Source organism: Nicotiana sylvestris, chromosome 9 (assembly GCF_000393655.2).
Source record: "Nicotiana sylvestris chromosome 9, ASM39365v2, whole genome shotgun sequence".
NCBI classification, from domain to species: Eukaryota; Viridiplantae; Streptophyta; class Magnoliopsida; order Solanales; family Solanaceae; genus Nicotiana; species Nicotiana sylvestris.
The window spans coordinates 145878190-145950007 of record NC_091065.1 but is presented as its reverse complement, the minus strand read 5'-3'; the positions used below and the strand labels follow the sequence as shown (position 1 = coordinate 145950007).

The 71818-nt window shown below is 39.4% G+C and overlaps 5 protein-coding genes across 6 annotated transcripts; 3 read left to right on the top strand and 2 right to left on the bottom strand.

Moving 5' to 3' along the window:
* Positions 1 to 22801: 22801 nt before the first annotated feature.
* On the top strand, positions 22802 to 23161 carry LOC138878379 (secreted RxLR effector protein 161-like). The gene has a single exon (XM_070158048.1). The coding sequence runs from the start codon at positions 22802 to 22804 to the stop codon at positions 23159 to 23161; it is 360 nt and encodes a 119-aa protein (XP_070014149.1).
* A 902-nt stretch (positions 23162 to 24063) lies between these two features.
* LOC138878378 (uncharacterized) lies at positions 24064 to 25155 on the top strand. Its single transcript, XM_070158047.1, has 3 exons — positions 24064 to 24287; positions 24406 to 24601; positions 24703 to 25155. The coding sequence occupies exons 1-3, from the start codon at positions 24064 to 24066 to the stop codon at positions 25153 to 25155; spliced, it is 873 nt and encodes a 290-aa protein (XP_070014148.1).
* Positions 25156 to 48959: 23804 nt separating this feature from the next.
* Positions 48960 to 52401, top strand: LOC104228421 (mitochondrial outer membrane protein porin of 34 kDa-like). Its single transcript, XM_009780888.2, has 6 exons — positions 48960 to 49091; positions 49613 to 49680; positions 50821 to 50931; positions 51265 to 51351; positions 51462 to 51670; positions 51852 to 52401. The coding sequence occupies exons 1-6, from the start codon at positions 49043 to 49045 to the stop codon at positions 52156 to 52158; spliced, it is 831 nt and encodes a 276-aa protein (XP_009779190.1). The 5' UTR covers positions 48960 to 49042; the 3' UTR covers positions 52159 to 52401.
* A 1175-nt stretch (positions 52402 to 53576) lies between these two features.
* LOC104228420 (hypersensitive-induced response protein 1) lies at positions 53577 to 59942 on the bottom strand. Of its 2 annotated transcripts, XM_009780887.2 has the most exons (7): positions 59743 to 59942; positions 58770 to 58827; positions 57645 to 57843; positions 57240 to 57360; positions 54575 to 54666; positions 54381 to 54477; positions 53577 to 54135 (listed from the first exon to the last, which is right to left on the bottom strand). In XM_009780887.2, the coding sequence occupies exons 3-7, from the start codon at positions 57831 to 57833 to the stop codon at positions 53774 to 53776; spliced, it is 861 nt and encodes a 286-aa protein (XP_009779189.1). In that variant the 5' UTR covers positions 57834 to 57843; positions 58770 to 58827; positions 59743 to 59942; the 3' UTR covers positions 53577 to 53773. The 2 variants fall into 2 exon arrangements, with proteins under 2 accessions (XP_009779189.1, XP_009779188.1); XM_009780886.2 differs by lacking the exon at positions 58770 to 58827.
* A 6583-nt stretch (positions 59943 to 66525) lies between these two features.
* Positions 66526 to 68549, bottom strand: LOC138878376 (uncharacterized). Its single transcript, XM_070158046.1, has 3 exons — positions 68485 to 68549; positions 67263 to 68380; positions 66526 to 66854 (listed from the first exon to the last, which is right to left on the bottom strand). Exons 1-3 carry the CDS (start codon positions 68547 to 68549, stop codon positions 66526 to 66528), a joined length of 1512 nt encoding a protein of 503 aa, XP_070014147.1.
* Positions 68550 to 71818: the final 3269 nt, after the last annotated feature.

Sequence of the window (71818 nt, the reverse complement as noted above, 5' to 3'; positions counted from 1 at the left end):
ATCAATGAGAAGCTTGTAACATGGTTGCCAAAGAAAAAGTTAAAAGGCTCAAAAGGGTTGATTAGGGAGAATTTTCACGGCTAGGAAATTTAGGCATAATAATGGTTCAAGGAAGGCCTAATATTATTTTTCAAACCAAGTTAATCTAGGATTTCGCCTTGAAGCACATTCCGGGCAAGTTCTAGACTACAAATGATGCAAAAGAACTTTCACAATTAAAGCTCACCACACATGGAACATGAAAACTCAAATGGAATACAAATCTAAAATCCAATTGAAACCAATGAACCTCAAGGAAGTCACATGTTGCTTAAGAAGCTATTTAATGAATCAAAGAGCCAAAATTAGAATTTAAAAGTTACAACAAGGAATCTTACCTTAATCATTCATTTTCATCATATATATATATATATATATATATATATATATATATATATATATATATATATATATATTATTTTAAAGATCGAAAACTTCACATGCCAAGGTTTAAATCATATTGGTACCAAACAAGTCACCCATTGGCTTATGGGCACAAGATTACACCCAATAACCACTTTATTCACAACTAGCTGCTAAACTAAAAAAAATATAAATACTTTCTAAAGAAAATGAAAAACTAAGCAAGACTAATCCCTTAAGAAAGTTGTCACGCCATCCATCATAGGGAAAAGTCACCCGATTCAACACAAATAAATTCCGTGGAAAAGAACCATGGTAGAAAGAAAAACTAAGGAGTTTAATTAATACTACTATAAAAAGAATAGAAACCAAAATAAACACAAATAAAAAACAAGAAAAATAAAAGAGCCAATAAGAAAATGCTAATTCTACAAAATATTACTAATAAACTAACAATGTTAACCAATCCACATAAGTTCACAAAAAATGTTCATGCTCCACATAATGCTCTACAAACATACATCAAATATGAGCCACCCCCAACCTAAAGTGTTGCACTTCCCTCAATGCAACTAATCAAAACAAGATAAAATGAAGGAGCTGGAGGTGGTGGGGAATTTGAGCTCCAAATCTTCATCATCATCGTCCTCAGAATCATGTGAGCCACAGAATGAACTTAGCTTGTGCATCATCCTTGACAGAAACTTGCTTTTCTTCTTCTCATGCTCCTTGAACTTCATCTGTCGCCTTTCAACTTTTCCTTGTCTCTGGCTCATGTCCTCTAATATGGTTTTGATTGCCTTTTGCACCAGCACTACATTATCCAAGGTCGCTGGATTCTTACCAAACCCAGTCAAAGTGCCCTCACCAGATGGACCAGAGGGAAGACCCGCAACAAGTTGTCGAATATGAGCATCTACACCATAGATCTGATGGAAAATGTGGCGCATAGTGGGAGGTCCATAAGGAAGTAGAATCATGGGGTCATGTGATCCTGTTGTAGCTGTGGAGGCACCACCGGATCCTTCGGCAGACTCATCAAACTGCCAAAATGAAGGAGATAGCACATCAATCCTTCTCTTCTTCTTCTTGCCAGTTGACCCTTTTCGAAGCAATGGATAGATTGCTACGGCAGGGTCCTTCTCAACATCAGTCGGGCTCAGTAGCACCTCAACATCATAGCACAACTTAGTGATCAATGAGGGAAAGAATAGGCTTCTAGACCTTACATTGCATGCTTCCTCAATTTCACTCACGATGTGCTGGCCCACGTTCACTGGCAAGCCATCCATAATGCCAGCAATCATCAATGCCTTATCAGGCGTCACTTCAGTCTCATTTCTAACTGGCACAACCCTGGCACAGATAATGGACAGCCAAGTCTTGGCTTCACCTGTGAAATCATAAGAATCAACCCCTTCATGTATTCTTTCCCAATTCGGTTGCACCCCGTCATGAAGTTTTTCCACCAACCAATGTGTTCCTTTCTCTCTTCCTTTGGCTCTGTATATCTCATTGTCAGCATTGGGAAGCCCGTAGTGTGCATTTATTACCTCGGGGCCAAAGTCAACCCGCTTGCCCCGGACAAAAGTGAATACATCCCCCTGGAAATTAGTCTTCACGGTATTGGCATAAAACTCACGAACTATTGTGTAGTTCGCTTTGATTGGTTCAGGAGAAAAGCACATCCAGGCACTATCAGTCAATCTTTAGAAAAAATCCGGCATCTTAGCCTCAACGTTGTCCAAACGGATGCCCCGTTCTTTGACAATGCTCTTTGACATGAATTTGTCATAATTTCTTTCACATTTAACAGCTATGAATCTGGACTGATCAAAATATTCTTCTTCCACAGCTTGGGAAGCATGATCTTGTGCAATTTCAACGTTTTCCGAGGCCATTTGATGCTCAAAGTGCCTACAAAAAGAGACCACATGTCAAATGCTTGTATGGGTACAAAATACATTGTATTATAATGCATTTAGGCCAAAGAAAAAGATCAGAAAGCATCAGGGAAAAATTCTGCAGAGCTATTGTTTTTGGACTACTGAAGCTGAAGCTATGCGATCACGGAGATACACATGTGATCGCAAAGTGAAAATTTTAGTTCTCAGAATTTAAAGCTCTGCGATCGCAGAACAGTCAACGGGATCGCATAAGACATTTTGTTCATAGTGCATAATTAAACCTATGTGATCGCGGAATAGTCAACGCGATTGCAAAGGTCTCCTGCCTCGCCCAGTTGAAGTTCTTTTAGGCATTTTCCCAAACACATGATGAGCATCAGGTTTTCATATCAAATTCAGAGAAATTAAGCATAGATCTAACCCCCAAAATTTTCAACAATTAAGAACTCACTCTCTTAACCAACTTTACCCAGCAAGAAAGCACACACTCAAACACAATATTCACATCAAATACTCTAAAATTTCAGCCCTAGACATGAAGTAGAGAAGAAGAAGAACAACAACAACAACAACAACAACCCAGTAAAATTCCACAAGTGGGGAGGGTAGTATGTACGCAGACCTTACCCCTACCCCGAAGGCATAGAGAGGATTTTTTCGAAAGACCCTCGGCTCAACATAATAAGAAAAACAAAAGGAGAGAATATTAGTTTCAACATAGAGATCATAGGAAAAATAGGAACATAAAATGCAGAAGAAAAATACAAGGCAGAAATGATGGCTAGTAAATAGATCTTGCACCGAAAAGAGAAAATATTAAGACACTACAATGCTCCTAGCTATTTAGACTAAAACCTTAGCAGACTAGGTTCACAACGGTACAAAGTAATGCGAGATTCAACTACCTCCTAGACTACAACCGTAATACTCGACTCCAAAACTTCCTATCAAGTGTCATGTCCTCAGAAATCTGAAGCCTCACCATATCCTGCCTGATCACTTCTGTCACGCCCCAACCTCGAGAGGCGAGATCGATACTCAATCAAGTGAATCCAACTGAGCAAGCCTTATCAAACACTTCCCACCCAACTCAATATGAATAAGGATCCATGCTTTCATTTATTTAGACGAGGAAAGATAGTACATTCAACGTTGTTAGTTCATTTTATATCACAACGTTAAACCGTAGTTAAGTTCCAAGATTCCATACAATTACACTTTAGAGAAGCAAGAGTTAGAATTACAACATAGTTCGTAGACCCATCCAACACCCGTACATAACCCACACATATGTCTATGGAGCCTCTAAAGATGTAAAAGACAAGTATGACAATGCCGGCAATAAGGCCCCGGCTATACCTCAAAAGTGGAAGTCCACAACAAAAGCTGTGTAATATAATCCCCTTGAAGGATAAAGGGGCTCACCAAGACTTTGAGAAGAAGGTACTCCGCTACGCGCGATCGACATTATCCACAATGGAGCCACCTACATTCATTTAAAAATTTAGCGCCCCCGGCAAAAGGGACGTTAATACCATGAAATAGTACTAATATGTATAACTAAACACTATCTAGTTAGAAAGAACTTTCATACCAAACATAAGGAAAGCACAAGTATAACTCAAAATCTTTAAACGATCACAACATTATCAATGTAGAAGAACCATACAATTTTCGCATTATGTTTCCATAGCCTTTAGTTTGGGGAATTTCATACTGTTCGTCATTGTTCGCATACCACCGCTAGCTTGAGCGGAGTCCAAACTCGACCCGATCGGCTAGGTTGCCTCATTTGAGTCATACACTTCAATCACAATCTCATTTTCCCCTTTTTATCCGGGGTTCAATATCAACACAATACCACCATGTGTGCGGCATGGCGTTCGATCTCAGCCCGATCGGCTAGGCTGCCTTACCAAGGCGTTTCCCTTTTCCATCAATCATCTCAATTCAATCTTTGTATCACATATCTCATTTCATAGGCACTTGGGTCCACAGCTATCATGTCATATATTTGGCACTAGGCCACATCTCATATCATTCCTAGTTTCAATGTTAGATTGGTAATTTAGGATAATATGTGCACACAAGAGCAAATAAAGTTGTAAGTGTAGATGAGACTTCACATAGAGGACACAACATATAATGCTTCAATCTCAATTTAAGGTCTAAGAATTTTAGTACATGATTCATATTCCTGGCAGCCTTTCAAGTTATCAAGAATAGCACATTTATCATATTGAGACACATCTTTCACGCATATAAAGTTGCAACACCAAATTCATATAGAAAGACCAGCTTTTGATAATAAATCCAATGAATACTTGCACTGGGTTCCAAAACTCTTTGCCACCTCATCACTTTAATCTCCAGAAGAGACTTTGAGTCTCCTAAATCCATACAACAATTCAACTTTAATCTTACCATAATTACGCAAACACCGACGGAGCTCGATTTCTAAAAGATAGGATTTTAGCCATACATACCTCAATCGAGCTTTCCTTAATCCTATAACGTTCCGGAATGTTCGCACTTCAATATATTTAAGTAATATAGCACAATTGAACCCATAATCAGGAAAAGATCATAATCTAAGCTCACTTGATCATTTTATCAAGCATTGAGTGTTCATTAAGGCCTTATGGTCCTTTTATGCAAGATTACACTTAGCCCATTCCCCATGCCTCTCTATTTATAATTTCCCCATATTTTCTAAGAACACATACATAATGCAATCACCCTTATCCCCATGAATTTCCTCACTAATGACCCCTTATAGCTATGTATAAAATTAAGAGCTGAGGTGATGAAATCTTACCTCCTGTGATGAAGGTTTTGGTGCTCCACTTGATTATCTTCAATGTGTTTAACAAGGATTTGTGGAGAAATTTTGATGAAAGGCACTTGCCCGCTCTTAGACCCTCTCTCTCACTCTAAAAGCACCAGGAAATAGGCTCAAAATGAGCTATTGCATAGAATATAACGACAGGGGGTCGGGTTTAAAATTTAGAAATCTGGAGCCCCGACTCAGATCTGCGATCGCATATGCGATCGCAAAATTGACATGCGGCCCGCAAAATGGACCACAAAAAATGCTCCCAAAAACCTGAATAATCTACCTAGGTATGCGACCAGAATGCGGTCCGCGTACCCATTTTGCGGTCGCAAAATGTACCACAAAACCGCTCCTCGCAAAAGTTCCAAGGGGATTATGCGACGACTATGCGGCCCGCATATCGACTATGCGATTGCATATTTGGATACATAGTTGACCTCAAAATTAACCTTCACACTGCCTGACTCTGCGGTGACTATGCGGTCCGCATAGCTATTATGCGACCGTAGAGTTGACCGCAGAATTGCACTTTTCTGGAAAACACTATTTTTTAACTTTTTAATGCATAGATCAATTTAAAGGGTCCGAACTGCGGCGAGCAAGCTCACCGCGAAGAATTTTATGAATTTCTAACACATGATCCTAACTTGGCACCACAAGACTCGGGTTTTTGAGTAGAAATTTCACGGGGCCTTACATCTTTCCCCACTTAAGATCATTCGTCCTCGAATGAGGATCAAGGTTCACTTATTAGCAATCTTTATGCAACTTCAGCTTTTCACAACATGAAACATATCCACAACCCCAAATTTGGCTAACTCCCTAAATTTCCAAAAATTTCGCCAGAGCTTCCTTTGTAACTAGGACTATCCACCTGTCAGAGAGCCCCAGAAACATATCCTAACGGCAGGTACACATTCCATAGACATAACATAACTTGTACAATACTAACCATGGCCGCATAGGCAATATATAACCAAAACAGGACAGTCTTACATAGATTAAATCAAAAGATAATAGTTCATAGAAGCTAAATGCATAAAAGCTAATACATGACTATTCAAACAAGTGTGGGTACTTCTTTTTCATTTCATCCTCGGCTTCCCAAGTGGCTTCCTCAACTTGCTGGTTCCGCCATAACACTTTCACGGAAGCAATTTCCTTATTTCTCAATTTTCGAACTTGCCTATCAAGAATGGCAACTGGAACTTCTTCATACGACAGTTCTTCATTAACCTCAATAGCTTCAACTGGCACAATAGTGGACGGATCTCCTACAACCTTCTTCAACATAGACACATGGAAGACCGGATGTACCGATGACATTTCGGGTGGCAAATCGAGCTTGTATGCCACCTGACCAATCCTTTGAATGATTCTGTACGGTCCGAAATACCTCAAACTTAATTTCCCTTTCTTTCCAAATTGCATGATACCCTTCATTGGGGAAACCTTTAGAAATACCCAATCATCTTCTTTGAACTCCAAATCTCTGCGACGAACGTCCGAGTAAGACTTTTGACGACTTTGAGCAGTTTTCAACCTCTCTTTAATAATCTTGACTTTCTCCATAGCCTGGTGCATGAGGTCAGGCCCTATCAATTCAGCTTCTCCAACCTCGAACCACCTAATAGGATACCTACATCTCCTACCATACAATGCCTCAAATGGTGCCATCTGGATACTAGCATGGAAGCTGTTGTTGTAAGCAAATTTTATGAGTGGCAAATGGTCATCCCATCTACCCTTGAAATCAAGAGTACAAGCACGCAACATGTCCTCAACTGTCTGAATAGTCCGCTCTGCTTGCTCGTCGGTTTGAGGGTGAAATGCTATGTTAAGATTTATCTGCATGCCCAAACCTTGCTGAAATTTCTTCCAAAAGTTGTCTATGAACTGAGCCCCTCGATCTGAGATGATTGAGACTGGAGTGCCATGTAACCTGACTATTTCTTTGATATACAACTGAGCATATTGTTTCGCTGTGTCGGTAGATTTAACTGGCAAGAAGTGCGCTGATTTCGTGAGTCGATCCACGATCACCCAAATTGAGTCGAACTTGCACGGAGTGTGCGGTAACCCTACCACAAAATTGGTAATCATCTCCTATTTCCACATTGGAATTTCTATGCTTTAAGCCAATCCCCCAGGTCGATGATGTTCAGCCTTTACTTGCTGACAGTTCAGACATCTAGCCACAAAGTCCGTCACATCCCTTTTCATGTTATTCCACCAATAAACCTTCTTGAGATTATGATATATTTTTGTATAACCTGGGTGCACTGAATACCTGGAAGTATGAGCTTCTTCCATGATCCTTTATCGAAGACCGTCAATATCAAGAACACATAGGCGGTCTTGGTATCGTAGGGTACCATCATTCATGCCAAAGGAAAAAGATGTGGTTTTGTGTTTATGACTCCCTTCTTTCAGTTGTGCTAACAACGGATCGTTGAATTGCTTCTCTTTCACCTCCGCCACAAGCGATGATTCAGCCCTATTCTGCATAGTTACCCCTCCTTCATCAGAGTCCGCAAGGCGAACTCCCAAATTAGCCAACTGGTGAACCTCCCTAGCCAACAGCCTCTGACATGCCTCCAAATGATCCAAACTTCCCATAGATTTTCGACTAGGAGCATCTGGCACAACATTAGCCTTTCCCGGGTGATAGAGAATATCAATGTCATAGTCTTTGAGTAACTCTAGCCATCTTCTTTGCCTCAGATTGGACTCCTTCTGCTTGAAAATATATTGAAGGCTCTTATGATCCGTAAATACATCCACATGGACCACATTATCCTAACTTGGCACCACAAGACTCGGGTTTTTGAGTAGAAATTTCACGGGGCCTTACAACTTCTCCCCAATACTTCTTAGGCTACCCTCTACCTCTTCTCGTGCCCTCCACAACCAGCCGCTCACACCTCCTTACTGGAGCATCTGGGCTTCTCCTCATTACATACCCGAACCATCTGAGCCTCACTTCCCGCATCCTGTCATCAATGGGAGCCACGTGCACCTTCTCCCGAATATCATCATTTCTAATCTTGTCCATCCTAGTGTGCCCGCACATCCACCTCAACATTCTCATTTCTGCTACTTTCATCTTTTGGATGTGTGAGTTCTTAGCAGGCCAACACTAAGCCTCATACATCATGGCCGGTCTAACCACCGCTTTATAGAACTTACCTTTGAGTATCATTGGCACTCTCTTGTCACACAAAACTCCGGATGCTAACCTCCACTTCATCCATCCTACCCTAATACGGTATGCGACATCTTCATTGATCTCCCCTCCCCTGTGGATAACCGACCCAAGGTACTTGAAGCTGCCTCTACTTGGGATAACATGTGATTCAAGCCTCACATCCATGCCCACTTCCCCCTGCTCAGTGCTGAAAATACACTCCAAGTATTCCGTCTTCGTTCTGCTCAGCTTGAAACCTTTAGACTCAAGAGTTTGTCTCCAAACTTCTAGTCTCTCGTTAACACTGGTTCGTGACTCATTGATCATAACTATGTCATCGGCAAATAGCATGCACCATGGCACCTCCCCTTGGATATGGTTTGTTAATGCATCCATTACCAGGGCGAATAAGAACGGACTGAGCACAGAGCCTTAGTGTAATCCCATTTCAACCGGGAAATGCTCAGAGTCGCCTCCTACCGTCTTAAACCGAGTCTTAGCCCCATCATACATGTCCCTAATCGCCATAATATAGGGAACCGACACACCTTTTTCCCTCCAAGCATCTCCAGAGAACTTCTCTAGGAACCTTATCATACGTTTTCTCCAGGTCAATAAATACCATGTGCAGATCCTTCTTTCTCTCTCTATACAGTTCCACCAACCTCCTAACAAGGTGTATAGATTCTGTGGTTGAACGACCCGGCATGAACCCGAACTGGTTGTCTGATATAGGCACTGTCATCCCCAACCTCCCTTCAATGACCCTCTCCCATACTTTCATGGTATGACTCAGTAATTTAATACCCCTATAATTGTTACAACTCTGGATATCACCTTTGTTCTTATACAATGGAACCACCGTACTCTACCTCCCCTCATCCGGTATCCTCTTTGCCTTAAAAATAACATTAAACAGCCCAGTCAACCACTCCAAACCTGCTCTCCTTACACACTTCCAAAATTAAACTAGAATCTCGTCTGGTCTGGTTGCTCTGCCTCAACTCTTCTTACGCGTAGCCCCCACGACATCCTCAACCTTGATACGCCTGCAATGCACGAAGTCACGGTGACTCTCAGAATGCTTTAATTCACCTAGCACAATATCCCGATCCCCTTTTTTATTCAGAAGTTTATGGAAGTAAGTCTGCCATCTCCTCTTAATTTGGGCATCTTCCATCAGTATCCTACCATCTTCGTCCTTGATGCATCTCACTTGGTCTAAATCCCGAGCCTTCCTCTCTCTCAACTTGGCCAGTCAGAATAACTTCTTCTCCCCTCCTTGTACATTAGACCATAAGCCACAGTCTTAGCTTCTGTGACCGACAGTTTAGCTTCATTCGTAGCTACCTTATATCTCTACATGCACGCTCGCCTCTCCTCCTCACCTATGCTCCCCACTAACTTCAGGTATGCCGCCTTCTTCGCTTCCACTTTACCTTCGACTGCTTTATTCCACCACCAGTCTCCTTTATGCCTACCAGAGACACCGATCGAGAACCCTCACACCTCTCTCGCAGATGCCCTTATACAGCCTGTTGTTGCTGACCACGTAGTGTTTGCATCCCCACTGCTCCTCTAAGCTCCCATAACCAACAACCGCCACTCCAACTCTTGGGTTTTATCCTTAGTCAGAGCTCCCCACCTAATTATCGATGATCCCCGAGCAGACCGTTTCCTCCTCTCTAACCTAATACCAATATCTATCACCAAGAGTCTATGCTACATCGCGAGTGTCTCACTCGGAATCACCTTGCAATCCTTGCACAACCCTCTGTCACACCTCCTGAGGAGGAGATAGTCAATTTGAGTCTTCGCTATCGCATTTTGAAAAGTAACCAAATGCTCCTTCCTCTTTGGAAATCTAGAGTTTGCAATCACCAACCCTAAAGCCTTAGCGAAGTCCAATAGCGTGGTACCTCCTCCGTTCCTCTCCCCAACACCAAATCCTCCATGCACCTCGCCATAACCACCTGCGCTCACCCCAATATGACCTTTGAAATCCCCTTCTATAAATAGCTTCTCGGCAGGTGGAACCCGGCGCACAATCTCATCTATCCCCTCCCAGAAGCGCTGTTTAACCTCTTCATCTAGGGCCGCATGCAGCGCATAAGCACTAATGACGTTCAGGGTGTACTCTCCAACCACCAACTTAATAACCATCAATCTATCATTCACTAGTCTAAATTCAACCACAGACTCTCTAAGTTCCTTATCCACCAACTTAGAGAAGTAGAGGAGAAGAAGAAGAAGAAGAAGAAGAAGAAGAAGAAGAAGAAGAAGAAGAAGAAGAAGAAGAAGGGAAAATGGATGTTCATTCACATTTGTAGCACCAAGAATGGAACTTTAAGAGCGATTAGAGTGACAAAGCACATACCTTTGAGATTAAACTTGATTAGTTGTGTGAAATTGAAGAGAGAACACCTTTTTATTATTTTTGAGGGCCAAGGGGTGAAAGTTTTCATTTTTTTGGGAAGAAGATTGAGTGAAAGGGTCGTTTCTAGTGTTTAATTATTTTTCACCTACCTGGAGGAATGCAATCACGTGAGTACAATTGCGATCGCATAGTGCAAAAAGTCCTGAAAATTTGTGATGGCTTTGGTAGTTATGCAATCGCATAGTGCAACTGCTACCTACTGAAATGCGATCGCATTATTTTTGCGGCGGTCTCATAGTGCAACAGTGTGCTACACTGCAATTTTGCACCAGCTACTGGTTTTTGGCTTCCCGTTCACCCCAACCTGCTCAAATCAACTCCAAAAATTTTGAAACTTGACAGATTGGTTAGAAATAAAAATTTCAAAAACGACCAAAAATTGTGGAAATGGTGGGTTGCCTCCCACCAAGCGCCGCATTTAACATCATGGCATGACGCAAGTCAACTTTACCACTTTTCTCGCCACTTGGATGATATGAACCGGGCACCTAGCTTGGAATCAAACTTATGACCATGAGCGGTGGGGGGTGGTAAGTAGATGATCAAGCTAAAACTTAATTTCTTCCTTTTGCACTTCTTGGCTTTCATGTGAGGAATGTCATTTTGCCTTCTTGTTCCCTCAAATTGTAAAATGTATGGCCTTTGTCTTTCCTCGTCGCAATCCCTTATTGACTCATGTAGTTCAATTCCCATATCACCACACAATTTTAATGTTGAAAAATGCTTGGAATGTGACATCAAACCTCCAAATTGCAATTCTTTCAGGATTTTGACATCCTCTTTTTCCCCCGAACTAGAGTCAATGTCAACCAAATTTTCATTTACACCGGATGACTCTAATTCCATATTTTTCTCGGCATCATTAACACTCATGGAGTCGGTTGGCGGATGTTCAATTCTGGATTCCTCAAAGTAGAGCTCACTTTCTTCCTCGAAATCGGACTCTTCTTGACTTCCTTCCACACTCTCAAGTTGGTAGGCATAGTGAGCCTCAACCAATATTTTCATTTGATCTTCCAAAGTGCGGATATGTTCATCATTGTGAGCCAAGCCTTGTTTCAAGTTCTCGAGTGCAAAGTTGTGCTTCTCCTCATTTTTAAGAATGGTCTCCAACATGAGCATCATCTTCTCATTTTGTGCATTTGAGAGTTTTCTTGGTTTTGATCAAGCGCCAAGGAAGGATTTTCGGCTTCCACATCTAAAAAAAATTCTTGGCTATCATTAACTTCCAAGGTTTTTTGGACCTCTAAAGCTTCAAGCATTTCTCCCATTTGTGAGTGCAACCTTTCAAGTGCCAAGTCATTTTGGAGACTATTTTTCAAAAGCTCCTCCAAGGTACTTTGTTCTTTGTTTCCTCCTTTAAGTAGGCATTCTAACATGAGCTTGAACTCTCCATTTTGACCATGCTCAACTTCTTCTACTTCCATAGCCCTATAATTTTCATTACAAAAAGTAGAATCATCATAGCGGGGACTTGGGAAAGGGAAGGACAAATAAGCACAATACTCTCAATCACCATTTTGACAACCACACTTATCACAAATACTCCACTCATGGGTTTGAGATTGTGCACACAATCCACCCCGGGGAGAATTTAAATAATTTTGCCACGAGTGTGGTCCTCCACAATAAGGACAAGGATCATCAAAGTATGAACAACTACCATCTGACCAATTTTCACTAAATGATGCCATTTTTCAAAGATAAGAAAAATAAACAAGAAAAATAGACCAAGGTAAGAAAAATTAATTACACAATGTTGATACCCAATTTTTTTCTATATATTTTAATATGCAAAATACTTTCAAAATATCATATGTATGCATATATAAGTATGTCCAAATGTTATATTATTTTTTCTTAATTTTTAAAAATTTTAAATCGATTTATTGCCCTATTTTATCCATAAAAACCCAATAATTATTCCCAAAATTATCATTTTGATGATTTATTTATTGTATTCTCATATTTATACTAAAATATAGGTAATATAATTTTTACATATTTTTACAAAGTCATTTAATATTTTTAAAGTTAAATTGTATATAATTACAACATTAGCCTCTTTTAAGATTAATTACGTTTATATTCACAAAAATTAGGTCTGGTATTTTAAATAGTTAATTATGTGCTATAAATTATTTTGGTACCTTTAATTTATTTCCAGAATTAATTTATTATTTTTTATAAATTAAATAGGAAAATTGACTATTTAAATGTTAGTCCAACTTCATTTCGATTATAGCCCAATTCTGACACCGATTGAACTCAATTGAAACCATTTGAACCCCCGACCCAATTCCGATTTAATACGACCCAAACTCATCTTCATAACCTGCCCACTCACCCATTTTGATCCAGGCCGTTGATCATTCAGATCAGCGACCAACAATCATCCTTGCCTTTTTAATTAAAATGACCCCTAACCCTAGCCTCATTTCCAAATTCCGCCGCCTCTAAATCCCCTTCTCTCTCAACTCTCTCTCAAATCCTCTCAAACCCTAGCCGCCGCCATCAACTACAACCCTAATACCTCCCCAAATCTATGGTTCCGAAAGTCATCGGAGACCTATATCCACCTCCCATGGCTGCTACGTGCTCGATTATTATGTTCTCGAGGCTAGATCTCGAAAGAGCTTGGTACATGCTTATTCGATTGCAGTTCATGACTGTTCTCTGGCCGTCTCCGACTTTTTCTCCGGCCAGCCATGGCTATTCGAGTTAGACTCTTGACTCTTCTGCTTAGATCGTTGGTTTTCAAAGCCTTTCTCACCACTTGGGGTTCTTCTGAAACCTTAGCCTTTAAGGTTCCTTCGATTTCCTTTTAGATCTATTTCAGATCTATGTTTGTTCTGAACTTCTAAGTGTTTTTCTCAAATTTTCTTTTAAAACTCTGCTTTCAAAACCCCTTATCTTTCCGATTAGGGTTTCTGTTAAGTTATTTCAAAATGTTTCTCTAATTCTTTGACATGTTTGGCTATGTTTGCTTATATCATTCTTCTACCTGAGTTTGCATGTTAAAACCCCCAATTTCTTTAACTGTTTACTAAATGAATGTTTGTTTGCCTGAGTTTTGTCCGATTTGTTTGCTTATTCTCTTTTAAACCTCTCCTATTGTTGAAAATCCCAGGGTTTTGGGTCTGAGACTGTTCGTTTAAGTGCATGACTTGATTTAAAGTTCTTTATTTCGAAATCTTTTGCTCCCTTTGTGTGATTCTTCTTATTGCTGGGTTTCTATCTTCTCTAAAACTCAAATATCCTCGAAACCCTAATTTTTTCTAAAGGGGTTTTCCTCACCTGCTACTGTGAGACCTTCGCATGCTTTTGATATTCTATGTTTTCTTCACTACTTGACCTACTGGACTGTCATGCTTCGAATGTTGCTATCTACTGAATCTTTGTGCTACTATTATGTGCTATTTCTTCTTACCAACAGGCCTAACCTCGCATGTACAATGTTTATGCACCCTATTTATAGGCTGAGTCTCCTTCTTTGACTAATTTTCAAACTTGTGAATAAGTTTAAACTATTCCTTTGTGAGATTCTAATTTCACTCGCCTATTAAGGTTAATTGATTTCTTTCCTGTTTTGCCTTACTGAATCCTTTCCAAAATTAGAGTATCTCTGTACCTAGACTTGAATTGCTTACTTGTTATTTTACTGCTTCTTTTATGGCAACTTTCAACCTGCTTTTTAATTGATTACTTTCCTTATTTCGAACCTGTCACTGCCCGTTAAGCAAGTGACCCCTTAATTAAGGGCAATCACTTGTATAATTGATTCTGAATCATGATTGTTTCCATGTTTGTAGCTTATTACCTCTTTTTTACTTGTTTTCAAAAAAAAATATAAATACTCGTTACTTCTTCTCTTTCAAAAACACGAACACTTTTAGTTCTGAACTCACACTTACACTTAAACACTCTCTCTTGCTTTACTACTACATGTGTTACTGCCTGTTTAGCCGGCTGAAAGCCAAGGCTATATTTCGAAGTCCTGTTACTTTTCTTTACTGCACTTTGCTTCTTTGACTGGTATGTTCTAATTAAGTTTTTCAGCACCAACAACAACAAGCTTACTTACTGATTTTGCATCCTTGTCTACCTACTGCTTGTATTTAATTCAGTACCATTATTTAGCATGCTGTAATTTCCTTTCTCCTATTCTGAATCAATGTATTATGAATCTCAAATCCCTACCCAAATGTGATTAATACTTGTGGTTAGTTTGGGGCATGACAACATTGAATATTGCTGAGCATGACCCAAACTTGATCCTCCTAGGATCATAACCTCCATGTTACCCTTATATGTTGTGTGTTATGGTTGATTTACAAGCATGACAGCACTCCCTATTGTTGTGCATGCCCAAAATTAACCCATGCCTAAGTATATAGGCCCCCTTGCAATGGATTCCCAATCCCCTGCCCCTTTGTGTGAAGTTATCAATTCTTTGAAGCGTTAATGGTTGACTCCCCTCACCATTTCCCTCTCCTTTATTCCCTTAGTTTTTAGAACTTAGTTTCTACACATTTCACTCTCTTCTTAGACTTAAGTTCTGCCCCCCCCCCCCTCATGTGAGCCTGGCCTTGGACCCATGAGCTCCCTCTGAACTTGGACACACGAGGGTTGGCATTTCCACACTGCACTTGTCCCTATTCTGGTTATGAAACTTGGGTGTGAGCACTACCCGGGGTCCTGTTGAGGCCCTTAGGGAACTCTGACATACTCAAGGCTGAGAAAGGCTTTGGACCAATGGTATTTTGAGTTGGTTTATCTCATAACTCAGAGAGGAAGTCAAGAATCAGGCTTCCTCTGGTTTTAACTTTTCTTTGTACCTTTTCTGATGTAATTTATTATTCCTGGTTTGTAATAATTTGTAATGAACATTTGGGACTGGCTAGTGAAAAAAGGGTTGGGAAATTATGCATGCTCAAGGGTAGAAAACATGCCTATAGGACTACATTCTCTACTTCTTCAAATCGCATTTAGAAAACATGCCTATAGGACTGCTTCAATTCTGTATATTCACATTACATTTAGAAACCATGTCTATAGGACTTACCTGTTCAGCATCACATCTAGATAACCTGTCTATAGGGATTGTCTAAAATTCTACACATTTGTCACCGTTTAGACATCATGTTTTTTTTAGGGCCTAAATGGTTGTAATCCAGTAGCATGTTGAAATCAGTAATGCATAGAAATCATGCATATAGGGGTTCTTAAATAAATTTGAGTCATTCCATTCACATTCAATGCTAGATATTATGCCCATGTGGATTAGAGTCAGTAATAGTAGATACCATAATTTGCAGAATTTGGAACTAGTCTAATTTAAATTCGTCTATTTTGAACCTTTGTTTAATAATTCCTTTAGTTTCAACAAGGTTTAGCAAGCATCCCTATAGGATTTCAAGCAGTACGTTTTGAGTTATCATTGTTTCACCACCTTCTGAATTAAGTAGATATCATGCCTATAGGGCCCCATCTAAACACTTAGGCAAGAATTAGAGTAATAACTGTAAAATTGAATCCGTCTTTGTTAATTGTTACAACCAGCAGGCAGGCCTAATTCGGACTTCTTATCTGAGTTATGTAATAAACTAATATGCCTCAACAATTAACTTCCCTCGTCTTTATGTGCTTTAAATCAGACCTAAAAAGTATGTTCAAGTCATGCTAGTTATGTGCTTTTGTTTTGAGGAGGTATACATGAGCTCTTTGTCTGTTTACATGCTTTCCCTTTATATTCCATATTATCTATTTTTGTATGTCGCCTTAGATTTTTATCCTTTGAAACCAATCAGCTTAATATCCATTCCCTTTAGGAATAGTAGTCCTAAGTGCCTCCGGGACTGATAGGAATGGGACGGGTAATAGCATGCAATAATAATCAAGACCAATCCGCACTGTAATACCTTAATGAGGTGGGAAGGGTAGATATGAATATGATGACCGGTGCGCTAATGCCACATGGAACCCCTCTTTTGAGGAGTGATTACCGGATATTGCATTGATGTGATTCATATTTTTTGTAAACCTAGGACCCCCTTTCTGTATTTTCTCCTTCTTTTTTTAAGCATTGTAACTCCTTATTTAAAATTAGCTATTTTAATTGCTCTTTCAAACTTTGTTTACTTTCAAACCACTCGCTCCCATTTCATATATCTCGTTGCAAGTCTGCAACCCGCTCCTATTTCATATATTTTCGTGGCGGCGTGCCACTCTATCCCATTTACAAATCAACATTAATCACAAAAGAATCGCGGCAAGGGAACAAGAGTATAACAACAACATCCCGGCAAGGGAAACAATATCATAAACAATAATATCCCAGCAGGGGGAGACAATGTCATAACAATAACATCCCAGCAAGGGAGACAATATCATAAATAATAACATCCCGATAAGGGAGGCAATATCATAAATAATAGCATACCGGAAAGGGAACCAACAATGATAATCAACATATTAAGCATGAATAAATCTCAATGGAGTCACAACAATTACAACACTAGACCCACGGGCATGCTTGACACCGACGTATAGATACTCGTCACCATGCTTATACGTCGTACTCCACAATTAACACATAGCAAATGATAAGTTGGTATTTTACCAAATTATCTCCTCTTAATACTTAATCCTTTGTATAATTTTATTGAGTGTTGGCCCAAGAACATGTGAAGTTTTGAAGAATGACAAATGAACTCAGTCATGGACCAGGTCCATCATGTGAAGCACAGTCATGATCAACCTATACATGTGAGATGCACATGAAGGAGATAAGTCCCAATAATCAAGCAGCAATATCTCCTGATCTAATCGAAAATGTTGCATATTGGATAAGGGGAGAAAGTCTCCTTATATGAAGAGAACACAATCCGGATAAAGAGAGTATTAGAGTTTGATATCGTCAAGGACTCAACTACGATAGAAGATCAGAAATTGAATCCCAATCAAACTCTGATTACTAACCTATTAAATGACAGTAATTGATCTCTTTTACATGGATTTGCACATACATAGAAGTTAAACTAAATTGAAAGCAAAAGAGCAAGGCGGTTTTGCAAGCAGTTTATATGAGATTTGAAGTGCACTCCTGAAGCTACTTGAACGAGATAGAAGAACCAGTTCTATTGTGTTTTTTCTTATTCTAGTTCAATTGTAGTAGGTGGTTTAAAGTTGTACCTTTCCATCTTTCATAGAAGCAGTTGTATTAGGTACTCTGAGAGTTCAAGTTATAGGCTAACTTGAAGTTGTCGCAACAGTTAGAGGTTGGTTGCTACAACGGGATTAGAGGTAATCCTTAGGTTTACAAAGAGTTTTGTAAATGCTGTTTTGGCTTAGTGATTTAGTGAAATGTTGGGGAAAATCCTACTGAGTAGTAGGTCGTGGTTTTTTCACCTTTGAGCCAGGTATTTTTCACGTAAAAATCTCTGTGTTCTTTATTTTATGTACTTTTAATTCCGCAAATAGTAGTAGTTGGAACACCTAGAAGAACCTGGTTCTTCTAGATCAAAAATTTGGTACCACACAAATCACCCCCCCCCCCTTAAGTGGTATTGACACTTAAAACATCAATTGGTATCAGAGCAGGTTATTCTTGAAGAGGCTAACACCTTAGGAAAAGATCAACATGAGTGCACCACCGGGGAACTAGGAAGGGCAATCCACTGCTAGGCCTCCACTTTTCAATGGTCAGTACTATTCTTGGTGGAAGAACATGATGAGGGATCACATCATAGGAGAGGCTATGAGCTCTGGGATATAGTCACTGATGGTCCTCTAGCAACTATAAAGAAGAATGCTGAAGGAGTGGATATGCTTAAGACAAGGGCTGACTGCACTGTTGAAGACTTGAAGAAGTGGGAGAAAAATGCCAAGGCCAAGAAATGGATTGTGTGTGGACTAGGTCCAGATGAGTACAGTAGAATTCAAAGTTTTACTACTACTAAGGAAATTTGGGACACTCTACAAGTGGCTCATGAAGGAACACCTCAAGTGAAGAGGTCCAGAGGAACACTGCTGTACTCCCAGTATGAGAACTTCACCATGAAGGAAGGAGAAACCATCCAAGAGATGTATACAAGGTTCACCACACTGACAAATGAACTTAAATCTCTTGAAAGGATTATTCTCAAAGAAGACAAAGTTGAAAAGATTTTGACCAGGGTTCTGGCAGTCTCTTGGGAAAGCAAAATCACTGCTATTCAGGAATCAAAGAACATTGCTACCCTCAAGCTGGATGAACTAATAGGAAACCCTATTGCCTATGAACCGAGAAGGCAGACCCTAAAAATGGATGCACCCAAGAAGGAAAGAAGTCTGGCACTTAGAATTGCTGAAGGTTCAGATCTGGAGGATGATAAAATGGCTATGATCACTAGAAATTTCAAAAATTACTTGATGAGAGGAAAGGGTTCTTCAAGAGGTAAAACCTTCAACAAACCAAGAGCTCCTGAGAAACAGACCAATGAGGGCTGCTACAAGTGTGATAAGACTAATCACATGATCAAGAACTGCCCTCAATGGGAAATTGAGTGGAAGAAGGAAAGGGCTGAACAAATGAGTAGGAAGAAGGAACAGGTTCAACCAAAAAGGAAAAAAGGATCAACAAAGGCTATGGTTGTTGCCTAGGGAGAAACATCAGATAAGGAATCAGAAGATGAAGCTGGAGATGAACAAGCTCTTATGGCCATAGGAGAATCAGATGATGAACAAGAGGTAATTATTCTTCATCTCAAAGACAAGATTAAATTCCTGTTTAAAGAAAGGTTGTCTGAGCTATTGCAGGATTTCATTGATGAGTTTGAGATAATTAACAATGAAAAGGAAGAGCTGTCTAGGGAATGTATGATCCTAAAAGCCAAGTGCAAAAATCTAGAGTTTAGGGCTAATGAGAGTGAAAGTGAAAATACTGAGTTGAAGAACCAAGTTCTTGAACTTGACACTAGTGTCGTAGAACTTAGGTCTGAGAACTTAAAACTGAAACTAGGAACAGGAAAGAAGATAACTGATCACACTCATCTCACCCTAGAGGAAAACTTAGAAAAAAATGAAGGATGAGATATACAGGAAAGATGAGTAGATAAGAGTACTAAAAGAAGATCTATGGAAGGTAAAACATGAACTAGACAGAACTTCCAAATGGAACAAGGTTTCTGATGCACTCTCCTGGCTACACGAACATCACAGTAGCAACAAAAGAGGACTTGGTTATGGAACTCAAGCACCTAAGTGGGATCCTAAAAGCAAGTACCTCACTCTTCCTGAAAACAAAATTTGCACACATTGTGGCAAGACTGGCCATTATAAAAATGAATGTAATGCAAACGAAAAGGCCAATAAAAAGAACAAAACCTTTGTTCAAGAAAAAAATAGGCTGCTTAGGTGGGCTAGAAGGAATTTGATTTATCCCTTTGCCCATAGAAAGGGACCCAAACTAGTTTGGGTTCCTAAGACTAACCCTTGATTTCTTTTTGCAGGTCCAAGTGAAAGGAAGCAGCCAAATATGGTACATGGATAGTGGCTGCTCAAAACATATGACTAGAAGTAAGAACCAGTTCCTTTCACTAAAGGACTTAAAGGGAGGCAATGTCTCCTTTGGAAATGGGAAGAAAGGTGAGATCATTGGGGTTGGAAAGGTAGGTAAGACAGACTCTCACTCCATTGAGAATGTCTATTTGATAGATGGCTTGAAATACAACCTTATCAGTGTGTCACAACTGTGTGACAGAGATAACCTTGTAGCATTCACCTCTACTAAATGCTTTGTAATTAATCTTACCACTGACAAGATTGTGTTGCAGGGAAAAAGAGTTAACAATATTTACATTGTAGATTTGTCCACTCTCTCAGAAAATGAACTAACCTGCCTAAGTGTGCTGGATAATGATCCCCTCCTGTGGCACAAAAGACTTGGTCATGCCAGTCTGAATCAGCTAAACAAATTGGTCTCTAAGGACTTGGTGATAGGGTTACCTAACATCAAGTTCAAGGAAGACAAAGTTTGTGAGGCTTGTGCAGGGGGGAAGTAGGTAAGATCATCCTTCAAAAGCGAGAAAATGGTAAGCACAACCAAGTCGTTGGAACTGGTCCATATGGATCTATATGGTCCAATAAGAACCATGAACAGAGGTGGAAAGAAGTATATAATGGTACTTGTTGATGACTATTCTAGATTTACCTGGGTACTGTTTCTAACATCTAAAGATGAAGCATTTGACATGTTTACTGCCTTTGTTCGAAAAACTCAAAAACAATTAGAAAATCAACTTGCATCAATTAGTTCTGATCACGGAACTGAATTTGAGAAAGTTAAGTTTGCTGAATTTTGTGATGAAAATGGTATAGATCATAACTTCTCTGCCCCTAGGACACCTTAACAAAATGGAGTAGTTGAAAGAAAGAATAGGACTCTTGAAGACATGGCTAGGACTATGCTTCTTTCTAGTAAATTGCCCCATAGCTTCTGGGTAGAGGCTGTAAATACTGCATGTTACATTATCAATTGATGCATGACTAGACCTCTTATAGAGAAGACTCCTTATGAGTTACTTAAAGGGAGAAAACCAAATATATCTCATCTTAGGGCATTTGGTTGCAAGTGCTTTGTGCACAATAATGGAAAAGACTCCCTAGGTAAGTTTGATCCCAGAAGTGATGAGGGAGTATTCTTGGGATATTCTTCACATAGCAAAGCATATAAAGTGTTCAATAAAAGAACTTTGTGCGCAGAAGAAAGTGTACATGTAGTATTTGATAAAACTAACATTCTTTCTGAGAGACATGAACACGAAGATGAAGCCATTGGATTGGTAAAGGATCTGACTGAAGCCTCAGCACAAGTCAAAGAGGCACCAAAACAAGGAACAGGTGATGGAACAGGTTCTTCCATCCAGGGCAACCTGACAGGGGGAACTAATCAAGGATGAATTGAAATAAATCCCCTAAAAGAACTTGTTCATGACCCTGTTCCTCAGCAACAGAACATGGGAGAAACATCTAGCAGAAACCAGTTGGTTGAGACACCTCACAAGTATCAAAGTTCTCATCCTATTGAGAACATTATCACTGATCCAATATCTGGAGTCAAAACTAGATCACAATTAAAGAATCAGTGTGCTTTTGATGCCTTTTTATCTCTTATTGAGCCTAAAAATATTATTGAGGCTTTGTAGGATGCAGATTGGGTGATTGAAATGCAAGATGAAATTAATTAGTTTGAGAGAAGTAAAGTTTGGCATCTAGTTCCAAGACCCAAGGACAGATCAGTCATTGGTACAAAGTGGGTCTTCATAAACAAACTCGATGAAGATGGAACAGTTACAAGAAATAAGGCAAGACTGGTGGTCCAAGGTTACAGCCAAGAGGAGGGCATAGACTATGATGAGACCTTTGCTCCAGTTGCAAGACTAGAGGCAATCAGACTCCTCATAGCCTTTGCATCACACATGGAATTCACTCTTCATCAAATGGATGTCAAAAGTGCCTTCCTGAATGGCTACCTGAAAGAAGAAGTGTTTGTGAAACAACCTCCAAGGTTTGAGAGCAAGGAATGTCCTGAGCATGTGTACAAGTTAGACAAGGCTCTCTATGGACTCAAGCAGGCCCCAAGAGCATGGTATGAACGATTGTCCGAATTCCTGCTGGAGCATGGTTACAAAAGAGGTAAAATTGATAGTACCTTATTCTTAAGGGAAAAAGGTAAGGATATCCTTGTTGTACAAATATATGTTGATGACATAATCTTTGGGGCCACTACTGATAAGCTAAGTAAGGACTTTGCAAAATTAATGGGGAGTGAGTTTGAAATGAGCATGATGGGTGAGCTTAACTTCTTCTTAGGCTTACAGAGCAAACAAAGTCCAAATGGAACCATGATCCATCAGCAAAAGTATGCAAAGGAGCTAATCAAAAAGTTTAAAATGGAAGAATCTAAAGAAATAGACACACCCATTGCAACTGCCACTAAATTAGATATTGATGAACCTGGTTCATCAGTTGATCAAAAGTTGTATAGGGGTATGATTGGTTCACTCTTGTATCTTACTGCTAGCAGAACTGACATTGTTTTCAGTGTAGGGCTTTGTGCTCTCTTTCAGGCAAATCCTAAAGAGTCTCACCTGACTGCTATCAAAAGGATACTAAGATACTTGAAAGGCACCACTGATCTGTGTCTTTGGTATCCCAAAGGTAGCAATTTCAATTTAGTAGGATATGTTGATGCTGATTATGCAGGTTTTCTAGTGGATAGGAAGAGCACCTCAGGTATGGCACACTTCCTTGGTTCATGTCTTGTGTCTTGGGCTACTAAAAAGCAAAATTCTATGGCCTTGTCAACTGCTGAAGCTGAATATGTTGTTACTGCTTCTTGTTGTGCTTAATTGCTATGGATCAAACAGCAGCTGGTAGATTTTGGTATAGAAGTAGGTTGCATTCCTATATTCTGTGATAACACAAGTGCTATAAGTATGACAAAGAACCCTGTTCATCATAAAAGGAATAAACACATAGATATTATGCACCATTTCTTAAGAGACAATTATGAGAAAGGTCTGATCTCCATAGAATTCTGTGCTACTGATAAGCAAATTGCTAACATCTTCACTAAAGCACTGAGTAGGGAAAACTTTGAGAGGAACAGGTTGGAATTAGGGATGATTAAGATCGCGTAATAGGTCCAGCTTAGAAAAAAAATTCTTTTTTGGCTAGGAATTCTAACTTTGTGTAAATATCTAGATTAATTCTTACTCAGTCTCATACTTTAATTAGTATACTCCTGTGAAATGTGTATATATGACTCACTGATCTCTTACAGAGTTTTTTCTATTATGGCATTTGAGGCATGTTCAAGAGAAGTCTAAATGAAGAACCTGGTTCATCAATATGAGTTCACATGAAAGCTCAGGCATGGCTTCAATACTTTGCACAATTAGAAAGATTAATAATTCAATCATGAGCAGAAGTCCTATACTTGCCAAATTCGTAGAAAATACTATCCGTTGAAGCATTGAACCAGTTTCGTCCATTTAGAACTCTAAAACTGTAATTTTTGCCTAATATCTAGGGAAGCCAAATAATCATTAAAAGTCTGGAATTACAGTTTGATTAGAATTCTATTTGACCCCTGAAAAGTTGTCGTTACTGAATTAATGTCTAATTATCTTTAAATACACACCACATCTCTAATCTTCTTCATTATTCTAAAACCGTCAAAAATTCTGTTCTTCAACTCTAATTGCTCTCTTCTCTCAAATTCCCCAATTAACTCAAGACACGAACAAAAATGTTTAACCCACAAGATCATCCTGGTTCTCCTCCACCACCATCACCCACAAATTCATCCTCATCTACTCCTCCTAGTGAATCCCCAAAACCTAGGTTTCGAAGGCAGAAAATGTTGGCTCAAAAAACAGTAGCATCTGGGGCTCTAAGAAAGGTTTTAAATGAAAGGTTGAAAGCTAGCCAAGTGAAAAATAGCCCAGCTCCAAATTCTGATTCCAGTTCTGGGTCTGAATCCTTTCAATTTGCGACTGAGGGGGGAAGGACATGGGTTTTCTGACTCTGAGAAGACTCAAGAATTCCCTACTGAGGTAAGTTCATCTGTTGTTGAAAACTTTGAAACTAGGTTTGTTCTAGTTGGACCCATTAGGGATGTTAAGTTGGTTGAGACGAGTAGGAGTGGAGGTAAAAAGAAGTCTGAAAAAGAAAAAGAGAGAGAAGGTGCATGTGGTGAAGAGAAGGGAAATGGGAAGGGAGCAGTTCTTGCTATATGTGGGGTTGCACAAGAGATGTTAGAAGAGAGTGACATGAAGTCAGGGGAAGTGGGTCTGGAGAGGCTGCTGAGGGGTTGGTTCATCTGAGCAAAAGGAGAGATGAAACCGTTTCATCTACTAAAGAGAACCTAGCTGATCTACTGAGAAAGATTGGGACAAGTTATGACCCAAAGAAATGCAAAGCTACCACACCAAAAGCCCCAAATGTTGCCAATCCATCCAAGAAAAGAAAAACTTCATCCCCAAAACCTACTGCCTCTTCAATGCCTAAGGGAAGAGCCACAAGAAGCAGGGTAAAACAAAGTGAAGCTGACTTACAAAAGGCTCTAGAAGAAAGCAAGAAAAGGAAAATGGAGAAGGGAAAGGGAAAGGTTAACGAATCCTCTGAGGGTGTAGAGGAAGAGGAGATGGAACTGATCCATCAAGAAAGGGGTACAATAGTGGAGGCTTCTACACCTAAACATAAAAAATCCAAGACCTCTTCCAAGAAGTCTTCTTCTGTACCTGTGTCTGATGTACCCTCACTAGCCAAGAGGACAAGATCTGTAGTAAAAACTAAACAAGCAAAAGTTTCAGATGATGAAGAGTGGAGTGGAAAATAAAAAGAAGAGGAATCTGAGAAGGAACAGGACAAGTTTGCCATCTTTGGCAGGAGAAAAATTTTGAAAGGTAGATTGTTGAAGGACCTGGTGGAACCATGGATGATGAGGTTGGTTGACTCTTTAACTACTCAAGGTTGGAAGGACATGGTCCTTCAGATGGATGGGAGACTAGCCAGAAATGGACTAATTGAGTTCATGGCTAATGCTGATGTTAAGGATGGGGTTGTCAGTAGCTTGGTAAAGGGAGTCCTAGTGCAATTTGATGTTGCGAAACTAGGAGAAATTCTAGATATACCCTCTGAAAGGTTTGATGAGTACACTAGGCAAAGATGGCCATGCCTGGACTCCCTACCTACTGCTCTTGAGATCACCAAGGGGTTCTGTGATTCAGAGGATGTGAATGAAGCCAGGGCTGTGCAGAAAAGTGAGATGAGGGCTGAGCACAAGGTTGTGTTTGAATTTGTCAACAAGTGCCTACTACCCAGACAAGAGAGAAGACATACTGTAAATTACATTGACCTAGATCTTATGGAGTGCCTTGAGAGAGGAAAGCAGATCAACTGGCCTGCTCTCATTGTAAAATTGCTAGACAGGGTCATCAATGGCTCCAAGGCTCATGCTACTCCATATGGCTTCATACTGACCACTGTTCTGGACAGGCTGAACGTGCCTTTGAAGAAATGGGAAATGGCATAAAGAAAGGAACATTTTGGCATTAAGACTCTTCTGGCTTGTGACTATCCAGTCAATGCCATTCCAGTTGAACCTGGTTCATCTCTGAAGACACCCATAAACAGCAAGGTTAGGACTTTGGTTCAGGAATGTGGAACTAAGGATGCTAGGCTCAAGGCTCGTGTGGCTGAATTGGAAACTGAGAGGGATGGCCTTAGAACTGAGCTAGCAAAAGAAAAGGAGAAGAGTGATGGAATCCTTCAGAATATGCTGAACCTTCTCCAGACTCAACCCTCTAGTTCCTCCAAGCCTTAGATCTCCTAGTACTTATCTTTTGAACCTATCTAGTAACCCCAGTGAACCCCAGTGACCCGGATTAGGGATTTTTCTACTTTTTCTCATATTTTGAAAGTTTTTCTTTCTTTTTGTGGACTGTTAATGGCAACATATCATGATCAATGACAACAACTGTTTTCTCTTGTTCTATGATGATTCTGACCTTAATAGTTTAAATATGTTTGTTGATTATTGATAATTGCACCATGTTTTCACTTGCAGTTGCCCCAGTGGCCATTTGTACTTTTTAAAATCTGGGATTCACATTAAGTATGCAACTTTTCAATGATGTCAAAAGGGGGAAGATATTGTGCTTTACCCATTATTCTGAATAAGTGATATTTATAACCTAATTAACCTGGTCCTTGATGAGAAGTAAATTTTCTAAGTCTAGTGTTGATGGTTAATCTAAGTTCTTACATATCTTTTAATCAGTAAAAAGTACAGAGTTTGTCATCATCAAAAAAGGGGGAATTTGTTGGCCCAAGAACAGGTGAAGTTTTGAAGAATAACAAATGAACTCAGTCATGATCAACCTATACATGTGAGATGCACATGAAGGAGATAAGTCCCACTGATCAAGCAACAATATCTCCTGATCTTATCAAAAAGGTTACATATTGGATAAGGGGAGAAAGTCTCCTTATATGAAGAGAACACAATCCAGATAAAGAGAGTATTAGAGTTTGATATCGTCAAGGACTCAACTACGATAGAAGATCAGAAATTGAATCCCAATCAAACTCTGATTACTAACCTATTAAATGACAGTGATTAATCTCTTTTACATGGATTTGCACATACACAGAAGTTAAACTAAATTGAAAGCAAAAGAGCAAGGCGGTTTTGCAAGCAGTTTATATGAGATTTGAAGTGCACTCCTGAAGCTACTTGAATGAGATAGAAGAACTAGTTCTATTGTGTTTTTTCTTATTCTAGTTCAATTGTAGTAGGTGGTTTAAAGTTGTACCTTTCCAGCTTTCATAGAAGCAATTGTATTAGGTACTTTGAGAGTTCAAGTTATAGGCTAACTTGAAGTTGTCGCAACAGTTAGAGGTTGGTTGCTACAACGGGATTAGAGGTAATCCTTAGGTTTACAAAGAGTTTTATAAATGCTGTTTTGGCTTAGTGATTTAGTGAAGTGTTGGGGAAAATCCTACTGAGTAGTAGGTCGTGGTTTTTCACCTTTTGATCCAGGTGTTTTCCACGTAAAAATCTCTGTATTTTTTATTTTATGTACTTTTAATTCCGCAAACAGTAGTAGTTAAAACACCTAGAAGAACCTGGTTCTTCTAGATCAAAAATTGGGTATCACACAAATCACCCCCTCTTGTGTGGTATTGACGCATAAAACATCAGAGAAACTAAGGCATTTTGTTGATGTTTATTAGTATATTTCAGGTGTCAAGTGATTTAGGGATGATTGTGAAGAAACCACGTGAAAACAAGTCAAAAAGGAGCTAAAATGGAAAAATAAAGTTTGTCCAGTTTTTACACTGTGTGATCGCATAATTCTTAATGCAATCGCATAATCTTAAGCCTATGAAACAGTGCGAACGCGTATGAACACATGCGAATGCATAAGGCAAAGTCTAGACAGCAGCTGGTCAACATACCTGTTCGAACGCAGGGCAGCTTATGCGATCGCATACCTCAGGGAATTCATTCTCTGTGATCGCATATCTTCAGTGGTGAACGCACAGTATACTTTCTGGTCAGGTGCTGGGTAGTTTTGACATTTCACGTTTTTATCCCCAAACCATTTTTATACACGACCTAGCAGATATTTTCAGGATCTTTGGCATATTTTCAGTTCTAAAGACTAGAGAGAACAAGTTTGGAAGCTAGGGTTTATGCACTTACACTTGGGTTTTGAAGATTTGAAGGTTGTGGTTAAGAATTTCTTACTCTTTTATACTCATTTCTTCATTTCCTTGCTTTGTAATGTATATCTAAGTGTGTAGTATTTTATCCAACACTTGAATCTTGTTTATGGGAATATTCATATTTAAAGTGTGGATTAAATACCTCGTTGTGCTTATGTATTGAATGATTTTTATCCTTTTATGAAGTGAGTTATTGTTTCTTTAATTATTCTTGTTCTTTAATGTTTCCAAAGGGATTAGTTAACCCTAGGACTCACCCATTAACTCCAAATTATTTTAGGAAAGATTATTTGGGTTTGGAAAAGATTAATTAACAAGAACTTGAGGCTTTAACCCTCATTTTATAGATTCTACCTAGGGATAGGATTGTACTACTTGTAGCCATTTTCGGGTGTGCTTAATCTCTTAATCGTTTTAGGGTAATTTAATTAGGAAGTCTTATTAGTCTTTGGAAGAAGCTAATATAGAATTATTACCTGTGGCTAATTAACATAAACTCACTCATATTTGTAAAATTGTGAAATACATTGGATCGTTACTTGAGTGTAATTCCCAATGCATTCATCCTTGTAGCCATTGATCATTTTACTTGCTTTCTAGGTTAGTTTACGTTTTCGCATTTAGGTATAAACATTTCCTAAAACCAATTCTAAGTGTTTGGCATTTTATAACAAGTGATAATTCTCTTACATTCCTAATCGCCTACATATTGTTCTCTATGGGATTCGACCCCGGCTCATAGTTGGGTAAATTATATTGTATGCAACTGTATCCATTTACTTTTTAGTAGTGGATTTGGATGTCATCAAAATTGGCACCGTTGTATGGGAACAATTTGGCGTAATTTAGGTTGTTTGAGAAATAAGCGCAAGTACTTTGGTCCAAACTTGTGAATATTTGTGTGTCGTGCCCCCTTTTTTTCTCGCAAAATCGGGTTTATGACATTTGGAAAGACAACTCGTTCCTTTTGGGAACTGAGTTTTTGCATTTGAAGAGTCGCCACCTAATAATTAAGGTGCATTAGGACACCAATAGAGATTCAATTCTAAGTTTGTTTGGGTAACCATAGATTGGGTAATGGCTTCAAATTAAACAAAGAGGAAGGTGTTAGGCGCCCCTCAAGATCCACTAATTTGGTTCTCAGCCAGACAATTATTGTGAATTTGGGGTGCAATTAACATATAAGTAGATAAGGCTCAAATAATAGGGTATTCAACGAGATATATGAAATGGGAGCGGGTTGCACGCCTGCAACAAGATATATGAAATAGGAGCGGGTTGCACGCCTGTAATGAGATATATGAAATGGGAGCGGGTTGCATGCCTGCAATGAGATATATGAAATGGGATCGGGTGGACGCCTGCAACAAGAAAGAAATGAAAGTGAATACAGTGTTTGTTTCCTCATTTTTGTTGGCAACTAAATTATGGTTCCTTTACATTCCTCTTTGGTATTTCATTATTATCTGATACTCCCCGTAGCATGTTCTCCCCTCCCCATCTTTAACTGTGAATATCTGCTTTTATTTTCCGTTGTATATAATTTAACTGCATAGGTTTATTTGGCAGTCTGGTCCTAGCCTCATCACTACTTTGCCGAGGTTAGGCTAGGCATTTACCAGCACATGGGGTCGGTTGTACTGATACTACACTCTGCACTGTGTACAGATCCCGGTGCAGCAGCTTTTAGACCGCAGTAAGGGTGCTATCTTCAGTCCATTCAAGTGACCCGAGGTAGTCCTGCAGGCGTCCGTAGGCCTTAGCGTCTCCTTCTATCTTTCTATATTATTTCTTCTATGTATTTCTGAAACAGATTGTATTTATCTTTCGGACCTTTATTTGTAGTACTCTTAGACAATCTGTGAAATTGTGACACCAGATCTGGGTAGCTTTTAGTTATGGAATTGTGTTGGTAATATTGAAATCGTTACATTTCTTTTCTTCCACTTATTTAATTCTGTTGTTTATATGATGTTGTTCACCATTGTTAAAAGATTAAAATATATGAAGAAGGTTAAGTAATTTGACTTGCCTAGCTTTCATTAGTATGTGTCATCACGACCCCCGAGAGTGGGAAATCCGGGTCGTGACAAGTTGATATCAGAGCTCTAGGTTACTTAGGTCTCACAATTCACGGACAAGCTTAGTAGAGTCTGAGGGATCGGTACAGAGACGTTTGAATTTATCCCCTAAGGGCTACAGAGTTAGGAAAAACTTCACATCTATTCTTTCCTATCGTGCAGTTTGGTTTCTCAATGCTAATTAAATTTCTACTCTGTTTTTTTGCAGATGGCGAGAACACACGCTTCTTCATCCACTGATCAGCATCCTGAGCCCCTAGAAGCAGCTCCCATGAGGGGCAAAGGGCGAGGCCAAGGCCGTACTAAAGGCCGAGGTAGGGGCAGAGCCCAGCCTAGAGCAGTAGCACCAGCGGCGGAGCCTCAGGTTGAGTTTGATGATGAGGTTCCGGCCCAGGCAGTTCCGGTGGGCCCAGCTCAGGTCCTAGAGAGGCTCATTAGTACTCTAGGATGCTTCGGTCCATCTAGTGAGCCTTATGGAGAGAGTCACCCGGACAGGCTTGCTTCTGGTAGCTCCAGTCGTCTCTCAGGCCGGGGGAGGAGCACAGACTCCCGCTACCCGCACTCCGGAGCAGATGGCTCCCCAGTTTCAGACTCCAGTAGCTCAGCCAGTTGGAGCAGTTCAGCCGGGTGTGGTAGCTCAGACCGGTGATGGAGCAACTATGTCTGTTGATGCCTTGTGGAGATTGGACAGGTTTACCAAGCTCTTTACTACCACTTTCAGCGATGCATCTTCTAAGGATCCCCAGGATTATTTAGACAGTTGTCATGAGGTTCTAAGGAACATGGGGATAGTGGAGACCAATGGGGTCGACTTTGCTACTTTTTGCTTATCTGGATCTGCCAAGACTTGGTGGAGAGATTATTGTTTGGCTAGACCAGTTGGGTCACCATATTTTACTTGGGATCAGTTCTCTCAGCTATTCCTGGAGAAGTTTCTTCCTATCACTCAGAAGGAGAACTATAGGAGGCAGTTTGAGCGTCTTTAGTAGGTTTCTATGACTGTTACTCAGTACGAGACTAGATTTATTGGCTTGGCCTGTCATACTCTTCTTATACTTCCCACTGAGAGAAAGAGTGAGGAGGTTCATTGGGGGACTCATTCAGCCTATTCGATTGTAGATGGCTAAGGAGACGGGGAGTGAGATTTCTTTTCAGGAGGCGGCCAATGTGTCCAGGAGAGTTGATATGATTCTATCGCATGGGGTTGGTCAGGGGTCTGACAAGAGGCCTCGTCATTCAGGAAGATTCACTTGTGCCTCGTCTAGAGGCAAGGATTTGTATGGTAGAGGCCATCTTCCTAGGCCTTTTCAGTCAGCACTTCAAGTTTCTCACGGTGCTTCAGGTGGTCGTGGTTCTCACATGCAGTATTCTGATCAACAGTCTTATAGTGCATCGACAGCTCCTATCATCGCACGTCTGCTTCAGAGTTTTCAGGGTCGTCAGCCCCAGTAGCTGAAGGCTTGTTTTACTTGTGGCGACATGAGGCATATTGCTAGATTTTGCCCTCGAGCACCGAGTATTTCTCAACACCAGGGTTATCGTGCCATGGTTCAGGCACCGAGTGTTCCACTGCCCGCTCAGCCAGCTAAAGGTGGGGGTAGAGGTTCTAGAGGTAGAAGTAGAGGTATCAGAGGTGGAGCTCAGGTCGCTAGAGGTGGAGGCCAGCCAACAGGAGGCCATCCTAAAGATGTAGTTCAAAGTGATGGGGCCCAGCCCCGATGTTATGCTCTTCCAGCCAGGCCTGAGGCTGAGGCTTCCGACGTAGTTATCATAGGTACTGTTTTGGTTTGTAGTAAAGATGCTTCTGTTCTATTTGATCCAGGGTTTACATACTCCTATGTGTCATCTTATTTTGCTCCGTATCTGGTCATGCCTAGTGATTCTTTGAGTGCTTATGTATATGTGTCTACACCGGTGGGTGATTCTATTGTGGTAGATCGTGTCCATCGTTCATGCATAGTTGTGATTGGGGGTCTTGAGACTCGAGTAGATTTGTTGCTTTGGACATGGTTGATTTTGATATTATATTGGGTATGGACTAGTTATCACCTTACCACGCTATCTTGGACTGTCATGCCAAGACTGTAACCTTAGCCTTGCCAGGTTCACCTCATTTAGAGTGGAGAGGGACTCCTGGTCATTCTACCCGTAGGGTTATCTCGTATATGAAGGCTCGGCGTATGGTCGAGAAGGGTTGTTTGGCTTATTTGGCATATGTTCGTGATTCTAGTGCTGAGGTTCCTTTTATGGATTCTATGCCTGTAGTTCGTGAGTTTCCTGAGGTATTTCCTTTAGACCTGCCGGGTATGCCACCCGACAGGGATATTGACTTCTGCATTGATTTGTCTCTGGGCACTCAGCCCATTTCTATTCTGTCGTATCATTTGACCCCGCCTGAATTGAAGGAGTAGTTGCAAGACTTGCTTAATAAAGGCTTCATTAGACCTAATGTCTCGCCTTGGGGTGCGCCGGTGTTGTTTGTTAAGAAGAAGGACGGATCGATTAGGATGTGTATAGATTATCGGCAGTTGAACAAGGTTACAATCAACAATAAGTATCCATTGTCGAGGATTGATGATTTGTCTGATCAGCTTCAAGGTGCCAAGGTATTTTCGAAGATTGACTTGAGATCTAGCTACCGTCAATTGAGGATTAGGGCATCCGATGTCCCTAAGACAGCTTTTCGCACTCGGTACAGGCATTATGAGTTCTTAGTGATGTCATTTGGGTTGACAAATGCCCCAGCACTTTTTATGGATTTGATGAAACGGGTGTTCAAGCCTTACTTGGATTCATTCGTGATAGTCTTCATTGATGATATTTGATCTATTCCCATAGCCAGGAGGAGCATGAGCAACATCTAAGAGTGGTTCTTCAGACTTTGAGAGATAGTCAGTTGTATGCTAAGTTTTCAAAGTGTGAGTTCTGGTTGTGTTCGGTTGCATTCTTAGGTCATGTTGTATCAGCAGAGGGTATTCAGGTAGATCTAAAGTAGATCCAAAGAAGATAAAGGCAGTCAAGAATTGGCCTAGACCCACATCACCTACAGAGATCCGGAGTTTCTTGGGTTTGGCAGGCTATTATCGTCGATTTGTGGAGGGGTTTTCATCTATTGCAGCCCCGATGACCAGGTTGACCCAGAAGGGTGCCCAGTTCAAATGGTCGGATGAGTGTGAAGCGAGCTTTCAGAAGCTCAAGACAGCTTTGACTACGGTGCCAGTGTTGGTTTTGCCCACAGCTTCAAGGCCATATACAATTTATTGTGATGCATCTCGTATAGGACTTGGTACAGTGTTGATGCAGGATGGCAAGGTTATTGCTTATGCTTCGCATCAGTTGAAGATTCATGAGAAGAACTATCTGGTTCATGATTTAGAGTTAGCAGCCATTGTTCACGCATTGAAGATTTGGAGGCATTATCTGTATGGCGTGTCATGTGAGGTGTTCACTGATCACAAGAGTTTGCAATACTTGTTCAAGCAGAAGGAGCTAAATTTGAGGCAGAGAAGGTGGTTGGAGCTATTAAAGGACTATGATATCACCATCTTATATCATCCAGGAAAGGCCAATGTGGTGGTCAATGCTTTGAGTAGGAAGTCAGCTAGTATGGGCAGTCTTGCATATATTCCGGTCGGTGAGAGACTGCTTGCTTTGGATGTTCAGGCTTTGGCCAATCAGTTCATGAGGGTTGGTGTTTCTAAGCCCAGCCATGTGTTAGCTTGCACAATCGCTCGTTCTTCTTTATTGGAGTGTATTTGAGATCGGCAGTATGATGATCCTTATTTGTTTGTCCTTAGGGACACGGTGTAGCACGGTGGCGCCAAATAGGTTACATTAGGAGATGATGGAGTTTTGAGGTTGCAGGGTCGAGTTTGTGTGCCTAATGTGGATGGGCTCCGAGAGTTACATTAAAAAGGAGGACCATAGTTCCCGGTACTCTATTCATCTGGGCGCCGCTAAGATGTATCAAGATTTGCCGTAGCATTATTGGTGGAGGAGGATGAATAAGGATATTGTTGCATGTGTGACTCGGTGTTTGAATTATCAGCAGGTAAAGTGAGCATTAGAGACCTGGTGGTCTGTTCCAGAAGATTGAGATTCCTGAGTGGAAGTGGGAGCATATCACTATGGACTTCGTTGTTGGACTCCCACGGGCTTAGAGGAAGTTCGATGCAGTGTAGGTTATTGTTGATAGGCTGACCAAGTCAGCACATTTCATTCATGTGGCAGTCTTTTATTCTTCCGAGAGGTTAGCTGAGATATCCGGGAGATTGTTCATCTTCATGGTGTGCCCGTGTCTATCATTACGGACCGAGGTACGCAGTTTACCTCACATTTTTGGAGAGCAGTTCAGCATGAGTTGGACACACGGGTCGAGTTGAGCACAACATTTCATCCTCAGACGAACGGGCAGTCCGAGCGTACTATTCAGATTTTGGAGGATATGCTCCAAGCTTGTGTCATTGACTTTGGAGGCTCGTGGGATCAGTTCTTGCCTTTAGCGGAGTTTGTCTACAATAACAGCTACCAGTCGAGTATCCAGATGGCTTCTTATGAGGCTTTGTATGGTAGGCAGTGTCGGTCACCGATTGCATGGTTTGAGCCGGAAGAGGCTCGGTTGTTGGGTACGGATCTAGTACAGGATGCCTTGGACAAGGTCCGGATCATTCAAGATAGGCTTCGTACAGCTCAGTCCAGGCAAAAAAATTATGTCGACCGTAAAGTTCTTGATGTGGCATTCATGGTCGGCGAGCGGGTGTTGCTTCGGGTGTCTCCTATGAAGGGCGTGATGATATTTGGAAAGAAGGTCAAGCTTATCCCTAGGTTCATTGGCCCGTTTAAGATTCTCGATCGAGTAGGAGAGGTAGCTTACAGACTTGCGTTGCCGTCGAGTTTATCAGTTGTGCATCCAGTGTTTCATGTGTCCATGCTTCGGAAGTATCACGTCGATCTACCCCATGTGTTAGACTTCAGCACTGTTCAGTTGGACAAGGACTTGTCCTATGAGGAGGAGCCGGTAGCTATTCTAGACCGGTAGGTTCGTCAGTTGAGATCGAAGAGTTTCCCTTATGTTCGTGTTCAGTGGAGAGTTCAGCCTATTGAGGCATCGACCTGGGAGTCCAAGTCCGATATACGGAGCCGTTATCCCCATCTTTTCTCCGACCTAGGTACTTCCTTCTTATGTCCGTTCGAGGACGAACGATTATTTTAGAGGTGGAGAATATGATGACCCAAAAGGTCATCACTTGTTTTAGAAATAAATTATGTGTTCTGAGGCCTTAAATCCTCCCTTTTGTCTCACCTCGATTTGCATGCACAATCGAGGCTTGTATCCGGAAAGCCACTATATAAAAATCTGTGAAAAATGGTAAATTTTGCTTTTAAAATGAATTTAAGTTGACTTCGGTCAATATTTTCGGTGAACGGAAAATATGGGACTTGGGCGTATGCCCGGAATCAAATTCCGAGGTCCCAAGTCCGAGAAATGAATTTTTAAAGAAAATTATTTTCTGGAATATATATGAGTTTTTGGAAATGAAATATGTTTGAAATTGATGGTATCGAGCCCGTATTTTGCTTCCGAAGCCCGGTACAAGTCTTATATGTGATTTAAGTTGAGATTGTAAAATTTGGTAAGAAACGGAGGTCATATGATGTGGTTCGGAACCTTAGTTGTAAAATTTGAAACTTTGAAAGTTCTTGAGATTTTCTTTGATTTTGATGCTAAATTTATAGTTATTGATGTTGTTTTGATGATTTGATCGTGTGAGCAAGTCAGTATGATGTGTTTGGACTTGCGTGCATGTTTGGTTTGGAGCCCCGAGGGCTCGGGTGAGTTTTGGATAGGCCACGGAGTGAAATTTGGACTTAGAAATTGTTGATATGTTGCTTGGCTCGCAAATGCGAGAAAGTATCGCAAATGCGAAAGTCAACCTGGGCTGCCTTGGTCGCAAATGCGACGTTTGTATCGCAAATGTGAAGGTGACCGGAATTGCACTTGGTCGCAAATGCTACAAAATCTTCGCATTTGCGAAGTCAACAAGTTTTGAAGGGGTTTGCAATTGCGAACCCTGGTCGTAATTGCGACATCTGCGACCTGCAAATTCATAACTTAGCCGAAAATCTTTTATTTTTCAAACCTTTTCAAAACCTAAACACCTTTGGGCGATTTTTCAAAGACAAGTACTCTTCTAAATCGATTGTAAGTCATTTCTAACTCGTTTTCATTAATCTTTAACATCTTTTCACATGATTTCAACTCAAAATCAAGGGTTTTCATGGGGGAATTGGGTGTTTTGGGTAGAACTTAGGTTTTCAAATTTTGGGGATTTGGACCTCGATTTAAGGTCTGATTTCAAAACAAATTATATATTTGGGTTCGTGGGTGAATGGTTAATCGGGTTTTGGTTCGAACCTCGTGTTTTGACCATGTGGGCCCGGGGTCGATTTTTGACTTTTTGGGAAAAACTTTAGAAAACCTATTTTCATGCATTAGAATTGAATCATTTAGCATTTATTGATATAGTTAAGTAACTTGTGGATAGATACGAGCGAATTGGTGTTGGAATCAAGAGGTAAAGCGGTAGTTGATGCTTGAATTGTGTTCGTGGCATCGAGGTAAGCGTTTGGTCTAACCTTAGCTTGAGGGATTAGGAGTTGTGTCTTATTTGCTATGTGTTAATTGTGGAGTACGACGTATAGGCATGGTGATGAGTATCTATACGTCGGTGTCAAGCATGCCCGTGGGTCTAATGTTGTAATTCTTGTGACTCCGTTGAGATTTATTCATGCTTAATATGTTGATTATCGTTGTTGGTTCCCTTGCCAGGATGCTATTGTTTATGATATTGCCTCCCTTGCCAGGATGTTATTGTTTATGATATTGTCTCCCTTGCCGGGATGTTATTGTTATGACATTGTCTCCCTTGGCGGGATGTTATTGTTTATGATATTGTTTCCCTTGCCGGGATGTTGTTGTTATACTTTTGTTCCCTTGCCGGGATTCTTTTGTGATTGATGTTGATTTGTAAATGGGATCGGGTGGCACGCCGCCACGAAAATATATGAAATGGGAGCGGGTTGCACGCCTGCAAAGAGATATATGAAATGGGAGCGGGTTGCACGCCTGCAAAGAGATATATGAAATGGGGTCGGGTTGCACGCCTGCAACAAGAAAGAAATGAAAGTGAATACCGTGTTTGTTTCCTCATTTTTGTTGGCAACTAAATTATGGTTCCTTTACATTCCTCTTTGGTATTTCGTTGTTATCTGATACTCCTCGTAGCATGTTTTCCCCTCCCCATCTTTAACTGTGAATATCTGCTTTTATTTTCTGTTGTATATGATTTAACTGCACAAGTTTATTTGGTAGTCTGGTCCTAGCCTCGTCACTACTTCGCCGAGGTTAGGCTAGGCACTTACTAGCACATGGGGTCGGTTGTGCTGATACTACACTCTGCACTGTGTGCAGATCCTGGTGCAGCAGCTTTTGGACCGCAGTGAGGGTGTTGTCTTCAGTCCATTCAGGCGACCCGAGGTAGTCCTGCAGGCGTCCGCAGGCCTTGGCTTCTCCTTCTATCTTTCTATACTGTTTCTTCTATGTATTTCTGAAACAATTTGTATTTATCTTTCGGACCTTAATTTGTAGTACTTCTAGACAGTTTGTGAAATTGTGACACCAGATTTGGGTAGCTTTTAGTTATGGAATTGTGTTGGTAATATTGAAATTGTTACATTTCTTTTCTTTCGCTTATTTAATTCCGTTGTTTATATGATGTTGTTCACCATTGTTAAATGATTAAAATATATGAAAAAGATTAAGTAATTAGAATAATTGGCTTGCCTATCTTTCATTAGTAGGCGCCATCACGACCCCCGAGGGTGGGAAATCCGGGTCTCATCTTTAATTCGCTTGATTGGAAGTGCCATTTGGCACCTTGATGGTAGTCCACATGTCATGCCTTTTTTCCACCTATGCAGATAGTCCGCCCACTTTCTGAATATTCTCATCTGAATTTTTGGGTGTCACGACCCAAATTCTTCCTCCGTGAATTGTCGTGACAGCACCTAGTCTCTACGACTAGGTAAGTCTAACATTTGCAGAAATGAAATAAAAAACATAAGAATTAACAACTAACAGTAATAGATAATTTAAATGAAACATTTGATGTCGCTCAGCATATACAATAATCAGCTCCCGAAATATACACAACTCTCCCAAGACCCAGAACACCATAAGTCATAAGCTTTTAAGAATTACTAGATGTTCTATACATCAATGTCTAAAGAAATAAGGGAAGAATTAACATAAGGGGATAGAGGGGGACTCCGAGGTCTGCGGATGCAAGCAGATGTACCATGAAGTCTCCTGAACAGCAGCAACCGTGCAACTAAACTCAAGGCTGGTAAGAGGTACCTGAATCTACACACAAAAAATATGTGCAGAAGAGGCATGAGTATACCACAACGGTACCCAGTAAGTGTCAAGCCTAACCTAGGTCGAGTAGTGACGAGGTCAGGCCAGTTCAGGGCCCTACTAGTGTGTGTGTGTGTATATATATATATATATATAAAATAAGACGGAACAAAAATATCACAGTAAAATAAAGACTGAAATTTAATCGGAAGGAAATTACAGAAAGGATGATAGTACAGTACACAAATAGCAACAGGGGATCTCCCGAGATACTATCTCATAGTCCCAAACGTAAATGTGTAGGAGGATCTCCCGAAATACCATTCTGTAGTCCCAAAGTAAATACGCAGGGGGATATCGAGGGATACCGTCCCGTAGTCCCAAAGTAAATGTTTATAACTAGGGATTATGGTTCATTTTACACTCTTTCCTACTTGGGTTTTGATTAAAAATGTGTACAAAATAGTCACATGGTCTTACATATTGTACTTGTTTGCAGGGTTTGGTCAAAAAGGTGACAATTAGTCAAAATCGGCTCAAAAAAAAGTGAAACATGCACAAGTACCAAGAACAAGTCCAAGCACAGTGCAACAGATCCACTGCGGGCACATTCCATTTAGTGTGATCCGCAGTGAGGAGATTCAGAGAGGTGCTTATTTTGGAAACTCAAGCAATGCGGCCGCAAAGTAGTATGTGCGGACCGCAATGGCCTCACCGCAGCCGCAATCGATATTTGTGCGGTCTGCAAAGGAGGAGTTCAGAGAGTTGGAGTTTTTGAGGACATAGCCAATGCGGTCCGCGGTCTGCGGTCCGCGATCCTTTTTGTGCGGACCACAAAAGAAGCCACCGCGGTCGCGGTGCATTTTATGCGGCCCACGGTGGACAAGTTCAGGGAGCATAGACTTGAAGCCAAATAGCCTCATCGCGGCCGCACCCCATTTTGTGCGGACCGCACTACATCCGCAGGGGTATTTTTTTCCAGAAAATTTGGCCTAGTATAAATACTTTCTTTCCCATTTTTAGGTTATCTTTTGTAATCTAACTTTGAGCTGCACTCGTGAACAATGGTTTTTGACCATTTTGAGTAATTTGTGGTTACTTTAACACTGAAGTTTCTTTATCTTAGTTTGTAATTAAATCTTATGGATTTTTCTTCATCTATTTCTGTGTTTTCTTCCATTATTATGAGTAGCTAGACCCATTAGCTAGGGTTGTGGCTCAACCCTAGTGTGGGTATTTGATGGGTCTTGAGTTTTAAGGCTTGAGTGTCTATGGGTGTTTGATATTTGGACTAATTTGTGTTTTCCATGTTGAATTAGTGGTTGCAAATACTAATTTGTGTCTTTTTGACTTGGGCTCTTCTTGAGAAAGAGAGCTTGAGTCTAGGAAAATTAGTCCAACAAGGAATTGAGGCATATTCAAGAGATTGATAGCCCCAATTAAAGGGTTAAACCTAGAGATAGTAATACCCAACTTGAACTTAAATTGCTTTCACAAATTATCATACCCAATTGGTCTTGAGAAAGTCAATTAGGGCAAAATACTCAAACTACTGAGAGGTATAGAGTGAGAAGTTGTGCATTGGTTATATCGTAATCCCCAATATGACAACCTTGCCTTAGATTCGAGAACCCGTCAAGTATTCACCTAGGATAAAGTCATTTCCCTATTGCTTCCTTAACCATTTAGACAACCCTTCAAGTATCTTATTCTTAGCTTAATTTAGCATCTTATTAGCATAAAATTAGAAGTAATATCAAAACCAATAATGTTTGGAAGAGTAATTAGGAGCAATTACACATCTCTAGTTTATATAGGAATCCAATTCCCACTTCTAGCTCACTGTGGATTCGATCCCAACCATCTCGGGTAAAAGCTGTTTCGATCACTCTCGCTACTTTGTAGTGGTGTAGGGTTGGCTCCGATCACTTTTTGGCGCCGTTGTCAGGGAGCTAACGGTTTTGGCTATCTATCTAAATAGCTTTGTGTATTGTTCTTCTTTCCTTCTGCGTTACTAATTTATGTGTGTCACAACTTCAGGTGCAAAATGGTAGCAAACAACGCACCTCTTGGAGATGTTCCACCAGGGGAGGAGGTAGATGACAATGTTGATAATGAGGTTCCTATTGTGCCTCAAGGATAAAAGAGAGGCCGCCAGGCAAATGATAATATTCCAGATCCTCCCCCGCCGCCTCCAAGAGTGGCTCCTCGAGTGCTTCCCAACCAAGGATATGCTAGTGCAATTGTCCCACCCCGGATCTGGGTGGGCAATTTTCAAATTACAAATGTGATGCTGAAATTGTTGGAGCAGGGAGGGTATTTCACGGCTCTACCAATCAAAATGCTTATAAACATCTTAAGGGGTTCGTGGATACCTGTTGGGGGAGCAAGCAAACTAATGTGTTGGAGGATGCACTTCGGTTGAGACTATTCCCTTTCTCACTTAGAGGGAAGGCATTAGATTGACTTGAACGACTTCCCAACCATTCCATCACTACTTGGGATGAGTTGGCGGATAAATTTATTGCAAAGTTTTTCTCACCGGGGCATATGGCAGCATTGAGAGATGAGATCTTAGCTTTCAAGCAGGAGCCCACCGAAGCATTACATGAGATTTTGGAGAGATATAGGACCATGGTAAAAGAATGTCCCAACAATGATATGACTGAGGCAATGATCCAACAGACTTTCTACCGGGGCATTAACACAACAAATTGGTGCATAGTGAACCAACTTGATGAGGGTAATTTCATGGAGCTGTCTTATGATGAGGCTTGTGACATTCTTGACGAGATGGCTGACACGTCCTCCGCTTGGCAAAGTAGAGCCAATATGCCACAGGGTGACCCCATGGTCACTCACTTGCACAAAGAGCTACATGATCATGGGCAGGCTATACAAGAGCTGACAACAACAATGAACTAGCTAGCAAAGGCACAGTTACAACAGGTTCAAAATCCGCGCCAAGTAAATGCTATGGAGGGTGTTAACATGCTAGTGAACAAAAGAAGACAAAGAGGTCAACAGAACCAAGGGGGTTCGGATCAATATGACAATGATTGTGGTGGATTCCAATATAGTGGTTATGTTGGGCAGAATAAAGAGGTGCAATACATGAACAACTATCAAGGCCAAAGGGGCAATTCTTCTAACCAACAACAATAGAGACCCCAAGGCAATTGGGGCAATCAACAACAATAAGGGAATAGTAATTGGGGAACAACAACCAAAATTCTAATTGGGGCAATCAGAATAATAATTAGAACGATCAGGGTAATTGGAATGGCAACAACAACAACTGGGGTGGTAACAACAATCAGGGTGATTGGAACAATGGCAATTAGGGAAATCGGGGGCAAGGCTTTCAAAGGCCCCCGATGTATCAACAACCGAACAATCCACCCCCATTTCTATCCCAAGGTCCTAGTTCTTCCAAAAATGAAATGGGAAGAATTGAAATGATGTTTGAACAGATGATGAAAAAGAATACGGACTCTGATGCTCAGTTGGCTTCCCACAATACTTCAATCAGAAACTTGGAGGTTCAATTAGGCCAAATATCACAATCCTTGAATATTCGCCCTAAGGGGGCTCTACCAAGTGATACGGTAGTTAACCCGAAGGGTGGGAACAATCATGTTATGGCAGTAACTACAAGAAGTGGACGAGGCGGTGATGTGAATGCCTCCAAGCAAAAAGAAATTTTGAGTGATGAAGTTGAGTTGCAAGAAGATGAGATTCCTTTGGTGGTTGAAAATGTGATTGATGAGAAAGTGAATGAGGAAAGGAGTATTGACATTCAAGATACCGAGCTGGAGACTTAGAATGACGTGAACCCATCTAGGGAACATGTAATAGACATGCCGGAAATGGTTGTGCCTAAAGCCAAGGCTCCTTTGCCAAGGCCACCTCCACCTTATCCTCAAAGCCTGTGAAGCAGAAAAATGAGAATCAGTTTAAAAACTTTATTGACATGATGAAAAGCTTATCCATTAATGTGCCTTTGGTGGAGGCTCTAGAATAAATGTCGGGTTATGCTAAGTTTATGAAGGACTTGGTGACAAAGAAAAGATCCATGGATTGTGAAACTATCAAGATGACCCACCAAGTTAGTGCAATAGTGCACTCAATGGCCCTGAAGCTAGAAGATCCCGGTGTTTTCACCATTCCTTGCACCATTGGGAGTGCGGACTTTGCAAAAGCTCTGTATGATTTGGGGGCAAGTATCAACTTGATGCCCTACTCAGTTTTCAAGACTTTGTGTATTGGGCAACTGAGACCGACTTCCATGAGATTACAAATGGCGGATAGAACTATGAAGAGACCATTGGGTATTATTGATGATGTCCTTGTCTAGGTGGACAAATTTATCTTGCTAGCTAATTTTGTGATCATGGACTGTGAGGTAGATTATGAGGTTCCAATCATATTGGGAAAACCTTTCCTTGATACTGGGAAGGCCTTAGTTGATGTGGAAGAAGGGGAACTCACCTTCCGGGTGGGTGATGAGAAAGTGGTCTTTCATGTGTGCAAATCAATGAAGCAGCCCAATAGTTCTGAAGTGTGCTCTTTTGTGGATCTTGTCACAGCAGTGATAGTTGATGATATTAGAGCAATGATCAATGTGGAGGACCCTCTTGATGCAGTATTGTTGAATCTTGATGTAAATGAGGATGAAGGCCGAGTGGAGTACGTGAATGCTTTACATGGAATGGGATTTTACTCTTATGAGCCTAGGAGACTCTCTTTGGATCTTGAGAATAGGAAGACTCCACCAACAAAACCTTCAATCGAGGAACCTCCGATATTGGAGTTAAAGTCGTTGCCTCCACACCTCAGGTATGAGTTCCTAAGCCCTAGTTCAACTTTGCCAGTTATTCTTTCTTCTTGTCTTACTAACATGCAGGTTGATGCCACATTGGCGGTGCTTCAAAAGCGGAAGAAGGCAATTGGATGGACCTTAGCTGATACTCGAGGTATAAGCCCTGCATTCTGTATACACAAGATTATTTTGGAAGATGATGCAAAGCCCTCTTTGGAACATCAAAGGATATTGAACGAGGCAATGTAAGAAGTTGTGAAAAAGGAGGTGATCAAGTGGTTGGATTCCGAGGTTGTGTATCCCATCTATGATAGCTCTTGGACTTCGCCGGTGCAATGTGTGCCGAGAAGGGTGGCATGATCGTGGTTGCAAATTTGCAAAATGAGTTGATTCCCACCAGTACCGTCACCGGGTGGAGGGTATGCATGGACTACCGCAAGTTGAATAAAGTGACCCACAAGGATCACTTTCCATTGCCTTTTCTTGATCAGATGTTAGATCGACTTGCTAGGCGTGCCTTCTACTATTTCTTGGATGGGTATTCTGGATACAACCAAATCTTGATTGCTCCGAAAGATCATAGAAGACCACCTTCACTTGTCCATATGACACCTTTGCCTTCTCTAGGATGCATTTTGGTTTGTGTAATGCACCGGCTACATTCCAGCGGTGTATGATGGCCATTTTCACCAATATGGTGGAAGATATTTTGGAGGTGTTCATGGACGACTTTAGTGTTGTGGGTGATTCGTTTGATGAATGTTTGAAAAATCTTGATAGAGTGTTGGCTAGTTGTAAAGAAACCAATCTTGTTCTTAATTGGGAGAAATGCCACTTCATGGTTGAGGAGGGAATAGTTCTTGGGCATAAAATTTCAAAGCATGGTATAGAGATGGACAAAGCAAAAATTGATGTGGTTTCAAGGCTCTCTCCCCCTACCTTAAGGGAGTTAGAAGTTTTCTTGGTCATGCGGGGTTCTACCGGAGATTTATCAAAGACTTTTCAAAGGTAGTGAATCCCTTATGCAAGTTATTGGAAAAAGATGCCAAGTTCGTGTTCGATGAGAGATGTATGAAAGCCTTTGAACTTCTCAAGCACAAGTTGACCACCACTCCTATTATTACCGCACCCAATTGGAGTTTGCCTTTTGAGCTTATGTGTGACGCGAGTGATGTTGCAGTTAGGGCAATTTTGGGTCAAAGAGTGAACAAAATATTTCATCCGGTGTACTATGCGAGCAAGACAATGAATGATGCTCAAGTGAACTACACGATGACTGAGAAAGAGCTTTTGGCTATTGTGTTCGCGATGGAGAAATTTTGGCCGTATCTCATGGGTGCCAAGGTCATAGTTCATACCGATCATGCCGCACTCCAGTACTTGATGACAAAGAAGGATTCCAAAGCTAGATTGATGCGATGGGTCTTGTTACTTCAAGAGTTTGATTTGGAGATTGTGGACCGGAAGGGTAATGAAAACCAAGTAGCGGACCACTTGTACCGCTTGGAGAAGGAGGGGAGGCCTCGTGATGGACTAGAGATCAATGATTCATTTCCCGACGAGCAACTCCTTTCTGTGTCGGTGAATGGTATGTCATGGTTTACGGACGTTGCTAATTTCCTTATGACTGGTATAATTCCGTGTGAGCTCTCTTCTAACCAAAGGAAGAAGTTCAAACGGGATAGTTTGGATTTCCATTGGAATGAGCCATACTTGTTCAAGATCTGCACGGATGGTGTGATCTGAAGGTGTGTCCCGGAGGAGGAGCAATTGAGTATCTTAGAGGCTTGTCATTCCTCTCCCTATGGTGGCCATCATAACGGGGAGAGGACGGCTTCCAAAGTTCTTAGTTGTGGGTTTTATTGGCCAACTTTGTACAAAGATGCAAGTGAAGTTTTGAAGAGATGTGATGAATGTCAAAGAGCGGGTGAAATTTCAAAGAAAGATGAGATGCCTCTCAATACCATTCTTGAAGTTGATATTTTTGATGTATGGGACATTGATTTTATGGGCCCGTTTGTTAGCTCGTGTGGGAACACATACATTCTTGTGGCGGTTGATTATGTTTCAAAGTGGGTTGAAGCCGTGGCTTTACCAAACAATGAGGCCCAAAGTGTTGTTGCGTTTCTCAAGAAGAGCATTTTTACTAGGTTTGGCACTCCTCGTGCAATCATAAGTGATGGGGGGTCTCATTTTTGTAAGAGAGCTTTTGACACTTTGCTTGCAAAGTATGGTGTCAATCACAAAGTTTCTACTCCTTATCATCCTCAAGCGAGTGGCCAAGTTGAAGTCTCAAACAGGGAAATCAAGAGTATATTATCAAAGACGGTCAATGCAAATAGGACCGCGGTCCAGTTGTGCGGACCACAAAAGAAGCCACCGCGGCCGCGGTGCATTTTGTGCGATCTGCGATGGACAACTTCAGAGAGGAGATTAGTCAAGCCAAGAGCCTTAGTGCAGCAACACTCGATTTTGTGTGGTCCGCACTAGCCCCGCAGGGGTATTTTTGTCCAGAATTTTTAGCCTAGTATAAATAGTTTCTTTTCCCATTTTTAGGTCATTAGATAGATTTTGGGACGGAGCTGCGCTCGTGAACTCCTCTCTTTTACCATTTTGAGTAATTTTAGCTTAGTTTCAACATTGAATCTTCAAGTTTTATCTAGTAATTAATTATTATGGGCTTTTCTTCATCTATTTCTTTGTTTTCTTCTATAATTATGAGTAGTTAGACCCATTAGCTAGGGTTGTGGCTCAACCCTAGTATGGGTAATTGATATGTCATGTGTTTTGATGCTTGATTGTCTATGAGTGTTTGATATTTGGACTAATTTAGGATTTTAATGTTGAATTAGTGGTTGCAAACACTAGCTTATGCCTAGTAAACTTTGGCTCTTCTTGAAAAAGAGCCTAAGTCCATGAAATTGGTCCAACAAGGAATTGAGGCGTATTCAAGAGATTGATAGCCCCAATTAAAGGGTTAAACCTAGAGATAGTAATACCTGACTTGAACCTCAATTGCTTGCACAAATTTGCATACCCAATTGGTCTTGAGAAAGTCAATTGGGGCAAAATCACTTGAACTACCGAGAGGTATAGAGTGAGTAGAATCGTGCAATGGTTATATCATACTCCCCAAATGTGACAATCTAACCTTAGACTCAAGAATCCGCCAATTAACCACCTAGGAGAAAGTCATTATTCTAGTGCCTTTTATCTATTTGATCAACTCTCAATAGTTTAATCTTAGCTTTACTTAGCATAATTTAGCATTGTAGTAGTATAAAATTAGAAGTAAAACCAAAACAAACAATGTTTAGAAGTGCAATTAGGAACAATTACACAACTCCCATTTAGATAGAAACTCAACTCCAATATCTAGCTCATTGTGGAAATTGATCCCGACCTTCTCGGGTAAAAGCTGCTTCGACCTCTCTTGCTACTTTGTAGCAGTACAAGGTTGGATTCGATCAACCATCAATATTGGGTATACATACCCGACTCTACATCCTCAATATCCCATCATCACCAATAGTCACATCTCTAGCCAAGTTAGTGTAACGGACAGCATACTCCGAGACAGTCATAGTACCCTAGCGCAAATGCTCAAACTCTGCGCGCTATGCATCCTTGAGGCTCTGAGGAACATACTCTCTCAGGAACATATCTGAAAAACTGAGTCAAAGTCAGGGAAGCTGCATCATCCGGACTGTCTAGCTCATAAGTACGCCACCACTCATAGGCAGCTCCTCGAAGCTGAAAGGTAGTGAAGAAAACCCCGCTCGATCCAGATATACCTATGGTATGGAGGATACAGTAGCACTCATCTAGAAATCACATAGCATCATCTGATGCTAGACCACTGAATACAGGAGGCTTGTAGTTCTTGAACCTCTCAAGCCTCAGTTGCTCATCCTCGGAAGCCGCTGCCCTATCCTTGGGCTGATCTGGGACTGCAGGTTGTACAGGAATAATTTCTGGGACCTGATCAACATGGACTCGCTGCTCAGGAGTGCGGGCGGTGGGAGTCTGTGCTCCTCCCCCAGCCTGAGATATAGCATCCATTTTTCTCCGACGAACAAAACCTACAAAGACTCAACAACTCTAATCCATGAGTAAAAGCTGCAGAAAATGGGATTGAAGTTTTGTGGGCGGTCAATGAAATTGTTATTGTGTAGTGGCCGTTATTAATTGTTACATTATTTTCAAGACTGAAGAAGGGGAGGTGGATTAACGGCGGAAGGAAGAGGCGCTACTGATTTGGTGAAGATGAAATATTTTGAGAAGAAATTAAAATTAATGTGTGAAAAATTAAAAATCTAATGAGACCCACATAAAAATTATGGTGGTCCACATAAAATAAAGTTAAATTTAACTGAATAAAGAAGAAGAAAACAACCTTAATTTTGAGGGTTTCACGTGCTTAGAATTAAATATAAAGCACACATTTTGCCATGTCAGTGTGAATGGTTCACGAGGTCGCACTTTAGTGGAGAAGAAGTGTTGAAGTGATAAACGGGCCAGTTGATGTGTCTGGCTAATCGTTGAGGTCAATTTAAATGGGCTGTTTATGTATTTCGTTTTTTTATATTTATTTTATAAATGGAGCATTTTGATCATAATATTTTTAAAAGTGGCTGTTAATGTCTTTTTTCTCTTAAAAAATAGAGCACGAGGGTGTATACATGAAGGAGACAGAAAGAGTTGAGCTGGAAATGTCAATAGGAAGAGAGTGTTTGGTCAATTCATTGCCAAAGAGGGGCAGATAGAATGATATTGCTGAGAATTAGGTTTTAAAAAGTTTAGTAAACTGGCTCGCAATTTTCCTCAATGATTCCGATTGAAAAAAGGTGAGAAAATGAGTTTATCTGGAATAATTATATTTGAGGGAATAATGTAAGTTCTCAGTTTGAAGAAATATTTGCATTAATTCATATACAACTATAGTTTCACCATGTACTTTTAGGTAAACATTTTACTGTATATATGTGTTGTAAAGCATATTTCTTATGTTTGATTGGAAATGAAATTAAAAGAGGAAAAATGTGAATATAATTCATTCATTAAGATTAAAATGAAATATTTAAGTTAAATTATTGTAAATATAAAAATATATTATATTTTTGTGACATATTGAAAGCGAAAGTGTTGCAGGAAATGATTATCTATAATAATACAAATATTATTTGACTTTATAAAAGTAAACTTAATATGTTACGATATGTTTTTTTTTTTTTTGTAATTGTCATTGTTTTATAATTTGTAAATTAATCTAAAATTAAAACTGAACACAGATTTGAATAAGCAAATCTTGTACAAAAAACCTTTTCGTGATGAACAATACATGTCCTCCATTATCTTGTTGCCAAAGAAATAAAAAAATCCTACCCCTCTTCCAAGCCAGCACTACACTTAAACTATTACACGCCACGTGTCCTCACATTCCACAACTCATCGCCACAATCCACCGTTCAGCAAAACGCCAACACTACAGAGCCTTAATATCAACGGTCCAGATCACTCGAAGTACACGCAGTAACACCGTTTCAAAAGTGTCATACAAATTAGGGCTTTTGTATATATACCCCCTCCCCCACATTTTCACTCAGCTTCTCCATAGCTACAGAGCTTTTTCTCTCCATATATTTTCTTTTCTTCTTCAATTTTAGATTGAAACATGGGCAAGGGACCTGGACTTTACTCCGATATCGGCAAGAGGGCCCGAGGTTCGTTTCTATTTACTCCTATTTGATATTTTCTTTTGAAAATCTTACAGTCAAGTGGGATCTAGAATTTGAAATTAGTATGTGTACATTTTATGTGTGTGTGTGTAGTTCGAGTTGGAGATAATTGGTGGAGATGCGGATCTGCAATTTGAAACTAGTGATTGTACATTTTAATACATATATATATATATATGTATACATATATATATATATATATATATTCATTCAGCGAGGAGATGGATCTAGAATATGAAACCAGTGAGTGAGTGTGTGTAATGTATAGGTATCTCTAAATATTTTGATAAAGTTTTATTACATATATGTTCGTTTGAGTTCGAGGTAATTGGGTGCAAGTTTCAAGTATGTAGGTATATACATGTCCAGAGTAGAGGCAGTTGTATATAGTTTTTTTAATTAAGTTTTGCTGTTCGATAGATGAAATGCTGTACTGATTTCGTTTATTTGGTTTGTGATTTGTTGTTTCTTTTGGTGATGTTGTGTTTGTGTATTGTGTTGAACAGATCTTCTGTACAGGGACTACCAGACTGACCACAAATTCACAATTACTACCTACTCTCCTACTGGAGTTGTGAGTTTTCTCTTTAGTTTGATGAGGATCTGTTCTTTATCCTCTTTAGCTAGAGTTCTTTTCTATATATCCATGTGTGACACTGGACAGCGGCTGTTCAATGATAGAAAATTTGGCTCGTTGATTTTCTTTCCGTGTATTAACTTAATATAAATTCACGGACATTTACTTTTTTTTTTCATGAGTGAATTCACATAGACATCTGTATCCATGTATGGTTGAATTATTCACTGACATGTAGTCTAATATTAGACATTACGGAGCATTTTTTTTACCACATATTGTCCGTATTGTAGGTGTTTGTTGTCATTATTGGTTTCCATGTTGATAGTATTTGCATTAGTTATGTGGTAATTGATGTTTATACTGAATTCAATTCCAAATTCAGTTGTGGATAACAAGCGTATTACAATACCTGCAATAGAGTATATCATGATGAAAAAAGTCATCTAGACTGTTACTTTTAGCTAACCAACTCTTGCTCTCATTTATTCAACTAGTCTTTGTAATGCCGGTTTTCGAATTATAAAGAAATTTCTAAAATATTAAATTTTGTCTTGAAATTATTCTTAATTTGAGATAACTAAATTATTTGAGATAATTTAAATTGATGATTTTAAATATTACTAGTTATTTTTAATCACATAGAGAAACCATATTGAGTTAATGGACTGGCCAATGAAACAAACTTCTGTCCAATTTAACAATAAACATCATCTTCCTGCACTATAATTCGTGTGTAACTTCCTGCTAACCAAAGGATAACGTGGATGGTTAATATGTGTAGAAATTCAAAGCACTTTTTTCTATTCTCATAGTTACTCGAGTAGTGATATCTTATCTGATACACATGCTATCTTTTGTGCTTGCTGAACTTTGGAATTTTGGTGTTTTCTCATCCTATGTCCTGATATGAAGGAAATGATAGTAACCTCTAGCTTCGAGCTGTTTGCCACCGTCCATTTTGCATCAGAAAATTTTCTGGATATTGACCGTGCTTTAGTTTGATTCTAGTTGCAAGTTTCTCGTGCACCGGTACTTATAGACTCACTGAAATATGTGGAGATATATATCCGTGTACTTTGTTATCCTATTTTCTTACAATTTATTCTGCAACTTAAACCTCTTCATCTTTTGTAGGCTATTACATCATCAGGACTGAAGAAAGGTGATCTATTTCTGGCTGATGTTAACACTCAATTGAAGAACAAGAATGTTACAACAGATATAAAAGTAGACACAAACTCAAATGTGAGCACTTCTGCTTACTCCCTTTTAAGTGGATATATTTGCCTCTTACTGTTGTGGTGTGTCACATTATCGTTTTTATTGACAATGATCCTTGTACATCTGGCCTCTAGCTATGACTCAACAAGTGCCTTGAACAACCCAAACAGAGACATATATTGCAAGCGTTAAAAACTTTCTTTGATCAATTATAGATTGGTTTTCTAATGTACTGTCTTTATCCTTCTTTCTTCGACTCTCAGACCGTATATACCACAAATTTATTTGTCTTTTTATTCTTGAGATATCTGCCATCACACATATCGTAAGCTGACTTGATTTTGTCCTCAACGCTAGCTTTTGGCAACTGTTACGGTTGATGAAGCTGCTCCTGGGTTGAAGACAATTCTTAGCTTCAGAATTCCTGATCAGAGTTCTGCAAAGGTAAACAGCTATTTCCTTTAAGCTTTGTTTGCTATCAAATGTTATAGAAATAAGAAAGAGTCGATTTGTATTGCTGCTGCTTATTTTGTTATTTGTTTTGGTCGTGACAGCTGGAAGTTCAATATTTGCATGACTATGCTGGGATTAGCACCAGTCTTGGGTTGACAGCTAACCCCATTGTCAACTTCTCTGGTGTTGTGGGAACTAATCTTCTCTCTCTGGGAACTGATCTATCCTTTGACACCAAGGTGGGAGCTATCACCAAGTGTAATGCAGGCTTGAGCTTCACAAATACCGACCTCATTGCTTCTTTGAATCTGTGAGTTTTCACTAATGTAGGATATCTTTCTTGAGAACTGACCATGTATTATCACGTTGGGTGTATTTAACATGTCAACCTGCTTTCCATGCTCCGTTGAGCATTTAAGATTTGTTACAAAAGGCGTAATTCAGTGTTTGATTAGCTTACTTGTCAATATGGATGTACTGTGACATATCAGGAATGACAAGGGAGACGCGTTGAGTGCATCGTACTACCACATAGTCAGTCCCCTGACTATGACTGCTGTTAGTGCTGAGGTGACACACAGCTTCTGTACCAATGAGAACACCATCACTGTTGGAACTCAGCATCAGTTGGATCCTTTGACCACTGTGAAGGCAAGAGTTAACAACCTTGGCAAGGCAAATGCTCTGATCCAACATGAGTGGCGTCCAAAGTCACTCTTCACCATCTCAGGAGAAGTGGACACCAAAGCTGTTGACAAAAGTGCCAAATTTGGACTGGCCTTGGCTCTCAAGCCATAGGACAATCACCTATAGACATGGGGTTCTAGTTAGAAGACTTGTTTGTGGCAATTTATTTGGTGGTTCTGGACTGTAAAAATAATTCTAGGGTGGTTGCTTCAACCAACGTCTTTGTCATTTTGAGTTCGTACATTCTTATTCCCCTTTTTTGAAACTGATGATGGGTGCCCCTTATCCCTAAACACTTGAGAGGTTTCTGCTCGAGATTTTAGTCCGATTAAAAGCATCAATTTTTGAAGATCATCATCTGTTTAAGGTTTCTGCTCGCTACTCCTGTAATTGTTTGTTGGTTGTCATTAGCTAGCCTGTTGTTTAAGGAGATTTTTAGGCTTACTGCGGGTTTGTTACAGATGGAATGCAACGGTCTAAGGCTTTGAGAAATATATTGAGCATATAAAGGAGGAGCCGAGCTCTTTCTATAAATAAAGAAAATACAAAATTGATCTTCATTAATTCTTCTGCCAATACCCAATTTTTGTGAAAACAGCAAATTATTAGAGGAATACCACTTGAATATTGATCTTCATCATTTCTTCTCCCAACACCTAATTCTTGTGAAAACAGCAAATTATTAGAGTACCACTTCAACCGTCATTCATTAGGCTGCACTACGCAAATGGAGAGAGGCCTCCTCTCCTTCTCACACCAACGGAAAAGCCAAATCTTTCTAGGAAATATGTCATGTTCAATTTACTCTGACAAGATTTACCTTTTAATTTATTCAAATAGCTAATTCGTTCTTTTGTTGGAGGGGTAGAACCTAGACATGATAAAAGCATGATCATTACTGTATTTATCTCCTCACTCAAGCTTCAACAAACTTCCTCTCTTGCTTTGCTTATATATTGCCACAAAATATACAGATCAGAATTCCAACTCTTGGGAAGAGACGCATGGGAAGAAAGAAAGAAACGGAAGCTAGAAGGCTTATTGATTGTGCTTGAATTGGATCATTAGAAGAACTAAATTAGAAAAAATATAAGAATAAATAAGAAGAGGAGCGAAGTGCTACAAAAAGAAGGTACAATTTTTTAGCCTATTTACAAGAGAGGAGATTATGTGAAAAATGTAACCATTTTTTCGTTTCGTTTGGCCACTGGCCATCTGCCTGGAGTTTCGAATTTATTTCAAGAATAGGCTGGACCAACCAGTTGTATCCTCTTTCGTCATAACTAGGAAAGAGAGTTGTCGTAAATTACTTCTAAATAAATTCAGAAGTTATATGTAAGAACCATGGAATAGTTGAAAGTTAAATGTCTACCAAAACAAAGGCGAAAAATGTACAATACAAAATAAGAAGGAAGGCGGAATAGGAGGGAACTTTTGGGTAATTCAATTACTAGCAGATAATATAGGCTAGGTAAATGACATTTACTCTCCGGAAGGAAATACCTAAAAATGCCTAGAGACACATCGTATAGCAATATAATCAACTGCAAAACTTCGTTAGTCAGCATAGTTGATAAACAACCTATAAACCAGATGGTAAAACCAAAAGTGGCATGCATCAATCTATGGATTCTATAAGCACGAACACAAGTAAAGCTACCGTATCAAGACTGAACTAAAAGCAACGAACCACACAGGACTAACAATTATCCTTAGCTTTGTTAAACTAATGCTGAATACTTTCAGCCTGAAGAAGACCCTCGCGGATTTGAGAAGCAACGTCTTTGACAGCACCTGGTCCATGGGGAATAAACACAGCAGATGACTTGGAAGTAGCTCCAATCTCCTTCATCGTATCAAAATATTGAGTAACAAGAACCATGTCCATCACATCTTTCGCTGTTGTTCCAGGCACGTTCTCTGAGAAAGCAAGCACACTGTCTCGAAGACCATCCACAATGGCTTGACGCTGTCGAGCAATGCCAAGCCCTGATAAATACTTGGATTCAGCTTCTCCTTCAGCTCTCTTGATCTGCAATATTTTCTCTGCTTCGGCCTTCTCATTCGCAGCAACACGTAGTCTTGCAGCTGTTTTCACCAGCAAAGGTGTATCAGAACAATCACATGCACCACTAGGCAATAGATGACAAAAAAATAGTTACGGTTTCTGAAAAGAATATTGCATGCAGTCATTGTCTAGGCAATGCAACCACCTTTCGTGAAAAAGGAACAAGAAACAAGAAGAACATGATTAGCTCAATGTTGTCGCAAGCACTTAAAATTCAGATATCCAATTGACGAACAAATTATCTTCAGATGTAATTCGCCCTTACCAGCATTAATCTCATTCATTGCCCTCTTGACATGGGGATCTGGCTCTATATCCACAATGAGGGTTTGCACAATTTCATACCCATAAGCAGACATAGCCTGCAATTTTTAAGGAAAAAGGAAAAGAATATTAGCATAATTAAAATGAAAAGAGACCAAAACAGAGAACTGGTCGTTAAGGCAAAAATCATATAACCTTTTCAAGTTCTTCCTCTACTGCTTTAGCAATTTCGTTCTTCTGCTCAAATGCAGCATCCAACCCCAATCGTGGCACACTGGCCCTTATAACTAAAAGGAGATTTGATAGGCGTTATACCTCAAGCTCAGTATAAAAAAGTCATTGCGCTACATAGCAAGAAAGAATTACTTGGATACAAATATCTCGAACATAAACAGAAAAGATATATATATATATATATATACACACACACACACACACACTAGTTTCTAGACACGTGCGTTGCACGTATATCCATATCAATTAGTATAATTTTTTAAAATAATATAGATAATATTAAAATATGTATGTGACACGAAATTTTAAAAGCAATAATATAAGCTCAAATTGATTGATGGTTAACCTATTCGACCGATTTGTTCTTAAAAAAAAAGAATAAGCTCAAATTAATAATACCGAATTTTAAAAAGGAAGAATATAAGCTCAAGTTCATCAATGGTGAACCTATTCAACTAATTTGATCTACAAGAAAAAAAAAAGAAGAAGCTTTAATTAGTTCAATTCTGAGGAAGAGAACTATCAACCATAAAATATTATGAATACTTGGTATATTATTTGTTGGAATTCTCTCAAAATTGATATGTATTTCTAACTTTTGTCCAAGGTGAATTATAAAAATGACTATAAAACAAAAAAAAAAATTAATAATCATATGATTAACTAAAGGTTAAAATATTTTTCTTCTTTAACAGAAAGAAAAAAAAAGGTTCAAGAAAGAAAATAAGAAAGAGTGAATGAGTCTTGGTAAATTCGTTATTAAAATTCTACTCGGTGAGCTGACTTATTTGGCTTCCTTCTATCTAAGAATTCATAAAGATGATCGTAAAAATGAAAGAAAAAGATGAAGTTTTTAAATAGAGAACCACAACAGTAATCTAGAATGCATAATAAACATATAATTAATTAACGCATTATTAGAATAGTACTTAAGAAATAATTATATTACTTCTGATTACTACATAATTAGATAAAGATTTCTGGATGCAATACTATATGTAAAGCTTTACTAAAAATTAATGAAATGTAAGTTCTTGCATGTATGTTAAGGCACCAAGAAAATTACCTTAAATGATAATTTATCATATGATCATTCAGAAATTGTGCTAAAGGAACATGAAAAATGCAATCGAAGATGATGTATCATACATCTCAAAAAGTAACAAAATAAAAATATTGCTATCAAATCATAAAATGAAAAATAAAAAAGCAAAAGAGGAAAGGGAATGAAACAGAAAATGAAAGTAAGGTTTAAAGAACTGATAGAAACGGCACCACAAATAGGTTAAAAATTTTTATGGTGCATGTTTCATGAATTTCACAAAATTTCCTTTTATTATTTGAATTATCAAGGAATTTTTACGCAGAAGCATAACAAGGTAAAATATCCTAATAAACTGTAGAATTAGCAAAACACTAATAAAAGTATCTGAAAAAGAAATAAATTTACCTGATTTGGCTCTTATATTTTGGTTTTGTGTTTTGCAGACAATGAAAAGATATGCCATTTTGAAGAACTATTTTTGTTAAAATGATAATGGCTTGACAGGAGGAACAATTGCTTAATTGACTTAGTTCTCCATTTTTTTTATATTTGAACATGATTTAACTTAACAAATAAATAAATGATGAAAAATGGTTGATGTAAATTGTATAGAGTTACTTCAACTTCCCCAGTAATATTAGTTTAAAGTTTGTAATTATTGTTGAAAGTTAACTCCAAAACATTAAATAGGCATTCTAAAGGTTGCAGTAAGTATTGGAATAGGAAAGGAATTCCAACACCTTGAATAGGGTATAACAAGTGAGAATTGCAGCCGGCCATGTATGGATTTATTTATCTTATTTTATTTTAATATAATATTACAATTAATTGAAAGGTAAATTTATTTTTTTGTACTAAAAAAATATAAAAGTGTTTAATTAAAGGGTAAATTAGTCGCTTAACTTTTAATGGGTAATTTAGTAATTCAACTTTATCTTTGAGGCTTCCCACTTATAATATAGTATGATGATATGATATGATATATATATATAACAGTCACGAAGCCTCTTATGTTGCTGTCATTATTTCTATTGTTTTCTGTCGATAGTACTGATATATTGTCTCTCTTTTCGTCTTCTTGAGCCGAGGGTCTTCCGGAAACAGCCTCTCTACTCCCTCGGGGTAGGGGTATGGTCTCCGTACACTCTACCCTCCCCAGACCCCACTTGTGGGATTTTACTAGGTTGTTGTTGTACATCAATAGAGACTATTGAACATCTTTTGTTCACCAAAAAAAAAAAAAAAAACATGCCATATAATATCAACATTAGCAGGAACACAAATACTGATACTGGGAAAAGTCTGTAAAGATGCATCAATAGATTAGGTTAAGCAAAATATACAGTGTGGTATATCAAAAGACAGCTTGCCAATCACTAAACAGATTTCCACCCCATTGTTCTCCAAGTTTATGACACTTTTTCAACCCCCTCCCCCTTTTCAGCCCTTTCGTACTTCTTATGTTGCGAGTAGATTAGAGGCAGAGGAAGGGCAAAAATGAAGTCAAACTTATACTACTTCATCCACAAGCTCCTCATCTTTCCATGGCAACAATTAGAGAGCATAGATCTCAGAACATACCATCAAAAACATAGGACTGGATCTGTCCTTTGGTGTTAGAGAGCTTGTAAAATGCATCAGCTGCATTTTCTGCTAACGCTCTGTACTGAATGGATGCTACAACAGTCACAAAAACATTGTCCTGGTACAACGAGAGCAATGCTTAGTCTTGTGATGATCAAACTAGCAAGATGCAGAAAGGAGACATTCACTAGAACTAAAAAGATATAAGGTTCAGGGGAAGGAGAAACTAATATAACCTCACAAAATGACAAAAATTAGATCAAGATTTTTTCTTTTGGGATTTAGTGATAGATCCATGAACACAATTTTCAAATAGGAAGACCATCAATGAGTTTAGAACTGTCATAAAAAGCAATAAATCAGAACGAGTTAGATATTCGATATAGTGCAATGCAGAAGTACCTTTGTTTTTGTCTCGCAACGAACATCAAGCTGCTGTAGTCGCAATGAGAGATAACCAGGGACCTGATACCCAAGACACCAAGGCAAACAGTGACACCCTGGCTCCAGCACTTCGTCAAACTTACCGAAGTGTTCTTTCACAGCAACAGTTGACTGATCTACTTGAATGCAACCGAGCGCTTGACCCATAGTTCAAAATCTACAAGCATCATGTTAAGAAGCGTGACTTGCAAATTAGGAATTACAAATTATCAAGTTGCACATACATAATATATTACTTAAAATTCAACGTCTTCATTTAGTTATCATATATAATCTAACATTTCTGAATGCTGATCGTTAGTTACAAGTCAAAGAAAAAGTTACATGTGGAAGCATCTTATAACAAAAACAGTTAATCAACACAAAAAATCAGCATCTTATTGACATGTTCCAGAAGAAAAACTAGTCAATTACTTCTTCTTTTTATGACGATGGTGTCCAGGCTAGCTTGCTAGTACAATTGACAATTGAAAAGGTTTAATAGTAGGATTATGCTCAAATTTAGGAATGTTCGACAAAATCAGTTAGAGTTCTCAAACAAATACCTCAAGCATGCAATGTTTTCAGCAAGGCAGATTCAGGATTTTACAGTTCGAGTTGAGGATTCTACCACAACCCATTTGATTTAGTGGATTCGAAATCTGTTATTTGTATTTATTAAGTGAAGTTTTTAACACATAAAGGGTTTGAGCCAAATCACCGGGTTCTGATGAACACATAACTAAAACAATATCCGCCCCTGGGTTTCATGACACCGAAAGGCAACTAAGTGCAAAATTCGCATTAAATTAATCGCCAATATACACATAAAACAGAAAATGCAGGACACAATGAAAGCTATGACGGATCAAGGAAATTCATCAGAAATGAAGTATCAGTAAACTGACCATGCAAACATACCAAAAATTTATCCACCTATCAGCATAAAAAGCCACCTGAAAATTGAAATAATCTAACTCACTCGAACCTAGTTCTCAAAATTGTATGAACTAAAACCAATCACAAATATATCAAACGAAATTGACATAAGTGCATACACTTAGAAAAGAATCATGCATACACTGTCAAAATACTTTGACAAACCTCAACTCCTAACCAGAAGCCTCAATTCCTCACAGGATCATCAAATAAAACATCTGAACTACAAAAACAATGAAAATTCTTCACATACATGCAAAAATATATAATCACACACATACACCATCAAGTACCTGGAAATAACCTCAAATTTTTAATCACAGACCTCAATTCATCACAGATCATCAAATAAAATAGCCGAAATTCAAGCACACGATAAATTCTTCGCTTAAATGCAAAAACTACACATATTTAGGCCAGTAAAGGAAAAAATTTGTGAAGTGTTCAAATACGAGAAGAAGCAAAATGCTAAAGAGGAAAACCTAGTTTTTAACATTGTATGAACTAACAACAATTCATAATATATCAAACAACATTGATATAAGCGCATACACACACGGGATCACACATATACACTGTCAAATAGTTTGAAAACCCTCAAATTCTTAACCACAAACCTCATTTCACCGCAGAATTTTAAACAAATAAAAAACAGTCAAAATTCAAACACTGATAAATTAACGCCCCCCTGAAATTTGAATTATATTCTAAGAAATTGTACGAACTAAGAACAATTCACAACATTTTAAGCGAACTCGATCTAAGAGCATACGCTTATATTAAGGATCACACGTGTAAACAGTTAAAATCCTCCGAATAACCTCATTTCACCAAAGAATTATCAAATAAAATAGCCAAATTTCAAAGACAAAGAAAACTAAACGCCGCCAGAAATTCGAATTATTCAAATTCACGAGAGAAAACCTAGTTATCGAAATTGTACGAACTAACAATAAATCACACTATAGTACACGAAAATCAATATAATAAGCGCATATGTCAATATAAGAATCGCACGCATACACCGTCAAAATACTCCGTATAACCTCAATGCATCACAAAATCGTCAACAAATATAGCGGAAATTCAAACTATTTGCATACGTACATGCAAAAATACACATATTTAGGTCGGTTACCTGTGAAGTGAGTAAAAGCGTGAAGAAGCAAAGGCTAAAGAGTAACAATTTCTTGCTCAAGAAGATAAACAGAGACTACATACAGCTATACATAATTGTTTTTTTAAGAAAAAAGAAATGCTGAAATCAGAAATGATTCTGAAAATGGTAGCACTCGAACGGTTTTTGCGTGACTCGTGCCCCGACCCACGGTTTTATTGTTTGCTTGCTGCTTTGGTTTTTATCCAACTTTGGATCACGACCCACTGTAGGTTAAAAGTACAATTTTAGCCTGCTTTGCGGCCTCAGCAGTGAAAGATTTAAATTTACCACTCTACTTACTGTACCAAATAGTTGCTCAATTTACTACTTTAAGGTGATGGGTGGAGAAAATAATTTTTAAAAGGAAAAAAGAGCTCTCACGCTCCTAAAACAAGTGTAATACACTTGCTGTGCCACCTAATCAAATTATGTCTAATACTATACAACTACAAGAAGAAGAAACCTAATGTATTCTTGTAAATGAAGTCTGGGGAAGGTAGTGTGTGCAGACCTTGCTCCTAATTTATAGAGATAGAGAAGTTGTTTCCGATAGACCATCGGCTCAAGAGCCAGTGGAGATAAAGCAACAAGTAGCAAACAATAGGAACAACAATGTATTATGGTAACGACGTGAATGACACATCATATATTAGTAAAGAACCATGAATAAGATAATACAAAAATAGTCCTAGTTCTACTGGTAAGCTTAGGAGGAACACACTACTATCTGTCAACCTACAACTCTAATCCTCGACCTCCACACCTTTCTATCGAGGGTCATATCCTCGGTAAGCTGGAGCAATGACATGTCTTGCCTAACTACCTATCACCCAATACTTCTTAAGCCTACCTTTTTCCTTCCTCAGACCCTCCATAGACAACCTCTCACACTTCCTGACCGGAGCATTTATGTCTCTCCTTGTTATGTCTAATAGGTATTCAATAAGTACTAGCCTTAATTTAACTGTCAAAATGAAAGTATCAAACAAGAGGTCGTTTGTGTACAACAACAACAACAACAACAACAACAACAACAACCCAGTATAATCCCACAAGTGGGGTCTGGAGGGGTAATATGTACGCAGACCTTACCCCTACCCCGATGGGCAGAGAGACTGTTTCCAGGAGACCCTCGGCTCAACACAGCGACAAAAGACGATATATTAGTACTATCAATAGACTCATAATAAAATAGCATAAAATAACATAGCATAACATAAACTAAAAATACCAGCAATATAAGAAATATAGGAAGTACGATAAAGATGAAAGATATAATAATATCCAGCAGATAAAGCCCTGCATCAGTAGCTGACCAGTGGCATCCTATGACTAACTCCTAACTGGCTAGTCTCACTCTAGTGCGCTGTAGAAATACTCACAACTTCCCCTAGCCTACAACCTTAATGCTCGACCTCCACAATTCCCTATCAAGGGCCATGTCCTCAGTAATCCTAAGTCGCGTCATGTCCTGCCTGATCACCTCTCCCCAATACTTCTTAGGTCTCCCTCTACCTCTCCTCGTGCCCACCACAGCCAGTTGTTCACACCTCCTCACTGGTGCCTCAGTGCTCCTCCTCTGAATGTGCCCGAACCATCTGAGTCTTGCTTCCCGCATCTTATCCTCCATGGGGGCCACACCCACCTTCTCTCGAATATCTTCATTCCTAATCTTATCCATCCTTGTATGCCCGCACATCCACCTCAATATCCTCATCTCTGCTGCTTTCATCTTCTGGATGTGTGAGTTCTTAACCGGCCAACACTCGGTCCCATACAACACGGCAGGCCTAACCACTGCTCTACAAAACTTACCTTTTAGTAGCGTTGGAACTTTCTTGTCACACAGGACTCCCGACGCTAACCTCCACTTCATTCACCCCACCCCTGTACGGTGTGTGACATCCTCGTCGATCTCCCCGATCCCTTGAATGTAAAGCCTCACTTCCACTCCCGTTTCCGTCGGCTCGGCCCCAAATTTTCACTCGAGGTATTCCGTCTTCGTCCTGCTCAACCGAAGCCTTTAGACTCAAGGGCTTGTCTCCAAACCTCTAGTCTCTCGTTGACGCTGTTGATACCCAATTTTTCCCTATGTATTTTTATACTCAAAATACTTTCAAAATAGCATATGTATGCATATACAAGCACGCCCAAAGGCTTTGGTATTTTCCCAAATTTTTAAAGATTTTTAAAACTAATTTATGGCCTATTTTGCACTATAAAAACCAATAATTATTTCCAAAACTTGTCATTTTGGCGAATAATTTATTTTATTCTCGCATTTACACAAAATATAATTTACATGATTTTTGCATAATTTTACAAGTCCATTTGGTATTTTTAAACTAAAATTGCATGAAATTGCAATTTTAGCCTATTTCTCGATTTAATAGCATTCGTAATCACAAAATCATTTCTAATATTTTTAAATTAATACTTATGCATTTCTTATTAACTCGGTATTTTTATTTGATTTTTAAACACTATTTACTATTTTTATAAAATCAAAACGGGGAAAATTGGCTATTTAAATTGCAGTCCCTTTTTATTTCAATTGTAGCCCAAATTGCACCCTCAATTTCAACCCCAATCCAACCCAATTCCGACCCAATTTCATTAATTACCCGACCCACACCCTATTAATATAACCCGCCCGGATCACCATTTTAAATCGTGGCCGTTGATTATTTAGATCAACGGTCCACGTTAGCCCCTTCCTTAATTAAACCCACAAGATCCCTAACCCTAAATCATTTACACAAATGAGCCGCCCTTGTATCCCCTCGTCTCTCAAAATGCTCTCAACCACCCTCTGAAACCCTAGCCCTCTCCGCTGATCTCCGACCTCGTTCCACCGGAAATCATGGCTCCCCAGGCCCTGTGTAACCTATATCTACCCTCACGTACCTCTATACTCCTTTTGCTCGAGGTTTTAGAGTCCGACCTTGAAGACCTTGACTCAGAATCTCTCCGATTCAGTTTCTATGGCCATTCCCGGCTCATTTCCGGTGAGTCCTAGCCCTGTGAGTCCATCTCCGACTCAGGACCAGCCCGTTCCAGGCCTTTCTCATTTTTCTAGGGTTTTCTCTGAAACCCTAAGCCTTCGAGGTTTTCTTTGTTTCTCTCTAAGATCCACTTCAGATCCGTGCTATTTTCTAGGATTTTTAAGTATTTTTCACATCTTTTCGATTTTTTGTTTTCAAAACTGTTCATCTTCTCAAAACTTAGGGTTTCTGTGATTTCTACTTGTTCTACTGTGATTTCTCGCATTATTTGGCTTTGCTGTAATTCCTAAATGTTTTCACTATGAATTCTGCGTATTTTTCTTTATTGTAATTCCTCCTAGGGTTTCCGAGTAATTTCTTTACTGTATTTTTCTTTACTTAGGTTTCCATGAATGTTTGTGTTCTCTGGACCTCCTGAGTTTATTTTTTGCCTGATTTTATATGCTTTCGACTCTACACTTGACTTATGGAAGAAACCCTAGATTTTGGAGAATTTTTTCAAACTACTTGTGTGCGATTGTTTGCTGCCTGCCTGATTTCAAAACTCTATTTCTCCAAACCCATCTCATGTTTCTGATTCTTGCTAAGCTTTGCAAGACCTTTTTATTCCTCGCATATCTATGTTCTTCTATTTTGATCACATGACTACACTGTTTGTTTAATCTTAGCCCTGCATGTTTAAGTTTATGCATCTTTTATAGTCAAACATTTTCCTTTCAAAATAACCCTAATTTTGGGGGTTGATTTCCTATGAATCTATTTTGATTCTTTCTTTTTGACTGATTTGGACCTATTCTCTGACTGAATTCAATACTGAGCTCGAATCCCTAATTCCTTGATTTACTATGTGATTAGTGATTCTATTCTTGCCTTATTTGCTTAAAACCGTGTATCTTTCAAAACTTTATATGTATTTACCCTTTATTTTACAATTTATTCTTGATTCTTCTTTCCATAAATGAAACTCTGTTTTATTACCTTAAGTCTGATTCCTTAATTAAAGGAAGTCATTTCCCTAATTGATTATGACTTGATACTAAGTTATTTTCTTGCCTTACTTACTGCTTACTTTCAAACTATAAAAAACCCCACCCCTTTTATTTAACAAAAAAAGGAGGAATAATTGCAAGTTCACACTCACTAAACTCTTTCTTCTCTTCTCTGCTCTTCTCTGCTACTTGTTCTGATTGGGTTTAGCCGGCTGAAAGCCAAGGCTAAGCTATAGGATTCTATCTGCCCTACTTGCTTTACTGTTTGAGTTTGCAACTGGTATGTCCATGATTTAAATACCATCTCCAAACTACGTGTTTATTTACCCTTTTCATATGTCTGTTTATGTTCGACTTTCTTACATTATGCAGTTAAACTTCAGCATGTTACATCCCTACCCCATATTCCCATGTCTTTGATTCTGTTATGCTTGTGTAAGTACTTTCCTGTACATCCCTTTCCCCAAGTCCCCGTGGCTTAACTCTGTTTGTTGGTACAAATGTTTTCATATCAATCCCTTTCCCTGAACCCCCTTTGTGTGTGAGTATTGTTTAGACTAGGGTGGCACTCTATTGTCATCCCTAGTTTAGAACCAGGTTGCTCTAAACCTATACTCAAATCAGTCCCATTCCCTTAACCCTGTTATGTGTTGAGCTTGACTCAAGTCTGGTGGTGTCCTAATCACCATACAGGCCTAAGTCTGACTTTCTAAAGTTTTCTCTCTTATTTGCTTGAACCAAGTAAAGGATTAGGGGTGTGCCAGTCCCATCCATGGCTAGGTATGACCACCCTTTGCTTTGGTCTCCTCTAATCCCCTCACTTTTATACTTATTCTTAGTTCTTTAAGTCCTACCCCCCTATGGTAAGCCACGCTTTGGGACCCTAGAGTTCCCTCTGAACTTGGATGCCGAAGGGCTGGTAATTCCACACATTACACTATTCTACTCAATCTTTAGGGTGTAAGCATTGCCTGGGCTTCCTGAAAGCCCTTGGAACTTTGAAACACTCTAAGAGAAGGCCTTGGAATCTGGAGCCCGGATTTGGTAAAATACATGTGTTGGACATTAAGGTTGCTTTGGGCTTCCTCGGGTCCGTTTTAATTTTGATGTATTTATTTTTTAGTCTTTCCCTTCCACTTTTGTAATAACTTTGTAATACTAGTAAAAGGGTGTGGGAGGGGTTTATGTTGTTTGCATCAGTCAATGAGTAGAAATCATGCATATAGGACTTCAATATTGCAAATCATCTAGAAATCATGCCTATAGGACCTTAACGTTGCAAATCACTTAGAAATCATGCCTATAGGGTTTAAAATTGCATACCATTCAGAAATCATGCCTATAGAATTTTGTATCACAAGCATGATAGAAATCATGTCTATAGGAACTGCATATGCGTTAGGCAAACTGTAGGATAATTACGCTCATCTTTTACCAATGCTTTAACAACCCCCTTTAAAAATCGAAACGTAGATGTCATGCCTATAGGATTAATTGCAACTCGCTTGATCCGTTTAAGTAACAATAGTCTGTCAATTGGTTCTTAACGTTCTTTAAGTAATGTTTTCAACAAAACTCTTTTGTAAACCATGTGTGCTTTCAAACTCTACAAATCTGCATTCTTTTCTATGAACAGTTTTTTTTCTTAAATAGTTCTGCCTAAGCATTTTAATCAGTCCCTGAAACTGCCTTTAAAACAATTCTGCAACCAAATTCTTTTCTAAAAAATATTCCTGCCTTCAAAATTCTTGCATAACTCTTTTGCTTTTTCACTCAAATAGTTTGATGCTTTCAAAATCTGTACTTTCCTTTAACATTCTTCTGCATCTGATTACCTCTTCTGAAATCAGTATTTTCTAAATCATTCGCCTAAAATACTTTTGATTTCTAACAAACCGGACCCGAGGGGCTCAAAGTAGACTTATTATCCAACTCTATGTGTTAAACTAATCTGTCCACTGTCAGTTTTAATCTTAAAACCAAATCAGTAATTGTAAGACATGCTAAAATAATTGCTATGTGATTTATGGGGTTTGTGTGAGCCTTTTGAGTATTTGTTTTATTTCCCACTTATCTGCTATTTGTTTTGATTGACGCCTAGTATTTTATCCTTTTGAAACTCCATATATGCCTCTACCCCTTCCTTTCCTTTAGGATTAGAACTCCAAACACCCCGGGACTAATAGGTCGGGACGGGTACTATCATGCAATAAGCAAAATGAGACTAATCGCGTTTAATACCTTGACGGGGTGGGAAGGGTAGAATATGGAGATGATGACCGATGTGCTAATATCACGTGCGACCCCTCTTCTGAGGAGTGATTGCTGGATATTGCATTGAAGTGATCCATATTATATTTAAACCTAGGACCCCTTTTCTCCTTCTTTAGTTATTGATGTTTTCTTAAATTAATGTTTCTTCAACTAAGCTTTCTCCTTTTAAAATCACTTGTGTCTTTCTTCTTTCAAAATTTTTCAACTTGTTATGTGCAAACTTTGCTTGTTTATTCCTACTCTTCTTAAAATCATAATTAAGCACGGTCGGGAACCACACTAGTGGATCTTGAGGGGTGTCTAACACCTTCCCCTCAAGATAATCTCAAGCCCTTACCCGAACTCTGGTTTATCTTTCAAAAATCTTATCTTCTTTAAAAGTGTCCTAATGCACTATAATCATTAGGTGGCGACTCTTCAAATTTCATAACCCGATTCCTCGAAAGGGAATAAGAGTTGTTTTGTCCATAATGTTGTAAACCCGATTTCGCTCTTTAGGAAAAAGGGGGGCGTCGACAGACGCCGCCTCGTGTCTCATCAATTAGAACTATGTCATCAGCAAATAGCATGCACCATGGCACATCTCCTTGAATATGATGAGTTAGTGCATACATCACCAGGGCAAATAGGAAAGGGCTGAACGCAGACCCTTGGTGTAACCCCGTAACAACCGAAAAGTGCTCGGAGTTGCCTCTTACTGTCCTAACTCGAGTCTTAGCTCCATCATTCATGTCTTTAATCACCTTAATGTAGGCCGCCGGGACCCCTTTAACCTCTAAGAAGCTCCATAAGACCTCCCTAGGAACTCTGTCGTACGCTTTCTCTAGATCAATAAACACCATGTGGAGATCCTTCTTCTTATCCTTGTATTGTTCCACCATCCTCCTAATAAGGTGGATAGCTTCTGTGGTAGATCGCCCCGGCATGAACCCGAACTGGTTGTCTGAAATAGACACCGTCTTTCGCACTCTTATTTCTACCACTCTCTCCTAGACTTTCATGGTATGCCAGAGTAATTTGATACCCCTATAGTTGTTACAGCTCTGGATATCGCCTTTGTTTTTATACAACGGAACCATTGTACTCCACCTCCACTCTTCAGGTATCCTATTAGTCTTGAATATAACATTAAACAACCCAGTAAGCCATTCCAAGCCTGCTCTTCCCACACACCTCCAAAGTTCAACCGGAATTTCGTCTGGCCCGGTAGTTCTGCCCCTTCTCATCTTACGCATTGCCTCCATGACCTCATCAACCTCAATGTCCCTACAATAACTTAATTCATAGGGACTGTCGACATTCCTCAATTCACCTAGTAAAAAATCTTGATCCCCTTCTTTATTTAGGAGTTTATGAAAGTAGGTCTGCCATCTCCTCTTAATCTGGTCATCCCCCATCAAAACTTTGTTGTCATCATCTTTTATGCACCTCACTTGGTCCAGATCCCGAGCCGTCCTCTCTCTTACCTTAGCAATTCGGAATAACTTCTTCTCTCTGCCTTTGTTCCCTAGTTCCTCATACAGACGAGCAAAAGCTGCCGTCTTAGCCTCTGTCACTGCCATCTTCGCCTCATTCCTAGCTACCTTATACCTATCATTGTTCGCTCTCTTCTCCTCCTCATCGGTGCTCCCTATTAACCATAGGTAAGTCGTCTTCTTTGCTTCCACTTTACCTTGAACAACTACATTCCACCACCAGTCTCCTTTGTGGCCACCGGTGCGGCCCGAAGATGTCCCTAACACCTCTCTCACCTCCTTCCTTATACAGTTTGTCGTCGTCGACCACATAGTGTTTGTGTCCCCACTACTTCTCCAAGCTCCCATTGTCGATAACCTTCCTTCCAAATCTTGAGCTTTATCCTTAGTCAAAGCGTCCCACCTAATCCTCGGGCGTCCTCGTATTGACCTCTTCTTCCTCTTTATCCTAATACCAATGTCCATCACCAAAAGCCTATGCTGCGTCGCAAGGGTCTCTCCTAGGATAACTTTGCAATCCTCGCACAACCTTCTGTCGCATCTCCTGCGGATGAGATAGTCAATCTGAGTCTTCGCCACCGAACTTTGGTAAGTAACCAAGTGCTCCTCCCGCTTCGGAAAACATGAGTTCGCAATCACTAGATCGAATGCCTTGGCTAAGTCCAACAGCGAAGTGCCCCCTTCGTTCTGCTCCCCGAAACCAAAGTCGCCATTCACCTCAGTATAACCACCTGCCGACAACCCAATATGATCATTGAAATCTCCTCCTATGAATAACCTCTCGAAAGGCGGAATACTGCGAACGACTTCATCCAACTCCTCCCAAAAGCGCCTTTTAATCTCCTCATCTAGGCCCGCTTGCGGCGCGTACGCACTAATGACATTTAAAGTACACTTACCCACTACCAATTTAATAATTATTAGTCTATCATTCACTCGCCTAACCTCTACCACCGACTCTCTAAGATGGCTATCTACCAGGATACCCACTCCATTCTTACCTCTTCGGACTCCAGAGTACTACAACTTATACCCATCCACATTTTTCGCCCTCGATCCAACCCACCTAGTCTCCTAGACACATGATATATTAATCTTCCTCTTCTGAAGGATCTTTGCCAACTCTATAGACTTACTCGTTAGTGAACCTATGTTCCATGACCCGATTCTCAACTTATAGGCTCCCTTGCCCCCTTTACCTCCCCTACCTCCCGTCCCACCCCCTAACCCCGACCCCACACTCTGCCCCACCCGAGGACATGCCCTTAATCTATCATCCCAAACTGCAGCCACTACACCTACGACAATCTAAAGAAGACTCGCTAGTGCACAACGGACAACGAATCAAACTAGAAGGAAACAAGTGACTACTAGTACACTAGTAGAATGATTGAACTGAACTATTGTGAACTAAAGTAGCATCAATTTAGCTAACACAAAAAGAGAACGGGAGGTACCAACTCCCGAGAACCAAACCTGTGTTTATTTGCTGTACTCGATGTAGTTGTACGCTCACACACCGCTTCCCACCACCCTTTGCTGATGCCCGTCCAGGTTGCTCTCCTTTTCTAGTGCTCGTGCGCCCAACTTGTCTCCAACACTTCAAGAATTTCCCTGAAAACACCGAAAAACCACGACCCAAAAACCAAAAAGAGGGCAGTCACCGCTACCAATGGTGTAGCCCTGACAGTAGTAGGGGAAATGTGGGGAGAAAGCAAAGAACTACACAAAATTTACCAAGTTCTACCGTGGTACAACAAAATGAACAGATCAAAACTATACCCTCAAGAAAAATAAATCAAATCCGGAATCTGAAAATAAATCAAATCTAGAAAGAACAAAAGGAAAATAAGTGAGAAATTATTTTTAAAAAGGTACTATACCTGAAGAAACAAATTGATTTTGAGTGCAACCCAAATATCAAAATTTGATTTTGAGCAAAACTCAAAAACCAAAATTCAATTTTGAGCAAAACCCAGCTAACAATTTCGATTATTAAGCGAAATCAAGATAACAAATTCGAGATTGAGCAAAACCCAGATGAGAAAATTCAATGTTGAGCAAAACCCAGATAACAGAAATTCGATTTTGAGCCAAACCCAGATGCCAAAATTCGATTTTGAGCAAAATCCAGATAATAAAATGCTTACCTGGATTTTCAAGCTCCGATAGTGAACCAGATCGGCGGACTGAGTGAGCTTACTCAGAAAAAACGAGATCGGGGATCGGGAGAATCAACAAAATAAAAAGGAACAAAGGAGATTCAATGTATGAGATCGCTGAAAAACTTACTGGATAGCGTGAGATTCCGGCACCGGTGGTGAGATGGTCAAATTTACAAGGCTTCTCCACAATTCAAATTAAGATAAACCAAAAATCTAGTTTTCACACTACTAAATACTCTTCTGAATCACTTATCCCAACTAAAAAAGAAAAGAAAGAAACTCTACTGAATTATTTTCGACCAAATTCAAACTCTACGCGATTAATGATGGAGAGAGAAAAAAAGAAGAAAGGATCAGTGTAAAATAGAATAAAAATCAACAAATTTGAAGGAAGAAAGTCGATCAAAATCAGATCTCTTAAGAAGAAGAACAATGTCAACTTCGAACCCCAAAAGTAAAAATGGATGACCAAAAATTAAAATTCAGAGATCTTTGCAAAAGAGAGAAGAAAGTAATCGCGAAAGTGAAACTTCAAATCTTAGAAATTAAGTCACATGACAACTGTCCAAACATGAAAATATGAATAACCTTCATTCCTAACCTAAGATTATTGTAGTGAAATAGTAGGAGGTCATTTGTGTATTAAGCCTAAATTCTTTAGCATGAAAGAATCATGATCTTGGCAAAGAGATTAAATAGAAAAAAAATTAACTGAATGGTTGAGATGTCAAAATGCTTATTCATAATAATATTTGAGCTTTTGCCTAGCAGAGTCTTTCATAACTAGTCGGCCGATAAAAGGATAACTGGGCTTGTTGAGTTATTGATGGTTGAAAAAGAAAGCTGGGGTGAATCGTTTTCTCCTTGACTTTAATTGGTGCTCCAACATGAATTGAGTGAATTCCATATGTATAAAGTTTATTTACTTTTGACATGATTTAAAATTATCCTCGATTATACTTCAATTGGAGTTTTATCAGGATTAAAGATAAATATAAGTAATCTACTCACAAAATATGAATAATCTTTGAAGGATAGCAAAAAATAAAATTTAACATATTTCGTACAGCAAAATGATATTTAACTTTTTTTTCTTTCATTTTTGCTAATATCGTTGTGTTTGATGGTCATATTTTCTGAATTTTTGGCTGGCAAGCAAATCGTACCCACCCAAATCATTTCTCATTAATGTTTTTTTCACCATTTCTCGTTAATGGAATGCTAATGATCTTTTCCTGAGGTGTTTAGAATGAAAGAAAAGGAAGTAAATGAATGAAGCAATTATATTTTAATTCTAAACTAATCGAGACTCTTAAAATGTCTTGTAATTAAAGTACATAAATCCTTATCATATGTTTGGTTTGTTTGGATCGAAATAACAAGTCGTCATGGGGAAGCTAACAAATCAAACCTTAACAATATTATATCACGACAAAGAAAAATATACTGAAAGACATATGATAATGTAACATGGTTTGGTCAATTGACTTACATATGAACGAGTCCCTAAAATAAAATACAATGCCTAAAAATATTAAAAGAAAATTCTTCCCCGAAATAAAGATCCCAAAACCTAAGGAAATACATTGTGGATGCTATGTATGGTTGTGTGAGATAGAAGGATCCTCAATTCATAGAAGTACAAAATATCTCCTCCAAATAAAGGATTAGTCAAATATGGAAGAAATTTTAAGAATTATTTTTCACTAAGAACAATAATTTTATGTCACGCCCCGAGCCTAGGGGCGAGACCGGCACCCAGTGCCTACCTATCCTTGCGTACCACTTGCGACTACGAGACTCTGAACATGTAATGTCATACTTTGGCTATGGGCCACATTACAAGATAACGTGCGATGCAAAATATAAAACTAAATGGAGACTAACGCTGACTAATGTCAACATAAAGTTGGGCCAGCAATGCCGTCATAATTACTACAACTAACAAGCCAACAAAATATACGTACAGGGCCTACAAGCCCAACATACTATACTAACCGACAAGATATGTCTACAAGCCTCTACTGATAGATGTACTGTGATCGGAACAGGGTCCCGACCTACCCATTACCTATCTACATATATACACAAGATATACACCACATTGCTAGAACTGGCAACTCCAAAAGAAGGGGAGCTTACCGATA

Bases quoted from the DNA above. Each gene is read 5' to 3' on its own strand.
- LOC138878376 (XM_070158046.1), bottom strand. From the start codon at position 68,549: ATGTGGATGGGTATAAGTTGTAGTACTCTGGAGTCCGAAGAGGTAAGA. The intron at 68,381-68,484 runs GTAGATAGCCAT...AAATGTCATTAG, and splicing joins AGAATGGAGTGGGTATCCTG to TGCGTACGCGCCGCAAGCGG. The intron at 66,855-67,262 runs GTAAGATGAGAA...TTATTGATCTAG, and splicing joins TGAGGTCATGGAGGCAATGC to AGAAAGCGTACGACAGAGTT.
- LOC138878378 (XM_070158047.1), top strand. From the start codon at position 24,064: ATGTTTAACCCACAAGATCATCCTGGTTCTCCTCCACCACCATCACCC. The intron at 24,288-24,405 runs GTCTGAATCCTT...CTTTGAAACTAG, and splicing joins AATTCTGATTCCAGTTCTGG to GTTTGTTCTAGTTGGACCCA. The intron at 24,602-24,702 runs GTGGGTCTGGAG...CTACTGAGAAAG, and splicing joins GTGACATGAAGTCAGGGGAA to ATTGGGACAAGTTATGACCC.
- LOC138878379 (XM_070158048.1), top strand. From the start codon at position 22,802: ATGATTGGTTCACTCTTGTATCTTACTGCTAGCAGAACTGACATTGTT.
- LOC104228420 (XM_009780887.2), bottom strand. From the start codon at position 57,833: ATGGGTCAAGCGCTCGGTTGCATTCAAGTAGATCAGTCAACTGTTGCT. The intron at 57,361-57,644 runs GTACTTCTGCAT...TCGTTGTACCAG, and splicing joins GTTGCGAGACAAAAACAAAG to GACAATGTTTTTGTGACTGT. The intron at 54,667-57,239 runs GTATGTTCTGAG...ATCTCCTTTTAG, and splicing joins CCAGTCCTATGTTTTTGATG to TTATAAGGGCCAGTGTGCCA.
- LOC104228421 (XM_009780888.2), top strand. From the start codon at position 49,043: ATGGGCAAGGGACCTGGACTTTACTCCGATATCGGCAAGAGGGCCCGA. The intron at 51,352-51,461 runs GTAAACAGCTAT...TGGTCGTGACAG, and splicing joins CTGATCAGAGTTCTGCAAAG to CTGGAAGTTCAATATTTGCA. The intron at 51,671-51,851 runs GTGAGTTTTCAC...GTGACATATCAG, and splicing joins CTCATTGCTTCTTTGAATCT to GAATGACAAGGGAGACGCGT.